General features: G+C 43.1%; 1 protein-coding gene, 1 non-coding gene and 2 pseudogenes across 9 annotated transcripts; 1 reads left to right on the top strand and 3 right to left on the bottom strand.

Moving 5' to 3' along the window:
* The first annotated feature begins 3924 nt into the window (after nt 1-3924).
* THSD1 (thrombospondin type 1 domain containing 1) lies at nt 3925-37649 on the top strand. 8 transcript variants are annotated; one of them, XM_053563103.1, is made up of 7 exons: nt 4147-4402; nt 4528-4662; nt 6316-6547; nt 7483-7596; nt 12899-13864; nt 23963-24121; nt 36004-37648. In XM_053563103.1, exons 4-7 carry the CDS (start codon nt 7539-7541, stop codon nt 37356-37358), a joined length of 2538 nt encoding a protein of 845 aa, XP_053419078.1. In that variant the 5' UTR covers nt 4147-4402; nt 4528-4662; nt 6316-6547; nt 7483-7538; the 3' UTR covers nt 37359-37648. The 8 variants fall into 8 exon arrangements, with proteins under 8 accessions (XP_053419077.1, XP_053419078.1, XP_053419080.1 ...); XM_053563105.1 differs by lacking the exon at nt 4147-4402 and having other exon boundaries at nt 4423-4662; nt 6316-6360; nt 6511-6547; XM_053563100.1 differs by lacking the exon at nt 4147-4402 and having other exon boundaries at nt 4423-4662; nt 6380-6547.
* On the bottom strand, nt 27653-34986 carry LOC128566974 (ATP-dependent Clp protease ATP-binding subunit clpX-like, mitochondrial; annotated as a pseudogene).
* Nucleotides 37650-45079: 7430 nt separating the features above from the next.
* Nucleotides 45080-45186, bottom strand: LOC128567058 (U6 spliceosomal RNA). The gene has a single exon (XR_008374732.1). It is a non-coding gene; the product is annotated as a U6 spliceosomal RNA (small nuclear RNA).
* A 2732-nt stretch (nt 45187-47918) lies between these two features.
* On the bottom strand, nt 47919-55841 carry LOC128566521 (enolase-phosphatase E1-like; annotated as a pseudogene).
* Between the last annotated feature and the right edge of the window lie 5376 nt (nt 55842-61217).

Below are 61217 nucleotides of genomic sequence, written 5' to 3'. Positions count from 1 at the left end.
CACTGCTCAATCCCACCTGCTGCAGAAACCCTGTGTCCAGTACACAGCTCTACTGTTTCTGTACTCCATAAAAGTTGTCCGGTTGTATTTTGTTTTGTTCTCTTGTTAACCTTGATGCCATAAGAAAATAGAAAAATTGGGATTCTTTGAGTTCAAAGAGTGTTCATTATCTGCAGTCCCCAACCCCCAGCTCTGGATCTGTTAGGAGCTGGGCTGCAGAGCTCCACCTTGCTGCCCTGCGCCTTCCCTGTCCACTCCCTCCACCTCATCCATGGAAAAATTGTCTTCCAGGAAACTTGGAGTAGGGTGGCAGAGTAGGTGAGTGCTTGGGCCATTCAAACAAAGCAGCTTCATCTGAGCTCCGCCTGCACACACGCACACCCATGGAAAAACTATTCTGTGAAATCCGTCCCTTGTGCCAAAAAGGTTGAGGACCCCTGTTACATACATTTCTTTTGCATTCTCACTGGCCTAGGTCAGCAACTGTATGTGGTGGATTCCTAGTGAGGTACTAACTGAACTGAGTGATTGTTGGATTATAGTATCAAGTGTCAGGAGTTGACTAGCGGACCCTAAATCTGTGCCTTTTACCCTCTTCCCAAGAAGACAACAGACTGGGCATGGCTCTGAGATCTGTGTGTCTTATTTAAATTCCATGACAAGAGCCATAACCGTGATGTGGGAAGCACCACAGAAAAGTCTGATTGGCTCAGCACCCATAGCTCAGTAGTTAGGGTGCTAGAGGGTGTGAACCTGGCCCGGGCCTGCTGAACAACAATGACAACTACAACAACAACAACAACAAATAGCCGGGCATTGTGGCAGGCGCCTGTAGTCCCAGCTACTTGGGAGGCTGAGGCAAGAGAATCACTTAAGCCCAAGAGTTTGAGGTTGCTGTGAGCTGTGACAGTACAGCACTCTACTAAAGGCAACATACTGAGACTCTGTCTCAAAAAAAAAAAAAGAAAAGTCTTATACACATGTAAGATCTTGTTATACAGATTGTGATTACAGGGTGAAAATTGGATCATTTGTGTTGTTCTTTGTATCTTGATAGGAAATTATGAGTCAGTTACGGCTTTCATCTCATGAGTATTACCAGCTGCTGACCCAGAAAGAGAATTCTTCTTTATTTATTTTTACTTTTTTTGAGACAGAGTCTGGGTAGAGTGCTCTGGTGTCATAGCTCACAGCAAACTCAAACTCTTGGGCTCAAGTCATCTTGCCTCAGCCTCCTGAGTAGCTGGGACTACAGGCGCTGCCACAACACCCAGCTACTTTTAGAGAAGGGGTCTTGCTCTTGCTCAGGCTGGTCTCCAAGTCCTCAGCTCAAGCAATCCACACGCCTCCGGCTCCCAAAGCACTAGGATTATAGGCGTGAGCCACCACGCCCAGCCAGAAAGAGAATTCTTTTTTTTTTTTTTTTTTTTTTTTTTTTATTGTTGGGGATTCATTGAGGGTACAATAAGCCAGTTACACTGATAGAAAGAGAATTCTTGATAGCCATACTAGTTTTAGTTCAATATTGACAAGACCATAATCACTGTTCCTTTGAATGAGTTTTTTCTCCTTTCACTATTATGTTGCCTTTTGGAAAAAAAACTGAATTGTATCTTAATTGTCCGATAAAGACAGTAATATAGTTTGACAAGAATTCTAATGACAAAATTGACCAAGCACCTAAGTAAAGCTACTATTTAAAAAATGACCAAGTATATTGATCCTGTATCTGGATTACTCCCACCCCTGAAGAGTGGCTTTTTTTTTTTTCCCCACAGTTTTTGGCCGGGGCTGGGTTTGAACCCACGAACTCTGGCATATGGGGCCAGTGCCCTACTCCTTTGAGCCACAGGTGCCCCTCTGGAGAGTGGCTTTTTGGGGACACTGTGTCTCAATAATTAAAGCAGAGCAAGTTGCCATTTATATGTTTTGCTTAATCAGCACAGATCTAAATAAATATTTAAAAGTGACTATTATTCTATGCTGTTTATAATGTGGGGAAGGAGGGATTAAGTTATTTCCTCAAGGTCATAAAGGCAGGGCTGGGATTTAACCCAGGATTCATCTAACTCCAAAGCTTACTCTGTTGAGGGTTTGCTTCCACAACTGAAGACCCAGAGTTCTTGTGGCAGGTATGTGAAGAGGAATCCCAGCTTCAATTGATGAATGTTACTAGAGGCAATGAAAACTGGATGATTACCTTAAAGCCTTCTTTGAAACTTTGAGTTTTATTAGTATTAACTAATAAAGTGTAAGTACCTAAAAATTTTGGTACTTCTGATAACATACAAGTAAATAATTTTGCTATCTTTTAAAAAACGAAATGATAGATTCAAGGTCCTGCAGATGGCATGTTTTTTTAATGTTTTAACAATTGAGGTAAAGTTTACAAACACTAAAACGTCACATCTTCAACTGGATGAGTTTTGACAAGTGCATGGTAAATGTTTGTCAACAGACACATCTGTTAACCCCTGGACAGCTCCTCGGTGGCACCTCCCGTGCCTTTAGTTTTGTCCGTTAAGTGGTATATTTTGTGTAAAAGAAAAGCAAATGGTAAACTGCCTTGAGGTTACTTGGTAACCAGAACAGCTGTTAAACAAGGTGGACTCCATCCTCTCCTTCTTTTTAAAAGACAACTTTTTAAAAACTTTGCAAAGCAGAGTTTTTAAAAAGGGGTAGTTATTTTTAATTTAATTAAATAACCAGTTCTGCCTCCAGGGAAGAGAAAACGAAGATACAATTTACCTGAACTGCGTTCTTTTGAACTCCTTCAGTAATTTCGGGAAGGAATGGCTATGCTATGGAAACGACTTGTTTCTGTGGTCTTCCAGAAGAAAATGACACCAGGGGAGTCGGAAATGAGTGTGGAGTGCCAGGAACCTGCTGGGTCGCCCCGGAAGCCCTGGCCGGAGTGTGCGGGGTGCGGTGCGCAGTGGAGGTGGGGGACCTGCCGTCCCTCCCCGAGCCCCGGCCGGCCGGGCGCGCCCCGAGCTGGGAGGGGGGTGGGTGGCAGCGAGGGACGCGCGGCCCGCCGTGGGGGGGGGTGGTGGCAGCAAGGGACGCGCGGCCCGCCGTGGGGGTGGTGGTGGCAGCAAGGGACGCGCGGCCCGCCGTGGGGGTGGTGGTGGCAGCAAGGGACGCGCGGCCGGCCGTGGGGGTGGTGGTGGCAGCAAGGGACGCGCGGCCCGCCGTGGGGGTGGTGGTGGCAGCAAGGGACGCGCGGCCGGCCGTGGGGGTGGTGGTGGCAGCAAGGGACGCGCGGCCCGCCGTGGGGGTGGTGGTGGCAGCAAGGGACGCGCGGCCCGCCGTGGGGGGGGGGGGTGGCAGCAAGGGACGCGCGGCCCGCCGTGGGGGGGGGGGGTGGCAGCAAGGGACGCGCGGCCCGCCGTGGGGGTGGTGGTGGCAGCAAGGGACGCGCGGCCCGCCGTGGGGGGGGGGGGTGGCAGCAAGGGACGCGCGGCCCGCCGTGGGGGGGGGGGTGGCAGCAAGGGACGCGCGGCCGGCCGTGGGGGGGGGGTGGCAGCAAGGGACGCGCGGCCCGCCGTGGGGGTGGTGGTGGCAGCAAGGGACGCGCGGCCGGCCGTGGGGGGGGGCTGGCAGCAAGGGACGCGCGGCCCGCCGTGAGGGGGGGGGTGGTGGCAGCAAGGGACGCGCGGCCCGCCGTGGGGGGGGGGTGGTGGCAGGAAGGGACGCGCGGCCCGCCGTGGGGGGGGGGGTGGTGGCAGGAAGGGACGCGCGGCCCGCCGTGGGGGGGGGGTGGTGGCAGGAAGGGACGCGCGGCCCGCCGTGGGGGGGGGGGTGGTGGCAGGAAGGGACGCGCGGCCCGCCGTGGGGGGGGGGGGTGGTGGCAGGAAGGGACGCGCGGCCCGCCGTGGGGGGGGGGGTGGTGGCAGGAAGGGACGCGCGGCCCGCCGTGGGGGGGGGTGGCAGCAAGGGACGCGCGGCCCGCCGTGAGGGGGTGGGGGCGGCCGCGCCCTGTCCCCGGGGCCTCCCTCCCTCCCCGGCCGTCGGGGGCGGTCCCGGGCGGGGCTGCGGGAGCCGCGCGCGGGGCTGGGGCGCAGTCGGGGACGGGAGCTCGGCCTCCTGCTCGCCGCCCGCCGTGCCCGCCAGTCCCCAGAGGTAAGAAGGGCACTCGGGGGACCCTGGGCGGGTCCGCGGGGTCGGGAGGTGCCCGGCGGCCCTGCGTCCTCCCCGCAGCCCGTGGGCGCAAGTGGCGGTCGGCGTCCTGTCCGCGCGCTGGCCTCGGTCCCGGGGACAGGCTGTAACCCAGCGTCGGTCGGAGTCCCCGCTGCCACCCGACCTGGCTCTCCCAGCGCAGATGTTTCCAGTGACCGAGACCCGCCGCACAGACCGGGGTTGAGTCCACGTTGTTGAGACTTGGAAATCGCGTCTGGGGAGTGTGCGTGTGCGTGTGTGTGTGTGTGTTTTCTCCTAAAAGAAATCCTTCCTGGGATACACACAGTATGAGAGAATGAGCATTGCAAAGTGGTCCTGATGAGGTCCTCCTTATGCTGATGACACTAGGGTCACATTTCCAAGCGTGAACTTGACTTTGGAAACCCGAGCGGATGGGGGAGCGCACAGATTCCCGCGGGACCGGGGCAGAGCGGACGGGGCTGAATATACAGATAAATCCTGTCTGTGCCCGCTGCTTTGGAAGTAGGGATTTCCTCCTCCTAACTATTATTCTTAATATAAACTCAAGTACGTGCGTGTTTGTCAGAAGGGACAAAATCACTTTGCTTCTTTCTGTTTTTACTTTTATTTGACAAGTCATTGGTCCCATGGATATTAGCCTAATTCATTTTCTGTAGCTATAAAGGGCGTATAGAAGTTTTGGTTTCCACAAAAACATTTGAGGCTATTTAATATTTCTCCTACCCTTCTAAGCTGATGCATTTAGAATTTCCCTATAAGCTTTTATGTATGTGAATGTTATATGAAAGTATTTTCAAATGTGTATAAAGAATACCTAAGTTCTTATTTTCTTAGAATGATCCTCGAGCCATACATTGTTAAGTACCCAGTTGTGGTATTGGGAACATTTCAAACAAAATAAGCAAGTAAGGTTGAGGAAGAAATTACAGAAGCATCTTACGATTATGCTATGACAAGAATTAATTGATATGTAACCTGATTAGCTTTTTTTTTTTTTTTTTTTTTTTTTGTGGTTTTTGGCCGGGGCTGGGTTTGAACCCACCACCTCCGGAGCCCTACTCCTTGAGCCACAGGCGCTGCCCACCTGATTAGTTTTGTAAATCCATTTCCCTTTAGTTCTAAACACAGATTATCACACAATTCTGTGTTTTATTGGTCCTTTTTATAGAAGGAAAATGTGTCATAATCAGTCATTTATGCTAAGGGGTTTAACTTCTGTGGTGTGAAAGTAAGCAATAGTAAAAGAAGCAAGGCGGGGAGCTTGCTTCTCCTCAGTGATTTGAAGGAAGCGTTTTAATTGCCCAAAGTGCCCACACTTGCCCAAGAGATTCCATGATGCTTTCTGCAAGGGCCCATGACGCTGGGTTTCCCAGGCCATCCACGTTCAAGGAAATCGGGGGGTAATTCCACTAAAACAGAATTTTCTGGGGTTTTTTTTTCTTTCTTCTTTTCCATTTCTTTTTCCTTTTTTTCCTAGGGAAAGGAGGGAAGTCTAATCATTCATATAATTACACTTCAGATCTCCGCTTCCCTTTCAGGAAGTATGGTATTTCCTCTGTTCAGGCAGCTCATACTGAAAGAAAGCTAATAGAGACACACCGATTTCCTTTCCACTGAATTTTGGCTTATTTCAACCAGTCCTTGTAATTCTATTAATTTCTGTTCTTATCTGAAGGGATGTAACATGTATTTGGAATGTAATATACTTATTACTATATATATATATATATATATATATATATTTTTTTTTTTTTTTGTAGAGACAGAGTCTCACTTTATGGCCCTCAGTAGAGTGCCGTGGCCTCACACAGCTCACAGCAACCTCCAACTCCTGGGCTCAGGCGATTCTCTTGCCTCAGCCTCCCGAGTAGCTGGGACTACAGGCGCCCGCCACAACACCCAGCTATTTTTTCGTTGCAGTTTGGCCGGGGCTGGGTTTGAACCCGCCACCCTCAGTATATGGGGCTGGCGCCCTACCGACTGAGCCACAGGCACCGCCCTATTACAATATATTAACTAAGAGTAATTGGGGGAACTGTAAACATTAAGAAAATATGTATTAAAGGCACAGTTTGTTAAATTCTAGTATGAAAAAAATTGTTCTTAAATGCCTTGCATCTTATTCTATGGTCTGATATTCTGTTTATATCAAAGCAAGTGCTGCCTCCCACAGTTGACTCTGAACCACAGGCCAGCAAGGTATTCCCTGCCCTCCTAGGTGGTCTGGGGAGATTGCTGTGTGAATCATCTGCCTCCCAGTGCATACCAGCAGCAACAAGCACTGCAAGACTGACAGAGATGATAATTGTAATTTATCTGTTTTCTCCTTACACACCCTAAACAAGGAAGTCGGGGCCACGTGGAGTTCAAGTTTAATTGTAATACTGTGGGTATCTTATTTATTTATTCATTCATTTATGTATTTATATAAAGACAGAGTCTCACTCTGTTGCCCTGGGTAGAGTGCTGTGGCATCGTAGGTCACAGCAACCTCAAACTCTTGGGCTCAAGTGATCCCCTTGCCTTAGCCTCCCAAGTAGCTGGGACTGCAGGTGCCTGACACAATGCAGGGCTAGTTTTTCTACTTTTGGTAGGGATGGGGTCTTGCTCTTGCTCAGGCTGCTCTTGAACTCCTGAGCTCAGGTAGTCCACCAACCTCAGCTTTCCAGAGTGCTGGCATTATAAATGAGCCACCATGCCTGGCTTGTGAGTATCTTTTTAAAAGCTTTGACCGTTTTCATATAGTACCTGGGAATCAAGAAATGAAGCAATACAGATAACACACCAGTTGTGCAAGGAAGTGTTAATAGCCTACTTGTTGAAGCCAGGCAAGGATGGTTTGATTGTATACAACTCGATGTCAAGTGAAAATTTGGCAAAAGTTTAGTAAATTGATCAGTGTGAAATGCCAAACAGATAAATAGTGTGAAAATGTACAGTTTATTATCTAAATTGACTATTAGCTGTGATAAAATTAAGCAGATAATAATAAATGCTCCACTTAAGGATATGCTATAAAGAGAAGAGACTTCAGTGTTTTGCAAAGATAATCTTGATGTTGAGCATAACTGATTGTTTTTGATAGGTGAGCTACCGTGGAATGAAAGGGACTTGTGTAATTACAGGTGATTTCCCCTGGGAAAATTAATGTCCTCACTAGTTTCCTTACAGTATCATTTAGGATGTTTGACTTCTCAGATAGTTTTGTCATTTCATGATTACTGTTTTATGAATCACATTGAACGGAGCCATCGCTTTTTTGAGGTTCTAATTTCAGAATCTCAAAATTTGTTTGTTTGTTTTGTTTGTTTTAAATAACAGTTTGGATGTTAGAAAGGACATGAGGAGACTAAAGACCTGGGATTGTGCTGATCAGAATGAAACCAATGTTGAAAGACTTTTCAAATCTGTTGTTGGTGGTGCTCTGTGACTACGGTGAGTATCCTAAGCATACTTAATGCTGTAGGTGGCAATAAACTTAAGTGTGAGGTTTGTAAGTGTATTATATTGATGACTCTGCCTGGAGGAGGCAGAGTGGGCCTGTAATGCAGGGGCCTTTAAGGTGTGATCCTCGCAACCCCATGTTCTCTGAAAGTGTTTTAGGGGTTTGGCACGATTGATTTAAATTTCACTTTAAACACATTTAGGTCTTATTAAAAATAATAAACAATGCACTTGCATTTTAACAAATTGGAGACAAGCATGTTACCTTGAGTTCTCTTTGATTAATTTCTAATAATTCAGTATAATAAATCATTTCCCTCCCACACACACAGCAGGGGTATTCTGGATATTGAGGTTCTCGGTAAGATTTCACTTGACACAAGAGTTTTTTTGTTTTTTTTTTTTTTTGAGGCAGAGCCTCAAGCTGTCGCCTTGGGTAGAGTGCTGTGGCATTACAGCTCACAGCAACCTCCAACTCCTGGGCTCAAGCGATTCTCCTGCCTCTGCCTCCCAAGTAGTTGGGACTACAGGCGCCTGCCACAACGCCTGGCTTTTTTTTGGTTGCAGTTGTCATTGTTGTTTGGTGGCCCGGGGCTTGATTTAAATCCACCAGCTTAGGTGTATGTGGCTGGTGCCTTAGCTGCTTAAGCCACAGGTGCTGAGCCCACGCAAGAGTTTTGAAGCTTGAGTCTCTCTGGAACCCATCTGAATTTCAGTCATGACCATTGTGTGTTCTTAGACAAATTTCTTAGTCTCTTTAAACCTTAGCAATAATATTGTCTTCACAGGGTTGTTATGATACAATAAAATCAAGAACGTGAAACATCTTGAATATCTGAGCATATAGTAGATATTTAAAGTTAGTTCTCCTCATTCAGTTTGTTTCCACTCTCAGGGTTTTATACAACTAGTGAATCAATAGAGTCAACAATATGATGTAATGTTCACAACTTTTCTTTTGATGATTTCCAGATACTTCATAGATATCTAATCAGTTGGTGTTATGGGAGTGGAAATTGTTTTCAAATTTGCTGAAAAATTTGTGATCGGAGAATACTGGCTTGTATTCTTGATCAATGTCACAGCCAGCTAAATGGGCCCGACCATGTTGCTGTTCTTTTCATTCAGTAGCTATTCCTTCTCAGTCTTTCATTTTAAGAAGTTTATTTAGGCCAGGTACATTGGCTCATGCCTGTAATTCTAGCACTCTGGGAGGCCTAGGTGGGTGGATCACTTGAGCTCAGGAGTTCAAGACCAGCCTGAGCAAGAGTGAGACCCCTCCCATCTCTTCTAAAAATAGAAAAACTAGTCCAGGATAAAGGTAGACACACTCCTGTAGTTCCAGCTACTTGGGAGCCTGAGGCAAGAAGATTGCTCAAGCCCATGAGTTTGAGGTTGCTGCGAACTATGATGCCACTGCACTCTACCCAGGATGACATTAGAGTGAGACTGTCTCAAAACAAAAACAAAAAAAGCTTAATTGAACAAGAAGATGCTTTATTTAAGAACAACTAATGTTGGTTTTTGAGACAGAGTCTCACTTTGTTGCTCTCGGTAGAGTGCTGTGGCGTCACAGCTCACAGCAACCTCCAGCTCTTGGGCTTAGGCGATTCTCTTGCCTCAGCCTCCCAAGTAGCTGGGATTACAGGCACCCACCACAACATCCAGCTATTTTGTTGTTGCAGTTTGGCTGGGGGCGGGTTTGAAACATGCCACCCTTGGTATATGGGGCCAGCGCCCTACTCACTGAACCACAGGCACCGCCCAGAATTTAATTCTTTTAAAGTAATTCATTCCTACCTAAAAATAGATTGCTTTAATAATGGCCTTCTACAAAAACGTGTAGGTCTCCTTGGTTTCACAATGATAAATAAACAAATATTCTCCATTTAAATTAAGTATTCAGGGATGGTTATAGTTTTTAAGAGCAAGATACCTTACTAGAATATAAAATAAAAGTTAAATGAGCATAAAATCGAATGTAGGGGATGAATGTGTAGGTCACTAATGGAAAGGAAGGGATTTTCATGTATATGTTTTTCCCGCTTCACCTCCACTTCATGTTGATCGAAATATACCATTACCAGTTAGGGTTTTTTTTAAAGCTACATGCTTATGTAGAGATACTGGTTACTTTAAACACAATAAAGAAATGGGACGAGGGGAAAACAAAGCATAGAAAAAACTATTATAATATTACCAGGACATAGCAGTTTTCTAAATGAGAATGTATTCTTGTCTGTCCTGGAGTAAACGAGCAAGTTCTGCATTTATACACCTTCCATCTGCTGCTGCTGGAATCCATCAATTGCGTCTTTGTTTTCCATTTCCAACTGGGCATGTGTGTTTCTTTCATTGATTGGCTCCCCCATTAAATCAGAATCGGATCTGCCTCATTGACAATTCCTATCTTTCTTTTTCTTTTTCTTTTTTGAGACAGTCTCACTCCATTACAGTGCCGTGCCATCACAGCTCACAGCAACCTCAAACTCTTGGGCTTAAGTGATTTTCTTGCCTCAGGCTCCCAAGTAGCTACGACTACAGGCACCCACCACAACGCCCACCTATTTTTTGTCGTTGTTGTTGTAGTTGTTATTGTTGTTTAGCAGGCCCGGGCCGGGTTCAAACCCGCCAGCATCCTAACCACTGAGCTATGGGTGCTGAGCCAATCAGACTTTTCTGTGGTGCTTCCCACATCACGGTTATGACTCTTGTCCTGGAATTTAAATAAGACACACAGATCTCAAAGCCATGACTCTGGTACCCACCACAATGCCCGGCTATTTTGTGGTTGTAGTTGTCATCATTGTTTGGCAGGCCAGGGCTGGCTTTGAACCCACCAGCTCTGATGTATGAGGCTGGTGCTGAGCTACAGGCACCGAGCCAGACAACTCTTATCTTTTATAATAGACTTTCATTAGTTAATGAAGTGGTGTATGTCTCTTAATCTTAAAATGCACCATATAACCATCTTGCCCCCTTCAGATTCAAATTAATGCAGCTTTGTTCTTAGTCTTAACTTCTGTGGCTGTGGTAAGTGCTGAGTCTCTTTAAGCCACTAGTTCTGCAAGGTGCTAGGTCAGCTCTGCCCTCACACACAAGCTGCAGTAGGACCAGCCACCTACATCCCCTTGAGTGAGCTCCAAGCAAAATGGAATACCCCTCAACTTCTATTTTGCCTAAATGAAAACAACAATAAGAACTTTATTCTGTTGTTTTCAAACAAGTGGTGACCAAGCATTCTAGCCTACTCAAATTTTAGATATTTTATTTTATCTCATCTCAAATAAGAGCTAGGTAAAGTGCTGAGCTAATTAAAAAATACTCACCTCTGTGTGCCATGATACTCATGTGCTGATTTTAATAATCATTGACTGAATATCTATAAGGATATTTTAAACACTGCAGCCAAAACAAAAACACATGAGCCCCTTTGGACATGTGACACGTACAGGAGATACATACATATCTGATAGGTATATATTATGTATGTATTATGAATGTATAATAAGTAATAAATTCATACGTACATAAGTTGTTTTTCAAACCTAAACGGCACCATAGTCCTTTAAATCTAGAATTCTTAGTCGTGCCTAGGCCATTGCCAAATTCTGCCTTCTTCCAGATGTATTTGGAAATGGTTCAAAATAGAAACAAGGATTCTTGTGTGTCTGTTTTCTTTGCACTCTTCACTTCAGCTGCTCTGTGAGGTCTCTTTTTTTAAAAGATATAATTGATTCTAACGGAATGATACTTTGGAAGCTAATAGTCATCTGTCCTATCTAGGCCAATACCAGTCAGTATAATGACATTAAAATTGCCTAATTACAAGCCTAGTTACTTCATAATGTACACTCTATTCCTTGGATTACCCATGCAGAATAAAGTGTTAACCTTTCGTATCCTTCTAAAAATTTCTTTTCTTTCTTTCTTTTTCTTTTTATTTATTTATTTATTTATTTATTTTGAGACAGAGCCTTATTCTGTTGCCCTGAGTAGAATGCTGTGTTGGCATAGCTCATGGCAACCTCAAACTCTTGGGCTCAACCAATTTCTTGCCTCAGCCTCTCAAGTAGCTGGGACTATAGGTGCCTGCTACAACACCTGGCTAGTTTTTCTATTTTTAATAAAGACAAGTTTCCCTCTTGCTCAGGCTGGTCTTGAACTCCTGAGCTCAGGCAATCCTTTTGCCTTGGCCTCCCAGAGTGCTAGAATTGCAGGCCCACCTAAAAATTTCTGCCTTGCACAAACTGAGGACCCTGGTTCCTTTACTGATAAAACATTCCCACATGTTTGTCATGAAAATAATAACTTTGAAATAAACTTAGGGTCTTGTATTTAAAATATCCAGAGCAGTTTGTACTGTGTCATTTAAATAAAACTTTCTCTTACTTCGCTGTATATCCATTTACCCTAAATACCTAAAGACCAGAAATGATTAACATGGAAAAAGTGAGGTATTGGATTTTTGTCCTGAGAATTATCAATTATTCTAGCTTCATAGATTTTAATTACAGATATATTATATTGTTGAGTGCTGTGTATTCAGAGTGTTACTAATTATTTTTATTTTTATTTTTATTTTATTTATTTATTTTTTTTGAGACAGAGTTTCACTATGTTGCCCTTGGTAGAGTGCCATGGCGTCACAGTTCACAGTAACCTCCAACTCTTGGGCTTAAACGATTCTCTTGCCTCAGACTCCCAAGTAGCTGGGACTACAGGTGCCTGCCACAACGCCTGGCTATTTTTTGTTTATAGTTGTCATTGTTGTTTGGCAGGCCTGGGCTGGGTTTGAGCTGCTGAGCTATGGGTGCCGAGCCTAATTAATTATTTTTAAACATAACTATGAAAGATGAAGGTGAAGGAGCTTTTAAATCAGAAAGAGGGTCATGTCCAGCTCCCAGATCTATACTCAGCATCATTTTACATCATCCTGGGCTCAATTCTAACTTCTCTTCCATCTAAAATGCTGTTTTTGAGCTGGGTGTGGTGGGGTGCTCCTGTATTTCTAGCTACTTGGGCAGCTGAGGCCGGAGGATCACTTGAGTTAGGGATTTTGAGGTTGCGTTGAGCTATGATTGTACCATTGCATGCTAGCCCAGGATGACAGCAAGATCCTGTCTCTTAAAAAAAAAAAAATGCACCTTGGGCGGTGCCTGTGGCTCAAAGGAGTAGAGTGCCAGCCCCATATGCTGGAGGTGGCAGGTTTAGCCCAGCCCAGCCAAAAACTGCAAAAAAAAAAAAAAAAAAATGCGCCTTTTTGAAACCAACCCTGACCATTTCATTTCAGTGCTTGGAGAAGCTGAATATCTCTTGTTGAGAGAACCAGGCCATGTAGCACTAAGCAACAGAACAGTGTCTGTGTATTTCCAGTATTCTGATGGTGCTAATGGGACGCTGAGGAACGTATCTGTCCTGCTTTTGGAGGCCAACACCAATCAGACTGTGACCACTAAGTCCATCCTGACCAACCAGTCCCAGGGAACACTCGAGTTTGAGTGCTTCTATTTCAGAGAGGCTGGTGACTACCAGTTCATAATGCCTCTGGAGTCAGCAGACAATAGCACTCCACTCTTCCGTGGGGAGAAAAGTGCCTTTCTGAAGGTGGAATGGCCTCTCTTTCACATTGACTTGAACAGGACCTCTGCAGCAGCAGAAGGCACCTTCCAGGTGGGCCTTTTCACCAGCCAGCCACTCTGCCCTTTTCCTGTCGCCAAGCCTGACATCACGGTGGACGTCATCTTCACTAACAGTCTCCCCCAAGCAAGTGCAACTCTGGGGCATCCACTGGAGATTAGAACCAGCAAAAGGACAGAACTTGCTCAAGATCAGTGGGTTGAGTTTGGCTGTGCACCCGTAGGGCCAGAAGCCTATGTCACCGTGGTGCTGAAGCTGCAGGAGCGAGACTCGGTCATTACCTCCACAGGACCCATTGACCTGGCCTGGAAGTTCGGATACAAACTGGTGATGGTGCCGGAACTTGAGTGCGAGTCTGGTGTGGAGGTGATGGTGCTACCCCCACCGTGCATCTTTGTTCAGGGGGTGATCGCTGTCTTCAAGGACAGCCCCGGACACCCTGGGGAGAGGCTTGTACAGCTGGCTCAGAACAACCTGCTCCTGGGAGAGAGGAGAACAGTGTTTAACTGTACTTTGTTCGACATGGGGAAGAATAAATACTGCTTTGACTTTGACATTTCAAGCAGAAGTCATTTTTCTGCAAAGAAGAAGGAGTGCATGCTAATTCAGAGAAATATGGGTTGGTATTGAGATTTTTAAACATTTTGAAATCAAAGAAGTGTCTTCATGTAATCAAAATTATTATTTACAATTTACGTGAACTTTAGGTAGATTGTACCATCATTTTTATGGTTCATTCCTTATAAGGCACCAGCTGACATTGTCATCCTTATCTGAAAAATTAAGAGTTGTGGTAAACAGACCCTCTTTAGGTCTCGTCTCCACATCAGTAAAATCAGGAGACTACACCTGCCTCAGAGTTGTGGGGACTGAATGAAACAAACGTGACCTTCTCAGGACTGGCATACACTGAGAGCTCAATAAACACTAACTATCACTATGCTTTAAAAACCCTACTAATACATGTGTGGTAAGTCCATGGTAGACATGACTTGAATTCAAAGCTAAATCCCAAATAGTAGTTAGTCATTTCTGTCTGTCTGCCTGTAGCTGAGCTTTTCTCCATGTCACGCAGTATGCAGAAATCAAAGCAAGATTTCTAAAATCCTTGCATCCTGATTCTCTGTGTGGCAGTCCCATCCACTCCCGTGCTGCGCCTGGCCTTTGTTTCCTTTTCCTGGAGACAAGCCTGTTCTCAGCATGCAGTTTAGCTGGGCAGATGTGGTTGGGCCCGCTTACCTGCTGTTTTTATTTTCATCCCCACTAAGCCCAGTGCCCCCTGACTGCAGAAGCCTCTGACTGTGTTGGTCTATAACCCTAAGTGTTGCTTGCTGCAAAAAACCCCACTTCTTCACAGAAATCCCTTTCTTGCCGCTCTCCCCTCCACTGGCCACTTCCCTGCTTGCACTCACCTCTGGCCTAGATTCTGTGGTCTGTTTAGCTCCCCTCCTACTGACATCCTAAACTCCTCTGCCCTGCTGTCCTGATGGTGCACCTGCGGGGCACACCCCAGCCACCCATGACTTTAGTTATCTGCCAGCTGCCTACCGTACCCAGGCTACTAAGTCTGCATGACAAGGTCACACCAAGGCAGTTACCACTGAGGGTGCATCTTGCCTCCACCATTAGTAGAGCCTGGATGGTCCCCAGCATGTCACCCTGGCTGGGGCTGACAGTTCTGTATCACAGCCCTTGAGACCTCCCCTCTGCTCAGACCCCAGCCCCTGCCTGCTGGTTAACTCAGTTGACTTTGGCAAATACTGCACAGGGGCTGGAAGCTGTTAGCTGGGAACTCTGCAAGCTCCCACTGAAAGGTCTGTACGCCTATAGGGGTCAGGCCCATCCTCTCCCTTCCTTCCTGTCACTGGAAGAAGTGTCACTCTTCCCCTGTGCTGTGGATGTCAGCCCCTCTGCTCATTTTGGAACCTTCTAGTCATCTCCCCTCTGTCTCCCTTCACTGGTTCATTCTATGATCTTTGAAATATATTTAATTTTCTTACCTAAAAACAAAACTGAAACTATAACTCTGCATTCTCCCCTAGACATCCCTTCTCTCCTCTTCCCTTTATAACCCAAAAACTTTGTTTGAAAAAGTTGCCTACACTTTGGGGGTTGCTTTTTTGCCTTTAATTCTCTTTACAACCCATAGCAAATTGGTTTCCACTTTTCACTCCTCCTCTGAAAATGCTGTCGCGGAAGCAGCCAGGAATGAGTTGCAGGTTCCTGACCCAGGGACACATTGGTCCATGTCTCCATGTCTCCATTGACTCAATTCTGGGGCACCACACTCACCTCCCTCCTCCCTGCCGGGTCCCCTGCCTGTCTCATCCCCCAGGTGCTGGTCATTTTCTCTTTTACCTGTCACGTACTAGCCAGGGATCAGTCTTGATGCTAACTGCTCTAAATCAGTGATTTTCAAGCGGTGTGCTGCAAAAAGTTTGAAAGATCATTAATTATTTTTGAGAGACGTTCAAAGCACAGTAAGTATATTCTTTTTCTTACTCTTTTTAAATTGATCAACATAATTTAAGCGTACCTCGGAAGTTTAACTATAGGTTCAAGTGTGCCGTAAGATAAAAAAGGTTGAAAAACACTGCTGTAGATGGATGTCATCCCCTGCTTTTACCAGGCCCTCCAGGGTCACTGGCATCTCTCAGATGTCTCCCAGCACCTCCAACTCTGGCCCAGTCACCTTGGGCAGAGTGCTGCAGCTCCACCATCCATCTCCTTGTCCGAACCAGAGGCCAGGGCCTCTCCTTCTGTACACCAGCCTCACTGAGTCCTGTGCCTTTGTCCCTTGGGTGTCTCAATCTCTCTACTTCTCCGTGATTCCACTGCCCTTCTTGGGTTAAGCCTCCGCTACTCCTCACCTGGATTCTTCCAACAGATTTCTAATTGGTTTCCCCCTTTCTTCCACTTCCTGCCCTTACTGTGGCCAGAGGGCTTGGGGTTTTTTTTGTTTGCTTGAGACAGAGACTCACTCTATCACCCTGGGCAGAGTGCCGTGGCATCATAGCTCACAGCAACCTCAAACTCTTGGCTTCAAGAGATCCTCCTGCCTCAGCCTCCTGAATAGCTGGGACTACAGGCACCCGCCACAATGCCCTGCTGGTTTTTCTATTATTAGTAGAGATGGGGTCTCACTCTTGCTCAGGCTGGTCTTCAACTACTGAGCTCAAGGGATCCACCCACCTCGGCCTCCCAGAGTGTTAGGATACAGACGTGAGCCACCGCACCTGGCCAGAGGGGTGGTTTTTAACATTCAAGTCGCCTAGGGCTGGTCATCCACTTAGTAGCTTTCAGTCACCTCCCTTGACATGTGGGTGAGACTCCCATCTCCCCCCCCACCAAATAACACCTCTATAATCACCATCTCTGGGCTGGGGCCCAGGCCCTCTGCTCCCACCTTCCCCTGCCTGCCTCACTCCTCGAGTCACCATTCAGGTTATTACTCCTTGACCTTTTCTGACGTAGCTTCCTGTGCTGTTAGTGGCATGGCATCCTTTAGTTCTCTTTCCTCCCCACGGAAGAGTGGGGTGCTATTGTCTGTTGATTCCTTTAGTTCTTCTCTTGAGGCGTTGAGCACTTCTGTTGCTGCTTACCTTTCTCTCTGTGTTTTCTCCCCAGCCCACAGACAGGGGAAGCTCCCTGGTGGCAAAACTCAACTTATATTGCTGGCAAGCTTTTTATGTTCTTTCTTTGGGCCATTTAGTATGTCTGGTGCGTGGCGCCTGTGGCTCAAAGGGGTAGGGCGCCAGCTCCATATGCCAGAGGTGGTAGGTTCAAACCCAGCCCCAGCCAGAAACTGCAAAGAAAAAACAAAAAAAAAACCCCAATACATCTAGTATGTCTGGTGCATAAATAGGTGCTTTTATTTTACTTTAATTTTTTTTTTTGCAGTTTTTATTTTATTTTATTTTATTGAGAGACAGAGTCTCATTATGTTGCCCTAGGTAGAGTGCTGTGGTGTCACAGCTCACAGCAACCTCAAACTATTGGGCTCAGGCAATTCTCTTGCCTCAGCCTCCCAAGTAGCTGGGACTATAGGTGCCCACCACAATGCCAGGCTACTTTTTTTGTCACAGTTGTCGTTGTTTAGCTGGCCTGGGCTGGTTTCGAACCCGCCAGCCTCGGTGTATGTGGCTGGCGTTGTAACCACTGTGCTACGGGTGCTGAGCCTGAATACAGCTTTTAAAAGTGAAAATTGAACTCAGGTCTGCCCAGTCTCAGCTGGGTATTAGGAGAAGAACCATTAGATTGCACTAATTTAATCAAGACATTCTTGCCTTCTCAAGAAAAGAATTTTTCAGCAAAAAATGTTCTGACTGAATTTAATGGACATGAACTGAGGGAAGTCAAGAAGTTTGAGCCGTTTAATTAAAGACACTTGGGGGCAGCAGTGGCCCCTTGGTGATTCTCAGGCTCTTGGGCTTTTCACGGATGATTCCATTCAGTGTCTAATGACTGGGATTCTTAAACCCACAGCACTATCAGTGGAACCCTAGACAGGGGCAGCATGGGGGGGTTTCTGCGTGTTGAGGCTAAGGGTGGTCAGGGCTCTGTGTGAGCCGCCAGGCATGCCCAGCAGCAGGCCTGGGGTACCTGGAGGGATCACACACGCCCACAGGCCCCAATTCTCCATGTGGCTTGCCCTGAGTGGCTCTGGCTCTGTTGGGCTGAGAGATGAAATTTAGGCTCACAATAGGAATCTCGGTGTCTTTTAGTATATAAATTTATGACTGACGTGAGTGCTCTCTTTTTTCATTTTCTGTTTCGATTGATAGCTCTGACCAGTAAAGAGTGTCTTTTTGGCCAAGTGGCATCATTCAGCGATGCACAGTGATTTGTGTGACCCACTGACTCACACTGAATGTTAGTTCCTTTTGAAAACGGAGTGATGTGTATGTTTGTGTCTTTTTTTCTAAATATGTCTTAGGACCTCAGGAGGCATGTAAATAACAGTTATCACAAATATATCATGGATGTCGTAAAAAATGGCCATGTTCTTTAACCCCTTGGATGGAATAAATAACATTTATATCACAGTTTAATCAGCAGGCATTGTTCTAAGAGTTTGGGGGACCTATTTAGTTCTCATAACACTCTATGAGTTAGGCTTATTGTATTGTCTGTTTTACAGGTGAAGAAATGGAGGTACTGAAAGATTATGTAATGGGCTCAAGGTCAGTGGTGTTTTAAATGGTAGAACCAGAACACAAATCAAGGAAACTAGTGTGAGAATTTGCTTTTACCATTATTCTATAATTACCTTCCATACAATCAACTTTCAATCCATGTATTAAGCAATATAAAGCTTTTACATTGGAAAATCAAAGGTTCTATTTTTTTTTCCTCAACTCACTGGCTCATCATGTGCCGCCCACCCCTTTTGGAAGACCTGTAACCACTTGGGAGTCCCCTGGCTCTGGCATGTCCTTGTTTAACATATGTGAGCTTTGTTTTATGCAAAGAAAATCTGAACTGCTGATCCCAGGGCCCTTCACCCCTCCTCCTACTTACAGCTGCTCACTTATGTCTACAGAATTTTCTTAATAAGCATTATTGTTTTGGTATCTCGGTCTTTGGAGCAAAATGTCTTACAGATGTGAATATTTCATAATTTCATAGGCTGTATGCTTTCAGATAGTCTTGGGGGCAGAAACAAATCTCCCTTTTTACATTCCAGACAGAATTAATCACCTTTATAATAGCATTTAGCCTGGACACACAGGTCCATTATGCAGTTTGAGTGCACGTGTGAGTCTCTAAACAGGATGAAGCAAAACAGCAAGACTAAAGTGAGATTTGTAGCACTGGCCATCTCGCATTTCATTTCTAATACATGAACTATAGTTATCTAATGAGTTCCAATTTTGCCAAGTATTTTCCTCAACTTTTTTTTTTTTTTTAAATTGAGACAGGGTCTTGCTATGTTGCCCAGGCTAGTTTTGAACTCCTGCGCTCAAGCAATCCTCCTACCTCAGCCTCCTGAGTAACTGGGTGTAGAGGCATGTGCCATCATTCCTGGTTTCCTCAAAGTTATTAGGAGAGATCTTCAGGGATAAAGTCACGAGGCATTTTTAAATTTTCCTGATTAAATTTAATCATTGCTTTATTTGCATGATTTCCTGTTTGATTAATCTGATTTAGAAATAAAGACATAAAATGTTTATTTTTATTGTTAATTATCCTATAAGCTATGGTTTTACTTAAAGGGAGAAGAATAATTAATACTTCAAGATGGAATTGTTTTGACATTAAGATTTATGTTTTTATCAAAACTTTGATTTTTTTTCTGATTTTCATTAACAGAATTTTTGCTTTTAGTTTGACAAGTGACTTTATGTATCTAAGTAAATTATATCTGTATCAAGTAAAAGAAGAGCTCAGAAAAAACGGTGAAAGAATTCTTAGCTTTTGTAATCCTACCTTTTGTGGTCTTAAACATGAGAGAAGAATAAATCATACATTGACTTAATTTTCAATTTATATTTCATCATAGTAGACTTTCCAAAAATAAATCACAATACTTTAAGTCAGAAAGACTTTAATATGAGATTCTTCTCAAAGCTTTTTAAGCATTGGAGGCTTAGTGTTGGAACAGCTCTGAAGCCTTGAGGACAAAGCTGGCTCATCGTTCTGCCATAGGAAGAGCTGCTGTGTGATCTGGGAGGCACAGAACCAATATTGTGTTTAGTTGGACCTCTGGATGGAACATGATTACCATGCCTCACTCAGTAGATGCTGGTCCAGAATACTGGTTATAATGCTCCCAGGCTCCTGAAAGCCTTTTAATTGCTGAAAGAACTCATATTCCATTACTCACAGCAAAGATTGCACCACCCGGCTCCCCTGAGAATGCATCTGCCCTATACTTTCATGTTTCATAGCTCTTTATACACCTTTGGCTGCATGAGGAGTTTTCCCCATAAAGGATGAAGAGCAGCCTTTGTGTGGAGGGTGTTTTGTACCTGGTGTTGGCAGGACCTGCTAGGTCTTGACGTTGGATGAGTACTGACAGGGAGGAGATTCAGGATAATTCTTCATAGGGAACTGTTCAATTATTCTATCTGGCAGTGATTGCATATCTGCTTGGAAGAGAAGCTTCCATTTATCAATCAGTAATGGGTTTTCTGGGAGGCGCTTGTGTGCATTTTGAAGCTCTGGTGTTAGGTGCTTTCTTAGAGGATTATTAAGGCTCCTTCTGAATTCACCTCTTTATCATGTAATGTTCCTTTTTAGCTCTGGTACTCTCCCTGCGTCTGCAGTCCATTTAGTCTGATGTTAAGACAGCCGCTTCAGTTTTGTTTTGATTAATGGTCATAAGGTATCTCCTCTTCCATCCCTTTACTTTTAATCTATGAATGTCTTTATACTACGTATGTGAAACAGGCTTTTTCTTTTTTACAAAACAGAGGATCGTTGGATCATGCTTTTAAAAATCTAATCCGACAATTTCTGTCTTTTACTTAGTTATTTACATTGTTATTGTATGGTCAGATTAAGATCCATTTTGCTGGATTTATTGTCACATAGGTTCTTTTGTTCTTTTTTCCTGCTTTCTTTTAGGTTAATTATATATTTTTTTACTTAAACTGCACTATTAGTTGATTGTTTGTTCCTTAAATTTTTTTTTTTTTTTTGTAGAGACAAGAGTCTCACTGTACCGCCCTGGGGTAGAGTGCCACGGCATCACACGGCTCACAGCAACCTCTAGCTCTTGGGCTTAGGCGATTCTCTTGCCTCAGCCTCCCGAGCAGCTGGGACTACAGGCGCCCACCACAATGCCCGGCTATTTTTTGGTTGCAGTTTGGCCGGGGCTGGGTTTGAACCCGCCACCCTCGGCATATGGGGCCGGCGCCCTACTCACTGAGCCACAGGCGCCGCCCTGTTCCTTAAATGTTTTTAGTGGTTGTCGTAGAGTTGACAGTGTACATCTTTACTCTCAGTCTACCTTCAAGTATTGTATTACTTCACATACAGTGTAACGATCTTTGAACAGTACACTCCAGTTCATTCCTCCTATTCTGTCTGATTGTTCTTGTGTATCTTCCTTTATATATGTTTTTAAACACATAATACATTGCTAAGGTTTGCTTTAGACTATCAATTATAGAGCATTTAAAAAGTAGGAAAAATAAAAATAAATAAAAAGTAGGAAAAACTGGCCGGGCCTAGTGGCTCCCACCTATAATCCTAGAACTCTGGGAGGCTGAGGTGTGTTGATCGCTTGAGCTCAGGAGTTCGATGACCCCATGGCACTCTACCCGGGGTGACAGAGTGAGATTCCATCTCGAAAAAGTAAAAGTTGGAAAAAATAAATTTTATATTTACCTTTTTAACCTATATATGCTATTTCTAGCATTCTTCATTTCTTTGTATGGATGTAAGTTTTTGATTGGTATCATGTTCCTCTGTCTGAAGGATTTGTTTCAACATCTCTTGTGGTGAAGGACTGCTGGTAATCAATTCTCTCAATTTTTATTTGTCTGGAAAAATATTTCTACTTTATTTTATTTATTTATTTTTTTTGGAGACAGAGTCTCACTTTACCACCCTTGGTAGAGTGCCGTGGCATCACACAGCTCACAGCAACCTCCAGCTCTTGGGCTTACGCAATTCTCTTGCCTCAGCCTCCCGAGTAGCTGGGACTACAGGCGCCCGCCACAACGCCCGACTATTTTCTTGTTGCAGTTTGGCCAGGGCCAGGTTTGAACCCGCTGCCCTTGGTATATGGGGCCGGCACCCTACTCACTGAGCCACAGGATATTTTTTATTTGGTTGTAATTTTTAAACTAATTTAGAGATGTCTTTCTATTTTCTTCTGGCTTACATAGTTTCTGACAAGAAGTCAGCTGTGATTCTTAACCTTTATTCTTCTTCATGTGGTATGTTTCCACCACCCCCAACCCCTGCCGCACCCTTCAAGATTTTGTTTTTGTTTTTTTAGCAGTTTGAGTGTAGTGTGTCTAAGTTTTTCTTTGCTTTTTTGTATTTATCCTACTGGGTGTTTTCTGAGTGTCTTAGACTTGTGGTTTGGTGTACTTCATTAATTTTGGAGCATTCTTGGATATTTTCTCTTCTAATATTTCTTCTGCTGTACTCTCTTTTTCCTCTTGGCATTCAAATCACATGTATGAGAGTCTATCTTGGGTTTCCTATTTTATTCACCCGTTTTTTTCCTTCTTCGTCTTTCAGTTTGGGTAATTTCTATTGACTTTTATTCACGTTTATTATTTCTTTCCAAAACTGTGTAAAGTCTATTGATGGAGCCTTCCATGTTACCTATTTTTAAATTCAAACATTTCCATTTTATTCTAGTTTACAACTCCCTGATGAAATTTTCCATTTGTTTATGCATCTTGTTCACCTCTCTTACTAGTCTTTAATTATTTTACATTCTCTCTTATACTTCTAATGTCTGGGTCAGACATACATATCTGAGTCTGGTTCTTGTGATCACTTTGTCATTAGATGGTTTATTCTTTTTTCCTTGCTTCTTTGTGTGTCTTGTAATTTTGGGTTGAAAGCTGGACATCTAGTTTGGAACTGAAGACACGGAGGTATTTATGCCTGGAATGGGCTTACCTCTGTTTTTTCTAGGTCTATAGTATGAATATTGGGTTCATGTAGTAAGGAATTGAGCCATGTTTGGATTTTTCCTGTTGCTGAGGCTGCCCTCAGTGCATAATAGATACCAAAATTTTCTAGTGCGACTTTTGTTTAGGGAAGGTGTTTCATTGCCAGAGGTTTTTCTCCATGCTTCTTTTCATCCTCAGCTTTAAGCTTGAGCCTGCATATCTGAGCGGTTTTCACCTCTGGCTCCCCCCACCCCTAGCATTTCATACTTGCTACTTGCTAGCCTGAAGTGGGGAAGGCACATTCTGAGGCACATTCTGTGTCCTAAGTTTCAGGGATAGGGCCTTCTTGGTGATCCTACCCCTTTTCAGCAGATCTCTTGTAGTCTGGGCCTAAGATATTTTTGGTTCTTCCCCAAAGGTAAAGGTGTTTTTCTTATTCCATTCCTTAGGAACATTTGGTCTTACTCATACTGTTCAGATGACAGGGTTTGCTGCCTTTTCCCCAGTGGCTGAGGCTTTTATTTGGTAGAGGAAATGGGAGAAGGGTCTGGATGAGGCTTCATGTCTTCTCCTCAGTGTTACCCCTTCCCTCTTCAGCCCTCCATTATGCGGGAGGCTTTGTCTGGGCTTGTCCCTGCCCTCAGTCCTTCTTGTGAGCATTTGGTGACATCTGTGAAGAGCCTGCAAGGGGGTATAAATTCTACTTGTGTATGTGGCTTCTCAGAGTTCTATATTCTTTGCTAGTCCACACTAGGCTTTAAGCAGTTCATTACATTTTTTAGATGAATTCTTTACAATAGCTTACAGGGGGTCTGGCACTTGTCCAAGGTAAACAAGTGCTGCTTCCCATCTTGCATCGGAAGAGCCTATCTTTCCTATACTGTAGGATAGTTGGTTGCCCTGCAACTTTAGCTCTCTGGAGGGTTCTAGGAAAGTTAAGATTATGTCAGTTATATAGCTTTTCTTTGTCGTAAGGTTAGGAGCAACATTCTTTCCAGCTTTCTTCATCTCTGGGAATGTTTTTACTCACTGACTTTTCAAGGCTTAAGATGTGCGTTTCACTGCTTCATTTGGGTACAGTTAAATACTGAATCTCAAATGAACTAGCGTTAAAAGCATGACTTATGTCCTTGCAGAAACTTGGGGACTGTGGCAGCCATGGAGCCAGTGTAGCACCACATGTGGGGATGGTGTCAGAGAGCGTCGCCGAGTGTGTCTCACTTCCTTCCCCACCAGACCTGGTTGCCCTGGAATGCCCTTGGAGACCTCCCTGTGCTCCCTGGAGGAGTGTGCTGGTAGGTGTTCTTGCTTCCTTTCTCACTTTCTCCACAGAGCCTCCCTCGGAAGGCATATTGAATCCAGGCCTGCCTGAGAGTCAGCAGTCCGAGTTTAGCAGTGGACTCACTAGTGCTCTATGATTGCTGTTGGTTGTACTAACACTGTACTTGTTAGCATGGATAAGACTGGAAATAGCTGTGAGGGCAGCCTCCCAGGAGATGATGGGATTTAACACTGTAGAGGGTAGGGAAATGATAAGGAAGTAGACCTTAATTAAAGATTCAGCTATATTAAATAATTCTTAACACAATTAACTTCCATGTGAGTTGTATATATTTAACTTACACTATTTTTGAGCATGGGGCCTTGTGAAGCATATATAACTCACATATCTCTTGACCTAACTTGATCTAATAAAACACACTATGGCACCAAGGAAAAATTTTTTCTAGTGGGGCAATTTGTTAAAAATACAAAAATGGGAGAGGAATGATCATTTCTTCCTAATATTTTTGTTATTTCTTCCTCTGCTTCTCCCCACTGAAACTGTGGAAAAACAGATAAGCCCAAGGGGACCACATAAACCTTTATTTATCAAAAATAGGGTAAGACTTCCTATCCTTCCCCTGGCTAAGTTTACTCTTTACCTCCCTTACCTAGGAAGCGGTAGGGACATTTCTTCTTACTATTAACTGGGGACTGGCCTTTCCTGCGTTTTCTAAGCCTTTCCAAGGCACACACTAGTAGTCGTTCAATGAGTATTTGATGTAAATGGCCTAGGGATGTGATGTTCACATGGCTGAATTGTGTTTGCTTCAGCTTATGGAGCTAAATCCCCTTCCTTTACTACAAGCCACAGCAGTGAGTAATCCTCCCTCTTCCCACACCCCACCCCACCTCTTGATGCACAACCTCTATTTGGTTGGCTGACCTTTGCTCTGTTTCTGACCCTTAGATGAAGTCCATCTGTCAAGTCCTGGTTCCTACTCTCAAATTCCAGATTAAAAAACCTGTAGTTCCTTATTTCTTTAGGACAGGGGTCCTCAAACTACAGCCCATGGGCCACATGAGGCGGTGCGATTGTATTTGTTGCCATTTTGTTTTTTTACTTCAAAATAAGATACGTGCAGTATGCATAGGAATTTGTTCATAGTTTTTCTATTTTTTTTAAACTATAGTCTGGGCCTCCAACATCTGAGGGACAGTGAAGTGGCCCCCTGTTTAAAAAGTTTGAGGACCCCTGCTTTAGGATCTGGAGGAGTTAGGTGCTTTTCTGTGTTTGACTCTCAGAGTACCTTTTACCCCAAATCACAGGCGCCTGGCCACATCTCAGCCGCTGTCTCCATCTGTGGCCTTAGAAAATCCTTCTTGCTATTTTATCTTGCCAGCCAGTGCCATCGACCTTGTTTCCTTCATCCCAGCTTGGTGAGGATGTTGTTCTCTCTTCTGTCATTTTCTTACGGAAGCCTCAGCCCAGGCTTTCTCCCGTCTTGCATTTGCCTGTCTTCTTTCACAGGCCCTGGGCCACACCCCAAATCCGTTCTTTCTTCAGTTAGATCTCATACTGTTTTCTTTTTTTTTGTAGAGACAGAGTCTCACTTTATGGCCCTCGGTAGAGTGCCGTGGCCTCACACAGCTCACAGCAACCTCCAACTCCTGGGCTTAAGCGATTCTCTTGCCTCAGCCTCCCGAGTAGCTGGGACTACAGGCGCCCGCCACAACGCCCGGCTATTTTTTTTTGGTTGCAGTTTGGCCGGGCCGGGTTTGAACCCGTCACCCTCGGTATATGGGGCCGGTGCCTTCCCGACTGAGCCACAGGCGCCGCCCTGTTTTCTTTTTTTTTATTTTTATTTTTTGTAGAGACAGAGCCTCATCCTATGGCCCTCGGTAGAGTGCCGTGGCCTCACACAGCTCACAGCAACCTCCAACTCCTGGGCTGAAGCGATTCTCTTGCCTCAGCCTCCCGAGTAGCTGGGACTACAGGCGCCCGCCACAACGCCCGGCTATTTTTTTTGTTGCAGTTTGGCCGGGGTTGGGTTTGAACCCGCCACCCTTGGCATATGGGGCCGGCGCCTGACTGACTGAGCCACAGGCGCCGCCCTGTTTTCTTTTTTTTAGAGACAGACTCTCACTTTGTTGCCCTCAGTAGACTGCTGTGGCATCACAGCTCATGGCAACCTCCAGCTCTTGGGCTACTGTGGCATCACAGCTCATGGCAACCTCCAGCTCTTGGGCTTAGGCAATTCTCTTGCCTCAGCCTCCTGAGTAGCTGGGACTACAGGCACCTGCCATAATGCCCGGCTATTTTTGTTATTGTTGTTGCAGTTTTGGCCGGGGCCAGGTTCGAACCCGTCACCCTTGGTATATGGGGTCGGCGCCCTACTCACTGAGCCACAGACGCCGCCCAGCAAATGTCTCTTCTCGGTTTCCTCTTTTACTTATAAGCCCCCCCCCCCTTCCAGAGCTTCTCCTTTGTGTATAACTTCCTTCAAATACACCTCATCCTCTTGATTCGGATGACATATTGTGTTCAGACTTTCCATCCAGAGTTCCACATACTTAAATTAATTAAAAATCAGTTGCCGTGGTGCCTACTATATATTAACCCTATCTGCTATAGCAACAATATCAACCATTGCTTGACCACCTGCTACATGCCAGGATTTTAAATATATCATCTCATGTAAAAAAAATCGTGTGTGATATTATTTCATCATCTGGCATTTTCATTCTTTAATACTGGGTAGGAACTGGAAGTTCAGACGTTATAAATTAGCAAGAAGGGTAAGTGCTATTTCTACTATAAGTGGTCCTCAGATAAATGCTTCTGTGGGTAAAAATAATGATTTTTTCCAAGTGTTCTTTTTTTCCCTACTCACCCTACTTTTTGATCCTTGGAAATGTAAAGATCTAGTTTCAGGAAATCGTCACTTTAAGCAAAAGGGGGGCAGATTAGATTAGGAAGGATGGGCGAGCCCAACAGCTTTTGAGCTTTTTCCAGCTGCAGTTTTTGAGGGAGCCAGCAGGACTTACCAGGTAGCGGCTAAATAAAGAAGGTCTTAATGTGTCATAGCAGGGCTGCTACCCACTGTTAGCAGCAGCTGCTGCAGATGAAGGAAGTGATGTATCAGGGAACAAGTCTTCCATCATTCAATTATTTTCACTTGGTTAGGAGTTTAGAGTTTTGTCTGGCATTGAAAGAATTTTTTTTTACTTTTTAAAGAATTTATTTTCCCATTTGTAGAGTAACATTATTGTAAAACTCACAGCTATTGAAATACCTGCATTGCTTAAAAGAATACCTAAGAATTTTGTTAAAGCATTCTTTAAAAAACTGAACCAAAATAATGCACATTTCTGACATTGTATCATTAAAGTGCACCTAATGTCCTCTGTATAAATCAATGTGATGTTACAGTAATATACATGATCTGATTCTTAAAGGCTTATCTGACCACGTATGGTAAACAAGACAGATCCAAATGCCTTTAATATCAGACTGCAGAGACAGTTAGGGTCCTAAACAAAAGGAGGAGGAAAAGCTTTATCTACAGGACAGGAATCTGACAGTTGTTTGCAGCATCTGCTTGGCGAGACCATCCTTTTTCTTTAACCCCAGAGTCATACGGCTCTTCAGAGGATTCTTTTTTGGAGTCTGAATGTACCCTGGTTTATTTTTTCCTTCTACCACTTATTTGTCAACCTCCACACAAACGATATCAGAAGTGAGGACTTCAAACATTGGTTCTAATAACAGCTTTTCCATTATAGACCAAAGGCCCCATGCACCCGTTTTTCATGCTAGTGTCAATCTGGCTGTAGCTTTCCAAGCATCCTCAGTAACATTCAGCTCCCACTTATCCATGCTGAATAAGATCTGGTACTGAGGAATAATGGCATTACGTGGCTCGGTCAGTATTTGTACAAGTGTTTTCTCATCTAAACTATGCAAAGGAACTAGCACAGGCAACCCTCTCACAAACTCAGGAATCATGCCAAATTCAGTGAACTCTCTGGCTTCCACGTGATGTCATAATCGATCTTTTTCTTCAGTGTCTTGATGAGTATTTGATTCTCCACTTTGATTAGCAAGGTCTGCAGCAGCTGCAGCCCTTCTGCCTTTTCCCAGATTAGAATGTGTTCCAAATCTAAGATACTTTTCATTTTTCCTCCTGCTTAGGATTCTATCTAAATCATTGAAAGCACCAGATGCAACAAACAGAATGTTTGTTGTGTCACCTTGTACTGTTTCTCCATGTAGCTTTCGGGAATTCTTTTCTGGAACATTGACTATTGAGCCTTCTAGTAGTTTTAATAAACCTTGCTGAATGCCTTCTCCACCTATATCCCATAACTGATGAATGCCTGGCACACTGCCAATCTTATCTACTTCATCCAGAAAGACAATTCCTTGTTGTGCCTTTTCTACATTATAATTGGCATCTTGGAGCAGTTTGGCAATCACAGACTCAATACCTTCACCTACGTATCCAGCCTGAGTCAGAGTTGTACAATCACAGATAGCAAAAGGGACATCAAGGCATTTAGCTAATGTCCGTGCCTGTAGGGTTTTACCTGACCCAAGCAGCAAAATATTACTTTTTTCAAGGTGTATGTCATCATGAGAAGAATCCAATAGTTCACCTCCTTGTTTTTCCTGAGTTATCTGTGATTTACCTGTCGCTGCATTGATGCTCCTAAAGCATTACCATGTGGGCTGATTCCAGCAATCTGAACCAATTTTGTAAAGCTGTGCTCATCCTCCCGTCTTCTTATTTCTAACTCTCTAGGTGTTAATGATGTCTGCTTCTCAACTTCTGCTTGCTGTCTCAAATTAGCTGGGATATTATTATATATTCTCTTATAATGATTGTACCCAGCAACTGAAAGCGCCTTCTTAGCAAATGACTGGCAACAACACACTTGTCGAGGTAGTTGTAAATCTTCTTGGGGGGTGGAGGTGGTTTCTGTTGGAATGCCAATTTTACAGTTTTGGCTGCTGATTCAGGTTCTTTAATTTTGCTTTCTTTGAGTCTGCTTCAGATGGCACAACCAAAAAATGGTGACATTTTTCACACTTGACAAAACGGGTGGATGACACGAAGGTCTCTACGTGTGTGCACAAGTCACCACATTTGGGACAGCGCAATGGAGTTCCCAGCAGAGGAGACCATGTGTACCATAAAGCTATCCAACTTGGGCTGAGAGAAGAGGTTCCAGATGAGAAGGAATCAGCATAAGAACTCTGGCAACATGAAAAAACAGGCAGTTTTGACATCCTCAAAGGATCACAGTAGTTCTCCAGCAATGTGCTTCAACCAAAAGGAAAATGAAATGTGAAATATGAAATTCAGAATATGAATGGAAAATAAGATCAAGGAGATTGATAAGAAAGTTGAAAACAAGCACAAAAAAATTCAGAGGATAAATGAAAAATTCACTAAAGAAATAGATATTACAATACAAGAAAAATATAACAACTAGAAATGAAAGTCATTTCGTGAATTTCAAAATATAGGAGCAAGTCTTAACAACAGACTAGAAAAAGCACAAGAAAGAATTTCAGAACTTGAAAACAAGGCTTTCAAATTAACCCAGTCAAAAATGTAGAAGGAAGGCTCAAGAAGAATGAATAATCTCTCTGAGAAATATGAGAGTATATATAGCAAACAAATATAAGAATCATAGGCATCCTGAGAGAAAAGAAAGAAAGCAGAAAGCATAGAAAACCAATTTGAGGGAATAATGGAGGAAAATTTTCCTTGTATCACTAGAGATTTGAACATCCAGATGCAAGAAGTTCATGGAACACCTGGAAGATTCAGACAAACAGGACATCACGAATGCATATGGGTATCAATCTGGCTAAAATCAAAATGAAGGAGAAAGCTTAGAACAGGGGTCCTCAAACCACAGCCCGCGGGCCACATGAGGCGGTATGAATTGTATTTGTTCCTGTTTTGTTTTTTACTTCAAAATAAGATATGTGCATTGTGCATAGGAATTTGTTCATAGTTGTTTTTTTTTTTTTTAAACTATAGTCCGGCCCTCCAACGGTCTGAGGGACAGTGAATTGGCCCCCGGTTTAAAAAGTTTGAGGATGCCTGTCTTAGAAGCTGTGAGACAAAAGCTTCAAGTAACTTAACAAAGAAAACCTGTCAGCCCATCAAGCTAACAGCAGACTTCTCAGCAGAGAGAATACAAGCCAGAAAGGATGGGGTTCCCATTTTACTCTTCCGAAACAGAATAACGGATAGCTAAGTATTTAGTATCCTGCAAAGCTAAGTTTCATAAATGAAGGAGAAAGTCTTTCCTAGACAACCAAACCCTAAGGTAATTTGTCATTGCTACACCTGTGCATGGAACAGAACAATTGATATTCACCAGTGTAAAAACACCTGAAGTTAAAATGCAAAGCTCTTACAAATAGTAAGACAAGGGTGAAAACGAAGCAGCAACTCAGTAGCAATCACCATGTTAAGCAGAATATTATCTTACATATCAATAGTAACATTGAATGGAAATGATCTTAATGCTATGCTTAAGCATTGGCTGAATGGATTTTAAAAACAACTCAAATATATGCTGTCTCCAAAAAATCTGTTTAACTTGCAAAAATTCTCATAGACTCAAGGTAAAGGGGTAAAGAAAAATATATTCCATGCAATCAGAAAGCAAAAGAAAGCAGGAGTAGCTATTGTCATATGGGATAAGATAGTCTTTAAATTGGCAGTTGTTGAAGAAAAAAGAAAAGACAATAATAAAAGGAGAAATTCAGTAAGAAGACATAACAATCCTACATATATATGCATTTAAACAATTACCCCCAAAAATAAAAGCCCAGGACCAGACGGATTAACAGCTGAACTCTACCAGAATTACAAAAAGAACTGGTACCCATCCTATTGAAACTATTCTATAATATTGAAGAGGGAATCCTTCCTAATTTATTCTACAAAGCCAGTGTCACCCTGATACCAAAGTCAGGGAAGGACACAACAAAAAAGGAAAACTACATACAGATCAATATCCCTCATAAACATAGATGCAAAGATGTAAAAATCCTCAACAAAAATACCAGCAAACCAAATCTAACAACACATCAAAAAGATAATTCATCATAATTGGTTTCATCTAAGGGATGTAAGGAGGATTTAACATGTGCAAATGAATAGATGTGATTTATCACATAAATGGAATTAAAAACAAAAGCTATATGATATCTCAATAGGTACAGAAAAAGCATTCAATAAAATCCATCACCTCTTTATGATAAAAACTCTCAAAAAACTAGTCATAGATGGAACATATCTCAAAGTAATAAAAGTCATATATGACAAACCTACAGCCAGCATCATACAGAATGGGGAAAAGTTGAAAGCATTTTCACTAAGAACTGGAACAAGAAAGGATGCTCACTATCATCACCAGTTCTATTCAACACAGTAGTACTGGAAGTCCTAGCCAGAGCAATCAGGCATGAAAAGGAAATAAATGGTATCCAAATTGGGAACGAGGAGGTCAAACTATCCCTGTTTTGTAACCATATTATCTTATATCTAGAAAACCCTAAAAGTTTCTGCAAAAGACTCATAGAATTGATAAAATCAACAAAGTCTCAGGTTATAAAATTAATGTACACAAATTAGCACTTCTAAACACCAATAACAGTCAAGTTGTGAATCAAATCAAGAATTCAATACTGTTTACAATAGCTGCAAAGAAAATAAAACACCTAGGAATCTACTAACCCGAGGAGGTGAAAGATCTCTACTAGGAGATCTATAAAACATTGAAGAAGGAAATCATAGATGACACAAACAAATGGAAAAACATCCCATGCTTGTGAATTGGAAGAATCAATGTTTCAAAAATGTCCATAATGCCCAAAGTGATTTATAGATTCAATGTAATTCTCCCCAACAGACCAGCATAATTTTCACTGATTTAGAAAAAACAATCCCAAGCTTCATATGGAACCAAAAAAAGAGCCCGAAACAACACTAAGCAAAAACAAACAAAAATCCTGGAAGCATTACTTTATGACTGGACTTCAAATTATACCATAAGGCTATAATAACCAAAACAGTGTGGTGCTGGTACAGTAGTAGATACACAGATCAGTGAAACAGAATAAAGAACTCCAAAATATAGCCATATAGCTATTGCAAATTGATTTTCAACAAATAGACAAATACATACACTGGGGAAAGGATGCCCTATTCAAATAATGGTGCTGGGAAAATTGGACAGCCAAATGCAGAAGAATGAAACTGGATCCCGATCTCTCACCATATATAAAAATGACCTCAAGCTGGGTTAAAGACTTAAATATAAGACCTGGAACCATAAAAATTCTAGAAGAAAACAGAGAGAACTCTTCTGGATATTGGTCTAGACAAAGACTCAAACCACCAAAGAAAATACAGCAACAATAAAAATAAAAAATGGGACTTAAACAGAAAAGTTTCTGCACTGCAAAGGAAATAATCAACAGAGTACATAGACAACCTACAGGATGGGAGAAAATATTCATAAACTATTCATCCAACAAAGGGATAATATCCAGAATCTACCAAGAACTCAAAAGAATTCGCAAGAAACAAGCAAATAACCCCATGAAAAAGTGGGCAAAAGACATGAACAAATTTTTTTCAAAGGAAGATGGCCTACACACATATGAAAAATTGCTCAACATCACTAATCATCAGGGAACTGCAAATTAAAATCACAATGAGATAATACCTTCATTCATTATAGTGGATATTACTGAAAAAAATGATAAATGTTGGCATGGATGTGATGAAAAGGAAACGCTTATACAGAGTTGGTGGGAATGTGATCTAGTACAGCTGCTATGGAAACAGTATGGAGATTCTTCAAAGAATTAAAAGTAGAGCTGCCATTTCACCCAGCAATCCCACTCCTGGGTATATTAAGTCATTTTATTAAAAAAAAAAACACCTGCACCTGAATGCTTACTGCGGATAATTCACAACTGAAAGATAAGAAATCATCCCAAGTGCCCATCAATTCCTTAATGGATAAAGAAAATGTGGTGTATGTGTGCTACTCAGCCATAAAAAGGAATGAAATAAAATCTTTTGCAGAAACTTAGATGGAACTGGAGACCATTATCCCAGGTGAAATATCTCAGGAATGGAAAAGCAAATACCAAATACCACATGTTCTCACTTATAAGTGAGAGCTAAGTAAGGGGTATAAGTGCTCACAAAATGGTATAATAGACACGTGAGGAGGAAGGAGGGGGAGAGGAAGATGAGGAATAAAAATCTATCTATCCAGTACAATGGATGAGGCTACCCACTATTAGCAATGGGTACACTGAAATCCCTGACTTGAGCATTATACGGTTCATCCTTATAACAAAAAACACCTGTACCCCCTAAATCTGTTGAGTAAAAAAATTAAACTGAGCAGAATTTGGGCATGTTTCTGTGTTGGTGAAAATTGCTAAAGAGTGATGATCCCCTGGGGAAGGATGGCCTGGAGAGAATTTGCTGGTAGCCTCACCTTTTGTAAAAGGTCACTTCACCCACTGTAATGTACCAAAAGAGGAAAATCAAGATAATGACTTCTGGTGAGTTTATGGGCTAGGAAAGAATGGCAGAAGAAGCTAGGGGTGAATTTGCTTGATGACTTCCATCGGCCTGCATGGGTGTGTTATTTTCTCTACCAGTGCTCAGGGCCTCGGTGCAACAGCTGAGAATTAACATGTCTGGGTTTACCTAGGGTTGGACTTTTACTGGAGACCAGGAGAAGGAAGATAGCTCAGTATTAGAAGTCAAGAGAGTTGAGGTTATTGGAAGGAAAATGATTTCAGTGACAGATCATAAATGTAAGTTGGTTAGGGACAGAAGTGAGACTAGGAGGTGGATGTGGCAGATTGGGAAAAAATGGAGGATTGGACAATCAAGTCTCAGTGATGTTGAATAATCTAGTGTGGTAATAGTGAGTAAGTGAAAGGGGAGGACACAGCCAGAGTACAGGCTGTGCAGTTTAAGATTTCAGAAGAGGAACCTGCAGTCAGTGGGAAGGCACTGTGTATTGGATGTACTTGAAGTCATCTTCACTTGGGATTGTCCTACCTCTGGGATAGCAAAAAAGACTGTGACCCATGTACTAGAATGACTGAGGTCTGACAAGATCTTGGGAAATAATGGTGTTGAGGTGGTCTAGGTTGGGCATCAAAGGAGTGGAAGTTTTATATGGAGGTGAAGGAGTGCAGATCGGACATGGCAATCAAGAATGAGCTTGCTGCTTAGCTGGCCCTGTTTGCTTACACAGTCTGACAATTAAGTTCACAAACTCATCCTGGAAAAAGTGCTTAATATTGTTGCTTAATATCACTACAGTCACCTTTGAAATTTTCCCTTTGGGAAGCTATGCACTGATGCTAGTGCCTAGTCCACCCTTCAAAGCAGTTTTGGAACTCTTTTTCTGGAATGGCCATGAGAGCTGTTGTAGTATGAGAGTCTAACAAGTAAATTTGCCAACTTGCCACTGTGCACGTATGCTGACAGCACTGTACAAACAACTCACTCAGGTTTTATAACCTTGGTATACTAGTGTCTTACAGCTGAGTTTGTGTCAACATGTGGGAGTGTATTGCTGAGTGGCATTCATTATTGTTGTGTGTTTGAGTGTGCCCTACAATGACAGCCCTGATGTCTATTCTAGAAAAAGAGTTCCAAGATTGCTTTGAAAGGTGGACTAGATGCTGGCATTGGTGCATAGTTTCCCAAGAGGAATACTTCAAAGGTGACCATAGTGATATTCAGCAGCAAGGTATGTAGGACTTTTTCTAGGATGAGTTTGCAAACTTACTTGTCTGACCTTCATATCTAGGATGTACACGCATGTGTGACAGCCACCACTGACAGGGTCAGGGAAGTGATACACCATAGGGTAGCCAGTCTTCAGATGGGACAAGGAGGTGAAGGAGGTGCTTTGTGGAAAGGTTAGGGATTTTGAGGAGCACTCTAGTGGTAGAAAGGATATGGGATAGGTGGAGGGCAGGAGGACAGGTGGAGGGGGTGAAGCACAGAGCTGGTGGTGATGAGACTGTGGAAAAAGTGATAGGATGGGTGACCAAGGGGGACCAAGGGGAAGTCAGGTGGCAGTAGTTGTCTCATATTGCCAATGTGTTTCAGAGGCAGCACAGGTGGAGGCTCCAGGTAGCACCTGCACTTGATGAAACATTTTGATGACCATGGGGCAAACCAATTTGAGAGAGCAGGGGATGAAAAGAAAAACCCATACCACATGGAAAATGGGGGGAGAGTGGACAGGTCAAAATAGAAGAGGGGGGAGCAGAGGCTTCAGCACTTAGCAAAGACAATTTCTGGATATTAGAATTGGGGGATCAGTCGTATTATAATGTCAAGAATCTCAGTTTCATCAGTTTCTCTTATGATGTGCAAATTTAGGCTACCTACATTTAACCTACTTAAATCATTTTGCATTTCCAATTTTATACTTGGTAAGAAGTTTCCACTGTGCCTCTCACAGGTATGTTTATCTAGGTACCACGATTACATTGTTGTAAGAGAAAGCCTTGATTTTACCTTCAAATTTCCTGCATGGTGCTTCTACACAGAAAGTTTGCCAGTTCCCCAGGAGCTGGGGAGCACAGGCATTGCCTTGATGGAGGCTTCCCTGGTTGCCTCCCTTCCATGGGTCTCTCTTTTTGCAGAGTTTCCCCTTTGGTGGTGACCTCGTTGGGTTTCAGCTGCCAGCAGAGATCCGTATCTAAGACCAGAAGGGATTCGTTTTCCTCCTTTCCTTAACTGCTAGATGATTCCATCAGGCCACTCAGAGTCCTGGGAACCCCTCGGAGAGAACAAGGCTGAGAATACATTTGTTTGTTTGTTTGCAGCTTTCAGACCATCCATCCTGCCTCCTCTTCAGCCCCAGGCTCCAGCCAAGTCCAACAACATCGTGACGGTCACTGGTATATCCCTGTGCTTGTTTATCATCGTGGCCACCATGCTCATCACGCTGTGGCGGAGGTTCGGCCGCACCCCTAAGTGCAGCAGCCCCGTGCGGCACAGCTCCGTGCACGGCCCAGGCTTCCGCAAGAACTCGGACCAGGAGACCATCTGCGAGCTGGGCGAGCTGGGCGAGCGGGGCAGCAGCTTCTCAGACGCGGGCGACGGGCCGGGCGCCGGCCTCTCGCTGGACGAGGCCTCGGGCATCGAGAGCTTCCAGTCGGGCGCGCACAAGATAATCCCCCCGCTGTTCAGCTACCGCCTGGCGCAGCAGCAGTTGAAGGAGATGAAGAAGAGAGGCCTGACGGAGACCACCAAGGTGTACCACGTGTCGCAGAGTCCCCTGACTGACACTGCGGTGGACGCTGCTGCCGGCCAGTCCCCCTTGGACTTGGAAAGCTCGGAAGAAGCTGCCACAAACAAGTTCCGGATCAAATCCCCATTTCTGGATCAGCCAGCGGCCAGTGCTGGGGACAGGCCTCCCTCTAGGCTGGACGGGGGCGCGTCGCAGGCCCGCTGTGCCGTTAGCCCCAGCCAGACCCTGATCCGCAAGTCACAGGTGAGGCATGTGGGCAGCAGAGGAGCCCCACTGGACAGGACCCACCCCAGGAACTCCCACTTCCGGAGGACGGCTAGTTTCCATGAGACCAAGCAGGCCCGGCCGTTCCGGGAGAGGAGCCTGTCAGCACTGATGCCCAGGCAGGTGCCTTCTTACAGCTCCAGGGCGCGGACCTGGGACCAGGCTGAGGACAAGGTCAGGCCTCCTAGCAGAGGCATCCACTTGGTCCCTGAGAGACGGGAGCTTCTCCAAGGCGCAGGAGGAAGCGGCGGCCCATTGAGCCCCCTCCCCAGATCCTGCACCGTAGGGCAGCCCTCCAGGAAGGCAGAGTTGGGGGGTCCCTTGGGGGGTCCCCAGGCGGGACTGGCGGTGGGAGCTGAGAGAACCGAGCCTCCTAAAGCCCGGAGGGGCCCATCCCCGGGTCACAGGAGTGTCTGCAGAAAGCAGTCTGCCCCCACATCCCCTAAGGAAGGCTACCAGAGGGTCAGTCCTCTGAGCCCTTCTCAATGTAGAAAAGACAAGTGTCAGAGCTTCCCCTCCCACCCGGAGTTCGGCTTCTATGACAATTCATCCTTCGGCCTTACCGAGGCCGAGCAGAGGATGCTGGACCTGCCTGGATATTTTGGGTCAAATGAAGAGGATGAAACTACAAGTACGCTTAGCATGGAGAAGCTAGTGATCTAGACCAGGAATGAGCCGGGGCGTTCACACAGCTGCGTCAAACTGCTCCGGTTCTGTGGACTGTTCTGTGTGACTTGCTGTAGGACAATGAGGGGGGGAAATACCTGGCCCCAGAGGAGGATGTGTGTATGCTTGCCTTGTAGTTCCTAAGGGAGAAGTTATTTATCCTGAACTTTTTCCTTTGTTATCCTGCTTCTATTGGTTTTTAACTAATAACAATGGTAATAAAAAATAATAACATTTAAACAAGACCAAATGGGGCTTGGTCTATCCTATGGCTATGAAAGATGGTGAGATGTGACTTGGGAGTGTGGCATACTTTGGACACCTCATGGGCAATTCCAACTTGAAGCAGAAACGTGGGCACCTGAACTAATACAAGCTGAAGCAAAGTCAACTTGGTTTCACAACTCTGAATTCTAATTTATTAAGTTATAAATACTTGAAGAATTTGACTCTTGCCAGGACAGTGTAGAGAGCAGGTTTTATATCTGGCTGATTAAGTTAATTATGACCATTAGACTACTAAGTTACTTAGAAATGATTATGGGACGAGGTATTCTAGAAGAACTTTCAGGCCAGAGTTGGGTGATACCTTAAATGTTTTTTAATGCAATGAAGACGTCCAGGTGACTTGACAAAATTATGTGAATTAATTCGGCTTTGGAGAAATAGCATAGCTGCTTGTTCAGGCAGTGGGTTGGATGAATACCTATCCACCATTGTTCTAAGCAAATAGCAAGCATTTTGAAAAGGAAAAGTCCTGTCTCCTGACAAAGCATCAGCTGGAAAGTGGGCCTTAGTGGCTGACCAGGACACTGACCTGGCACCAGGATCCTGATCATATATCCTTCCACCAAAATGGTAGCAGAGACCTCGGAGGGGGTCATCCTAAAACAGGTGCACATGTTTTTAAATAGTGTAATAGTCTTATTTAAAAAAATGAATAAATTAACCTTAGGTGCATAGAAAGCAGGTAACTAGTTTATGATTTTAGAGTTTAAGCTTTTTTAATTAGAAGAAAGAGTTAAAGAGAGAAGAAATCTTTTTAGAAATTTAGAGTCACTTTTCTTTGCTTATTCAATCTTCCACATTTTACAGACAAGGAATTTGAAACTCAGGGAGGGTAATTGAAATATTAAGGATATTCATATTAATGATTATTGATCAACTCTCAAATATTAAGAAAGGATATAAGCCGATGCCTAATTCTAAATACATGTTTTTTTGCACTGTCACTACAGCCTTTGCAAGTGCTCTCCAATAGCAGAGACATCAGGAGAAATCTAGTCCTTTTTGCAATCAGAGGACATAGACACATCTACTAGCTTTTCCCAAAGGAAACAGGCTTTCTGCTGCTTAATGAGATGTTGGGAGGGCTGGTCTTGTGACTTTCTTGTTTGCAAATCAGCTAAACAAAAGAACCCGAAGCGTGTGTTCCTTCATGAGAAGTCTGTCCTCAGCCACCAGGGCGACTGTGCAATCGCACACACTTCCTTTCCGCCCTTGAACCTAACGAGTTATCTGCATACCCTTGAGCAGCTGAACTTTCCTTTTTCACCAGGACCTCTCTGCCACACCCATCCTGCCATTTAGATTGTTCCCCTTCTTCCTTTTAGAATTTATCAGGATGTCAGTGCCAGTGAGATTTCAGGAAGCATTGGAGAGAGAGGAATTAGATGGGGGAAAAAATCATAAATGCAAATAGTGTCGTTTCACAAGTTTCTCTCATGTTAGTTGAGTTGCCACTTCATTTCTGCTATATTTATTTAAGATTAAAATATACCTCCTTTTGGATATGATGTAATAGTAACTTATCCACCTTTCAGGAACAGGAGGAGTAGATTATTCAGGGCTGCCTGACAACTGATATTTGTTGATGCAAAGAAGAGGAAGCCAGGCTTTTCAATCTTCATTTTTATTGTTTATCATTCTAGAAAGCTTTGTTCTCTTTCCAAGTTCACAGGTCTGTGTGCCAACCTTTGAGGACAGAGGGTCCATTCCTGATTTCACAGTGACTCATCTTACAGTGTCAAACTGAGACCAAAACAGCTATGAGAAAGATGAAAACTAGTGGAAAACTTTATGAATGAAAATTTTCTACTAAATTATATTCTTTCTCCAGTATAAATTAATATTTCAGTAAGCCACCTACCTATCCCTGGTTTCCAGGTTGCTAACCAAGAGTCAGTCTCTACAGTTCAGAATTAAACTAATTTGGCCTCTGCCTTTGAGAAAAAGAGAAGAAGATGCTTCAGTATTGTCTTTGGTGGATAACTGGTGAACTGTATTAGAAATAATTTTCCATTTTTCACCCTAGGTGCCAGCTCTAGTGGATACCATAGAGTAGGAACTCATTAAAGATTAGTTGAATAAATAGCCATATTCAAAAGCCCTCAAACTGTATTTGTGGTTGAATCACAATAATTTTATGGAACATTTCATTTTTTATTTTTATTTATTTATTTATTTATTTTTGAGATAGAGTCTTTGTTGCCTTAGGTAGAGTGCTGTGGTATCATAGCTCACAGCAACCTCCAACTCTTGGGCTCAAGCAATTCTCTTGCCTCAGCCTCCCAAGTAGCTGAGACTATAGGTGCCCTCCACAATGCCTGGCTATTTTTAGAGACAAGGTCTCACTCTGGCTCAGGCTGGTCTTGAACCTGTCAGCTCAGGCAATCCACCTGCCTCGGCCTCTGAAATTACAGGCGTGAACCACCATGCCCAGAGTATGGAACATTTTAAATCTTAAGCAGTTATGAAAAGGATCCTATGACATACTGTGAGATTTTAACTTCTAGATGTCTCCCTCTAACACATGAAGCAATTCTCATCATTTCGGGCTGTTATCCTGGCTGAAGGTGAAAGTGTCTCTGGAGTCTAATGCAGTCTCTGGTACACAGTAATCCTTAAGTGCTGAATGCATATGAAATTGGTCTTGAAATAGAGAGGGTACTCTACCTTCCAAGCAGCCTCCACCATTCACTGCTCAGAGTCTGCCCCAGCTCCAAGGCCAGTGCTCCCCACTCACACCTTCTACTTAAGTCAGTTCAATAAAGCCAAGTACACTCAGAGTGCCAAGCCTGAGCCACAGCTACCCAAGGGTACTCCAGTCCTTCCTACCAATTTGTTCTCCTCCAAGTCTCCTCTACCCGAACCTGACATACAAAATGTATAAAACTGCTGTTTTATAACTGTCAATTTCTTATTTTATGCTAGATATGTAACCATGTAATATGATACTGCACACATTTTATAAAATCTCAGCAGTTTTTCTGGGTCATTTCTATGACCCAGGATGATTATTTGGTAGGAAGTCTCACAGAATTCAGGGAAAACATTTACTGGGTTTTGTACAGAGATATTATAAAGATGAAGAGATGCATAGGTGAGGTATGGGAGAAGAGGTATGGGTGTTCCAGGGGCACCACCCAAGGTCCAGGGGCACCACCCTCCAGGAACCTCCAGGTGTGCACCTATCTGGAAGTTCTCTGAACCTAGTCCTTATGGGATGTTATGGAAGCCTCATTATGTAGTCATGATTAATTAAATCATTGGCCATTGGTGATCAACTTAACCTCAGTCCCTCTCTTCTTCCTGGAGGTTAGGAAGTAGAGTTGACAATCCCAACCCTTTCATCATGCCTCTCTTTCTGTGACCAGCCCCATCCTGACGCTACCTAAGGGCTTCCAGCCATCAGTCAACAAAAAGACACTTATCACTTTGGAGATTCCAAGGATTTTAGGAATTGTATGTGAGGAGACGGGAATATATTTCACAATATCTCACACACACACACTCGTACAGGATCAATCCAGAGGGGAGTCTAAGAAGAGACTAAACAGGAATTCCAGAAAGATCAGAGAAGATTGAGGGGAGAAAGATGATAAAGAAATAATGCAATAAAAGTTTTCAGGCAAGATGGTGGACCAGAAAAAGCTTTTTTGAAACCAAACACAGTGAGATAGGGGAGAGAAGACTCCAGGCACCTCAGGATGGTGGGTTTCACCCAGAAACATCCCTTTTGGGGCACAGGGTGGCAGTGGGAGACTTTGGGACCACAGGAGGAGGACGAAAGCAGTGAAGAAGGGGCAAGTGTTTGTGTTGGGTCTGAGGCCATCAGCTGTGATGGCTGAGGGTGGCAGCAGCTACGCAGTGGTGAGAGTGTGCAGACAGGTAAGGCCTTCCCTGTGGGGGTTTATTGGATTTGGGCACTTGGTTGAGTTACCTTGAACAGAGCCCAGAGATTGGGACTGAGCCACAGGGGCAGAATGGAGTTTTCACTTTTCAGCCAGCTGTTGTGGGAGAGCTGCCTTACAGGCTCAGCCCTCAGGATCCTAGAATGAGTCTGGTTCTAGGAGACCTTGGGCAAGTGAGCAAGAGACTTTGAACAGCACCCAGAGGCCAGGACTGAGCTGCCAGGGCAGACTGGAAGTTTCATTGTTTGGCTGCCAGCTGTGCATAGCCATTGTGGGAAAGTTGCCTTTCAGTCTCAGCCCTCAGGGTCCTACAGCAAGGCTGGTTCTGGAGCACCTGACAGGCGGACAGCCACTTCTGGAGAGATCTAAGCAATACTCACTTTCCTGGGTTAGCCACTGCTTAGCCAAGGGACACAGTTTGGAATGGTCCAGGTGTGTATTGCTGCCAAAACACATCAAGCAGAATTTTATGGTAAATGGATTGATATGTTTGTTGTATAAGTTCAATATATAGACTTAAAAACAATATTTCACTCATAATTACATAATTACTCATAACTAAAAAATACATGTCTCATACTATACAAACCTTTTGCTATTTCTGAGTTTTACACTATAGAATCACTTTAAAAATATTTTTCCTTGAAAATCAAGTAATAAATGCTCATTATAGAACATTTAGAAAATAGATGGAATTGCTGCATTCCTCTTCATCAACTTGGAGTACAAAAGAAATCCTGTTTGGTCAATATTAGTATTGGATGGCTCTGAGTCTCCATACCATTGCTAAGTAGGTCTCTCTTTTCTCCTTCAGTTGTTTGGCCTGAAATAACTCCCCTAAACCCCAAGGATGCTTATGCCTCCCCTACCTGACATGTCACTCTGGCCAAAAATCTGGAAGTCATCCTAAGCACCTCTTTCCTTCTCATTCTTTAGATCTACTCAATACTAAGTCCTTGGAAAAATTAAGCCCCTCACCCAAGTTACATAGTATCTGGTGAGTGGGCCTTAGGAGCCAAATCTAGTGTTTAGGAGGCTTGACCTAAGGTGTGTTACGATGTACTTAGGGAGGATTATGCGGAATGGGGTAGAATGTACAGGGGCTGGAAGGAGGATGGAGATGGAACAAAGCTCTCAGCTGACCATGCCTGCTCACAAGCTCTTGCTCCAAGAACTTTCTCTTAGCATCTTTGCCATTGTACGGCTAAGTGGCAAAAGCAGGATTTACTTTCTTAGTGAATTTTAATGTTAAGCTTTTACCTTTTTTCTTTTTTTTTTTTTTTTTGTGGTTTTTGGCCAGAGCTGGGTTTGAACCCGCCACCTCCGGCATATGGGACCGGCGCCCTACTCCTTTGAGCCACAGGCACCGCCCACCTTTTTTTCTTATTTTGTTTGGTTTTCAAGTTTTTTTTTTTTAAATGTAGTTGATTTTTTTTCTTTAATTGATTATTTATTTATTTATTTAGTGTGTGTGTGTGTGTGTGTGTGTGTGTGTGTGTGGTTTTTGGCCAGAGCTGGGTTTGAACCCACCACCTGCAGCATATGGGATCGGCGCCCTACCACTTTGAGCCACAGGTGCCGCCCAGTTTTCAAGTTTTTATTAATAAAATTTCCAAATAATCAGTAAAGTTAAAAGAGCAGGACAAAAACATTCATATGTCTATCATCAGGCTGAAATAACTGTTAATATTGGCTGTATGTACCTTATTTATTTATTAGGTTGAACTGCATGAAACTGGATTGAAATGTTTGAATAGAACCGATTTCATAGAGTGTGTCTTGAGCAATTTGAAGATACGTGTCAGACATACACAACACTTCAGTGTGCGTCTCTTAATAAGGCTGTTCTTCTACAAAACCCATATGATTATTACAGCTAAGAAAATATCCAGTTTATTTTCAGATTTCCATAACTGTCCTGAAAGTATCTTTTATAGCCCCTTTTTTTCTGATTCCATGTCCAATCAAGATTCATGCATTGGCATTTGTTTCTCTTATTCTAGATCATCCTTCCACATACCCTTTTGTAAAAAATGATATCGAGGGCGGCACCTGTGGCTCAATCGAATAAGGTGCCAGCCCCATATGCTGGAGGTGGTGGGTTCAAACCCAGCCCCGGCCAAAAACAAAAAAAAAAAAAAAAAAATTGACATCAACTGCAGGGAGTTACCAACATCTGACTTGCATACAACTCACACAGAGGGTATTACAGTAAGTCCCCGACTTACAAACATCTGAATGACATATGATTCACACTTTTGAATGGAGGCTATTAATGTACATATTCCAACTTGCATACAAGTTCAAGAACAAACCTACAGAATCTATCTCATTTGCAACTTGGGAACTGCCTATATATTTTTTTTCTTCTTCTTTTTTTTTTTTTTTGGCCAGGGCTAGGTTTGAACCTGCCACCTCCGGCATATGGGACCGGCGCCCTACTCCTTGAGCCACAGGCGCCGCCCTTCTTTTTTTTTTTTTTTTTTTAATTAATTTTAAATCATAGCTGTGTACATTAATGCGATCATGGGGCAACATACATTGGTTTTATAAACAGTTTGACACATTTTCATCACACTGGTTAATATAGCCTTCCTGGCATTTTCTTAGTTATTGTGTTAAGACAGTTATATTCTACATTGCTAAGTTTCACATGTACCCTTGTAATATGCACCGCAGGTGTAATCCCACCTATCACCCTCCCTCCACCCTCCTCTCCCTTCCCTCTCCCCATTCCTCAAATTCTTAGGTTATAACTGGGTTATGGCTTTCATATGAAAGCCAAAAATTAGTTTCACAATAAGGCTGAGTACATTGGATACTTTTTCTTCCATTCTTGAGATACTTTACTAAGAAGAATATGGGGGACTGTCTATATTTTTTTTTTGGTTTTTGGTCAGGGATAGGTTTGAACCCGCCACCTCTGGCATATGGGACCGGCACCCTACTCCTTGAGCCACAGGCACCACCCATGGGACTGTCTATATTTTAACTGACTGGGTTAGTTGTCTTGTAGAGTGTAGATTTGTCTGATTGCACCACAGTGGTGTTAACTTGTTTCTCTATTCCCTGTATTTCCTACAACTTTAACATTATTTAACTAAACACTTGCTTAGTTAGAATTTGAAGACTTGTGATGGAAAGTTTTGTACTTGCATTGTATTGCATTGGCAGACGCATGGTCTATTATTAGCAATGTTTGGTTTGGACACTGCAGATGGCAATTGTCAGATCTCACCCCTGCAGGATATGGGCATTTCTCCAGTGTTTTTTTTTCTTCTCTGCACAACTTGCAATTGAGGCATTAACTGCCTTCTTTTTTTTCCTGGACTATCTTTTTAGTGATGGTTGGATAGCAAATAGCCTTAGATGGTGAAAGTAACATTTCTCTGTGCAGCAATGTTAAAATATTATTTTTTATTGTAGTAAAAAACATATAACATAAAATTTACCATTTTTAAATATAGAGCACAGCAGCATTAAGTATAGTTATATTGTTGTACAACCAATCTCCAGAATTTTTTTTTTTTTATGGAACGCTTCACAAATTTGCGTGTCATCCTTGTGCAGGGGCCATGCAAATCTTCTCTGTATTGTTCCAATTTTAGGATAGGTACTGCTGAAGCAAGCGCAATCTCCAGAACTTTTTTATCTTGCAAAACTGAAACTCTATATCCATTAAACAACTCCCCCTTCCCCCTCCCTCCAACTGCCCCAGCAGCCACATTCTACTTTCTATCTCTATGACTTTAACCACTCTAGGCGCCTCATATACATGAAAGTACACAACATATCCCCTTTTGTGGCTAGCTTATTTATTCACTTAGCAGGATGTCTTCAACAGGGTTTATCCATGCTATGCTGTGTGTGTTAGAATTGTCTTTTTTTAAAGACTGAATAATTGGAAATATACCACATTTGGCTTATCCATTCATCCATCAATGAATTGCTTCTCTCTTAGCTATTACGAATAATGCTACTATGAACATGGGTGTACAAATATCTCTTTAAGACCCTGTTTTTAATTCTTTAGGATATATACCCAGAAGAGGAACTCCTAGATCATGTGATTAGTTCTATTTTTAGTTTTTGAAGAGAGCCCCATGCTCTTTCTGTAGCAGCTAACCATAGTACAGTCCTACCAACAGTACACAAGGACTTCAACTTCTCCACATTAGCAGCCGCCCCAATGGATGTGAAATACTTCATTGTGTTTTCGATGAAGCGATGTTGAGCATCATTCATTGGCCATTTGTATATTTTCTTTGGGGAAATGCCCATTCAAATCCTTTGTCCATTTTTTAACTGTTTTTTAAATTATTGAATTCTCAGAGCTCTTTATATATTTTTAGATATTAATCCTTTATGAGATTAATGATTTGCAAATGTTTTTTCCTGTTGCCTTTTAACTTTATAGATCGTCTCCTTTTATGCATAAATCAATTCAGATTTTAAAATTACATTTTTTTAATTTATATAATTTGATATTTGTATATTTTTTCTCACACTAAATGCCTTGCTTCCTAATAATGCCAAAATATTGTTTTTTCTTAAAATATACATAAAAAGTCTCAAAATCACATGCTACAATAATTACTAAAAATAAAAGTACAGGATAAAGTGTAAAATGTCTTTGAAATTCTTTTCGTCCTTAACACATACAACACTAAGATGTTATCGTCAGAACACTGTGTTCAAAAATTCATTCAAATTCTTGTCTCTATATGATTATCTTACCAATTTGACACAGTGTTTGCATAATTTGTTTCAGTCTGTTTTTAATTTTAGGGTTTGCCTGTTTTTTCTTTAAATATGTAAAACATGCCGGGTGGTGGGGGCAAGGACCCCTTCTCAAGTCCCCAGTTCATATCTCAGGAAATGTCTCTTGACTCCGCTCAGTTTGGAGATCACTAGGACCATTCCCTGGCCATTTTGTGAGCCCAGCAGGGCCCATCCTGGTCAGTTCGAACCTGCCCAGGGCGCCATCCCCGTCAGTTTGAAGGCCCCGGAGCACCGAATTTCACACCGGGTCCCAGGGGGATTCAGCCACAGCAGTTCCCAGAGCAAAGGGTACTTTCACCACCGAGATTTGCAAATCAGAGGGCGCCCCCACCCCTGCCTTCTGGGGAACCCAGGACGTCTGCACCCTTTTCTGAAACGATGGAGCAGGCCCTTCCTGGGTTCCATTTCCAAGACGAGCCCGGGCCCCTGCTGGAGCTCCCCAGCCACCCCCACCCCCTCCCCGGCTGCACGGGAAGCGGCGCGGGGTCCCGGCGGCCGAGGGAGCCGCTGGAAGCCGGGCCCGACGAGGAGCCCCAGCCGGAGCCCGGAGCCCGGAGAGGGAGCGAGGCCACCACGAGAGCCCGGCGAGTGGCCCGCACCGCAGCGTGAGTGTGAGCGCCCCCGGAGAGGGACGCCGGCCGGGACAGGACGCCGACGGGGACCGGGAGCGAGAGGCCGAGCGCGGGCGGGACAGGGGCAGGAACAGGGGCCGCGAGCGCTGCCAGGGCCCGGAGCGCGGAGCGGGACCGAGGGATCCGGGGACAAAGAGCAGGAGCCGCGGGGCCGTGACCGCGCCGTCCGGCGAGAGCAGAGAGAGCTCGGGGCCCAAAGCCCCCGGCCACGTTCATAAACTGTGTTGAACAAGTCGTTTTAAAAATAGCTATGAATTTAGGTTGTAACTGGGTTATAGCTTTCATGTGAAAGCCATAAATTAGTTTCATAGTAGGGCTGAGTACATTGGATACTTTTTCTTCCGTTCTTGGGATACTTTACTGAGAAGAATATGTTCCAGCTCCATCCATGTAAACATGAAAGAGGTAAAGTCTCCATCTTTCTTTAAGGCTGCATAATATTCCATGGTATACACATCTTACAAGGGTATATGTGAAACTTAATAAATGTGGAATGTAAATGTCTTAGCACAATAACTAAGAAAATGCCAGGAAGGCTATGTTAACCGGTGTGATGAAAATGTGTCAAACGGTCTATAAAACCAGTGTATGGTGCCCCATGATCACATTAATGTACACAGCTATGATTTAATTAAAAAATAAATAAATAAAATTAAAAAAAGTAACCAGCATCCTTGTGCATTTCAAAAAAAAAAAAAATTAAAAATAGCTATGAATTTAGATTCGGGATAGAATATTCGGGCTTAAGAAGTTCCTGTAATTTTGTGTAAATGGTTTCTTACAAGATTTCACCTTTACAATTCTGATGTTTAAAAAGAACAAACCTAAAAATTCTTAATATTTCCATTTAAAGTTACAGAAATGGGAAATGTCTACAAAAGCATGTTGCTTTTTCAGATTATAAAGTTATCCTTTCCAATAACTTGACCATTACAAATTTTAAGGGAATCTCATTGGCCCTTAGAGCCGTAGCTGTCCTGACATCTCTGACTTCCGTCTCCAAAGACTGTTGTCCCAAGTCCTGGCCCTTCAGCTGGGGCAGCAGACTGGATGGCACCAGCTCCTCCCCCGCTGTGACACAGCAGCTTTGGCCACTTATATCTGGAATGATGAGAAACAAAAGACAAGTGAATCTTTCTTTTGTCCTAAAGAAGTTTGAATTACAAATTTTAACCAGGACACAAAACCACATTACTTAGTTTTGCACAGTATTTATTTTTATTTTTATTTATTTATTTTATTAAATCTTAAAGAGGTAGATCATGTATACGTTAAAGTATTTAGGGGGTACAATGTGCTGATTTGATATACAGTTTGGAATGCTTACATCCTATTGGTTAATATATCCCTCACCTCATTTACTTAATTATTGTGTTAAGACAATTATACTCTATATTTAATAGATCCGACATGTACCCTTGCAATATGCACCATAGGTGTGATCCCACTATTAGCCCTCCCTCCACCTGACCTCTTCCCTCCCATCCCATCCCCCCTCCTTCCTCCTCCATCCTGGGCCATAGCTGTGATATATTCTTCATATGAAGGTGTGAGTGATTGTAAATTGGTTTCATAATGGTACTGAGTACATTGGATACTTTTTCCTCCATTCTTGAGATACTTTACTAAGTAGGGTATGTTCCAGCTCCATCCATATAAACATAAAAGAAGTAAAGCCTCCATTTTTAAGGCTGCATAATATTCCATGGCATACGTATACCACAATTTATTAATCCATTCATGGGTCGATGGACACTTGGGCTGCTTCCATGACTTGGCTATTATGAATTGAGCTGCAGTGAACAATCTGGTGCAAATATCTTTGTTATAAAGTGATTTTTGGTCTTTTGGATATACACCTACTAGAGGAATTGCAGGATCCAACGGCAGGTCTATCTTTAGATCCCTGAGTATTCTCCATACTTCTTTCCAAAAGGAACGTGTTAGCTTGCATTCCCACAGCAGAGTTTTGCAGTTTTTATGTAGCACCTTATAAATTTTTTTCAAAATGGTGATCGAAAGAACATCTGTCCTAGTAGAAATTGTTGCATTTAAATAACAATATATTGGAATATGCTTAAATTTCACCAGCCTAAAGAAAATAAACAGAATGAACCAACTGAGTGTACTTTAAAGGGGTGATCAGTGGGGTTTCTTTGAACAATCAGGAAGGTTTGGTTTGTGGAATTTTCCCACCTGAGCAATCCTCCCTGCATCTGTCCCAGGGAGCTGAACTCAGCCCCAAAGTGCCGGACTTGTCTATAAACAAAATAGAAAGCTTTTCACTGTGAAATACAGCATATTACTTCCTATTATGTATTTTTCAGGTACTTCTGCAACGTGACATAGAAAACTGGAGGTTTCTTTGACAGTACAAAGACGCTTTGATAATTTTTTTATATTTTTATAAACTACTTTTACAGACGTAAAAGAGAATTTCATATATTCTTTGGAATCTGTTATTCTATTGTTCATCACTATAGATTTTTCACTTTCTAGAACAAATTTTTAAATTAAGAAACATTGAGAACCTGTCAATTTGGGATGTTTAGTGTTTTAAACCAAGTGTCACTAGGTTAAATTACATTAAAGTAGGTGTTGTTCCAACCTCTAATATGATGCGAAGGTTTGTGTTTTTTTTTTTACATAGAAAGCAAATTTTTCTAATTTAAATACACAAATATAAAAATCAGTGCGTTCTGAAGTTTACTTGATTGAAATTTCCATAAATTATATCTTATATTGCAGAATATGTTGCATTATTCATTAAAACATGGAACTTCATAGGTTCTGTGAAAGAAAAAAAGGTATGTAAAACATTTACATGGATCACAAATAAAATCTCTATAAAAAGTTATATTCAGAAAAGTCTTGTTTCCATTCCTGCCTCTTCCACCCCGTTCCTCACACTCCTACCCCAGGGGGTTTTGATTAGACCTTTCAGTATTTATACAAAAAAAGCCATATTTCTATAGCTACATATTTATATTCTTATTTCTCCAGTTCCTCACACAAAGTGTAAAAGTATTGGTATCTTGAAGCACTTCACTTTACAAGGATGAGTCTTAAACTCTCCTCTACTTAAAATAAATCTGTAAAAAGTTGCATAATAAATAACTACATATAAACCTAAGTAATTGCTCATTCCTACTTAAAAATAAGATTGCAATGAAGGATACTCATCGTATCATCATGAAAATTTATTATTATTTTGCCTTCGTCATTCCTGTTCTCATTCTCTGCCTACCATAAAAATGCAGCTTCCTGGGAGAATTTACAAGCCTGTATTCCCAAAGTATTTCGCTCATAAATCAGTTTCTCATACATATCATTGTTTTATGGTTATTTATTTGCCTTTTTTCCCCAATAGTGTATGAGATCTAATAGCAGGGATCACATGCCTATTTCTCTTTGCATGTCAGACAACATGTTGCAGGGGAGCGTTCTTTGTCTTTGGAATCTTGGCTCTACCAGCTCCCAGCTGCCTGAGCTTGTGCACATTACTTCACTACTGTGGACTTCAGCTTTCTCATTTATAAAAGACTGATGGTAACATTAAGCAAGATAATTTAAGTAAAAGGCCCAGTGCATGGCCCGACCCTCCTGTGAGCCCTCAGTGCTCAGTGCTTCTTGGACAACTATTTGCCTATTCTAGGTTCAACTTGCCTTTCTATTTGTGACATCAGCTCTTCTGATAAATTCTACTTATTTCTTTGTTTATTGTCTGTGTTCCAACCGGTCAAAATCACCCCTGATATGCCTGTTTGCTCTATTGAGAGTAGATCTTACTTCGTAATTCATAGCAAAATGGAGACAATGGAGAGGGTGAGTTGGGAACACCTGTTTCACAACTCCGGACGTTCCCACAGAGTGAATGGTACTGTCTGAGGCTGTGCTACTCCACGGCCCTGCTTCCTGCCTCCAACTCACAAACCTGTCTGTTTCAAAGCCCGTTTTTGCCTGTTTTTCCTCTAACCCTTCTACCTGTGCTTATTATCTTATCCCTTTCCTTTAGCATCAGACTTCTCCGAGAAGCTATTTACTGTTTCTTCCTCTTTTATCAGTAATTTTCTTCTTTCCCTTTCATGTTTGAATTCATCACCAGCTAGTTTTTGCCTTCCCTGGATTGAAACATACTCCAGTAAAATCACTCTAATTTTGAGGCCCTTGCGTTGGTTCACTAAAGCCTTTTCATCATTCTCTTTACATTGTACTCACACCTCTCCCAACCCCAACTCCATGTCCTCTTACCTGATGTATTTTTCTGCACAGCATTTATCCAATATATTGAATTTTCACGTATTTGTTTACCCATCAGAATGTAATCCTAGAGACAGGGATTTTGTTTTCTATTTTGTTCACGTCTTATCCCCAGTGTTTTGAACAGGAGATGTAGCTAAATTGCCGCACCCCCGGCATCTAGCTGGGGTGAAGTGGCGCTGTCCGCATTATAAAATGCGTGAGTAGGTGGTATGTGCTCCCCGGAGCGAAACCCCCAGCCCCCCTGGTTTGCGACAGCAGCGCATAAGTTGCCTAGCATGCCTTTGTTTGAACGTAATAACTCACGAGGTGCGGCATAAAAGCCTAAAAAAAACCTTTGCTCTGAAACCTGTCTGTTCAGTTGGATGCCTGATTATTGCCTGATTGTCTTGAGAAACTAAGAATAAACACAGTGACTTACTGATCCACAATTAAACACAGCAAGTATAGCTGTGCTGAACTCAGTGGCTCCAAGAGAGCCTGCACAACAGCACGTCCCTACCATAAATGTCAGTGACTTGAGACAATGCAGGCACGGCAAACAAGATGTTCCAACATGACACCTTCTGCAGTAAAACTTTACTTAGAAAAACATCTTACTTCACTAATTTTCATATGTAACACAAATCAATAAAGTAGTTTAATGTTTAACAAACAATGAATCAAAATATAGTTACTAATTAGAGTAAAAATATATAGAAGTAGTCAAGCATTATACATAAAAGAATATGTTCAGCTGTTCTTAAAAGAGATCATAAGAAACTGAGACCAATTACAGAACTAAGAGAAGTCACAAATCTTGACATTCCTAGATAAGGGGAAGCAACCAGGTGTTACTAATGAAACCACTTCCCTAGAACAAAAACCTTGAAAAAATAAACCACCTCCCTCCAAAAAGAAAAACCTTGAAAACATATAGTGCATGATAAACCACATATGGAGACACAAAGATAATTGGAGACACAAAGATAATTCACAAGCATAAACAAAATAATGATTACATTGTTTTAACCCTGGAAAGAAAATGTATAAATACCAGACTTAAAAATCAATAAAGTGCAGCTGCTTTGTGTGGCAGTCTGTCAATTCATCCTGCGTCGACCTTTCAATCAACCTGAGCCGTTCGCCCTGAGCACCCTCAAACTGAGGCCCATCGACTGGCGGTCCGCGACACTAAATGGTACTTAAGGCTTATTCACTGAGTTGAACAAATAAATAGCATTCTGATTTCCAAATTCACTACGTCCTTTTCTCTGTCCTTCCTGCCCTCTGAGGCATATTTGTCACTTGCTGTCCTGTACTTCCTGGACCACACCCTTGGGTTTCTGCCTGTTTTCAGACCACTTCTTATTTTCCTTTATATGCTTTTTTTCTTCTGCTGCTTCTTAAATATTGGCCATCCTGGTGTTTCCCTTGTTACTTCTCTCTTCTCTACACACTTTTCCAGAGGAGCTTATCCATTCTCAGGAGCTTATCCACACTCAGGAGTTCAATTACCATCTACAAGATGAAAATTCTAAAACATATTTCCAACCCTTGATTGTGCTCTTTCCACCTTCAAAATTATCATCCAATCCTGGATTCCAACACTTTTTTTCTTCCCAGACTTCTGTAAGTTTAGGTGAAGCACCAACAGACAACTGATTCCCCAAGTTGGAAACTTAGGGTCACCTTGAACTTCTTCCTTTCAGCTCTCTGCATCAGCAGGACATTAGACTGTGTCAGTGTCATTCCTGCTGGGTCTAGCCTCGTTGCACTGTCTTAGCTTTTCTTTCTTGTACTATTTTATTAATTTTTTTTTGAAGAAGAAAATACTTTTATTAATCACAACAGGAAATTGGCATGACCACCTCATTAGAACTCAACCAGGATAAATAGTGCTACTATAAAATTTACATTTCTCACATCCATTTCACAGGAAAATATTATATACTGGGGCTTTTCTTGATCTTATAGACTGATTTCAGTAATACCGTGTTTTATTTATTTATTTTTTTTGTAGAGACAGAGTCTCACTTTATGGCCATTGGTAGAGTGCCGTGGCCTCGCACAGCTCACAGCAACCTCCAACTCCTGGGCTTAAGAATACCGTGTTTTATTAATAGTAAATAGCACTTACCATATATTCTCTAAGTGTGCTAAGAAGTAGCTAGAAAGGCAACTAAACTATAAGATCTATAAAGATCACAACTGGCAGAATTAGGACTGTTTTGTTAAACCCTGGGAACCGCATCTCTATTTTTGCCAGTTACACAGGTGTACCTCTGTCACTGGTAAAGCACCTGCTTACTGCGGGTGCCACAATAATCAGCAAGTTTCTTCTTAAGTGACAGATACTTGAATGATCAAGACTAGAAGTTTCTTTCCCAATTTTGCTCTCCTTTGGTGCAGAAACAAATACTTTTTGTCTTATGTACCCTGTTTCCCCGAAAATAAGACAGTATCTTATTTTAAGGTGTGATCCCAAAGATGCGCTAGGTCTTATTTTCAGAGGACGTCTTATCTTTCCTTATCTTTTCTTATTTTCGGAGGATGTCTTATTTTCGGGGAAACAGGGTATACAGGGAGATAAATATTAAAGGCAGCTTCTGTAATGTCAAACTCACAAATGAATAGGAGCAGGGCAATGAATTACTATTAGAAATAAGTCTTGGAAATAATTTCAGTTTTTAAAACAAGGCTTCTGAATAATTTCTCAAAACTAGCTTTCCATTTTGGTACACAACTTGATACAGTTAACACGTTAGATCTGTATGTTAGCAATTTCTTCTATCAACCACACTGTGCCCGTGTAAGAGTTAGCAAAGGTGTCCAACCTGTGACCCATGGGCTGTGTGTGGATTATTTGAGGCCTGTTTTGCTTATCTGTGGTGTCAGCTATCCCCCAAATTACACACAGACCTTTTTTATGCTCATTGGCTTTTGCTAAGTGTTTGTGTATTTACTGTGTGGCCCAAGACAATTCTTCGTCCAATGTATAGCAGGGAAAAAAGGGTTGGACGCCCCTGGGTTAGAGTATTATTTCAAACAATTTCTACATATAAAGCAGTGGTTCTCAACCTTCCTAATGCTGTGACCCTTTAATACAGTTCCTCATGTGTGACCCCCCCAGCCATAAAATTATTTTTATTGCTACTTCACAACTGTAATTTTGCTACTGTTATGAATTGTAATGTAAATATCTGATACCCAGGATGTATTTTCATTGGTCGCAACCCACAGGTTGAGAACCGCTGCTGCAGAGCATCTTTAAGGAAGTTTCATTTTCACTGAACTGAGACTTTTTTCTCACTTACGTGTTGTGGAAGTTGATGCAAGCATACACACACATACACGTGTGTATATATGTGTATTTTTAAAGTAAGTTACTTTTACCATTAGAATAAAACTAGACAGTACAGGGACAACTCTGTGAGGCCGCGTGGCCTCCTTAGCGATGCTTCTCTAGGTGGAGAAGGCAGGTAGAGGTCGCTGCAGGGCGTGATGAGGCTGTAGTAAGTCTTCTCGTCCTCCGTCAGTCCCGCATTGCCGGGTCTCACCACCACAGCCATGCGCACGTCTGTCTCCTGGGCAGCGCTGGCCTCTTTGGAAAAGAGTTGCAGCATCTGGGTGGCGCCTGTGGCTCAGTCGGTAAGGCGCCGGCCCCATATACCAAGGGTGGCGGGTTCAAACCCGGCCCCGGCTGAACTGCAACCAAAAAAATAGCTGGGAGTTGTGGCGGGCGCCTGTAGTCCCAGCTACTCGGGAGGCTGAGGCAGGAGAATCGCTTAAGCCTAAGAGTTGGAGGCTGCTGTGAGCTGTGATGCAACAGCACTCTACCAAGGGCCATAAAGTGAGACTCTGTCTCTCCAAAAAAAAAAAAAAAAAAGAGTTGCAGCATCTGGGCGGCTCCTGTGGCTCAAAGGGGTGGGGCGCTGGCCCTAGATGTGGAGGTGGTGGCTTTAAAGTCAGCCCCGGCCAAAAACTGGAGTAACATCTGTCAGAAACAAAATGTTGTCGGTTGAGCCTCCAATGCTGTTGGCAATCTTCCGGTAACTCTCCCTCTCCACTTTAGTGTCCAAAGTTGAAAGTGACCATCAACAAGCTGAACCGAGGGCAGAAGAAAGACTCAAGAATATCTCCCCCTGTAGAATGCCCAAATAACAGTTTCTGTGCCTCTGCACTCCCCGAAGAATAGCTATACCCCTTCATTCCAGCCTCTCTCCACTGCCTGACTGCTGGAACTACTTCTGCAAAGAACTCCGCTTTCATGCGCCCAGCCGTGCACGCCGCCCGCCACCTGTGGTCCTGCACCTGTTTGAGGGCAGTGGTTTCGGTCCAGAGACATCGGCCAGCACACGTTGTCCACCACAGCCTGGACCGTCTGCTGCAGGTCATCCACTCCCTTCCCAGACGCTACAGGCATGGTGACCATCTTCTTCAGCCTGTTTCCTCAAAAGATTGACAGCCCGTTGTCGGCACTCCTCTTCTTTCCAATGCGTCTGCAGGTACTCCTTAACGTTTTCTCTGATGTAAGGAAATAAAATGTCCTTCACGAAAGCAATCGGGGTTGTGGTACCTTCGATATCTAACAGGATCACAGTGACTTCTGCGGGCACCGAAAGCACGACCATTTCCCCACCGTATGCTGATAAGGGAATCGGCCTCCTGGTAGGGAGGGCGGAGGGCGGCGCCGGCTGGGCCCCCAGGTGTGGTCCTGCCTGGAGCGCGAAGGGGAGATGCCACCTGCGCACACTTGGAACTGGAGGAGGCAGCCGCCCGGGAACCCTGAATTCGTGAGCGGTCCTCTATTTTATTAATTTTCTAAAATCCCCTTGCCTTTATCTTGCCCTCCTCTAATGTATTCCATACATGGCAGCCTGAGCATTCTTTTAAAAATGCAAATCTGACTAACCACTCCCCTTAAAGAGTCACCTTTTTGGTTGAGTTTAAACTGTCCAGAGAAATCATTCTAACTACTTTTTGTTTTGAGACCAAGTCTCACTCTGTCACCCTGGATACAGAACCGTGGCGTCATCATAGCTCACAGCAACCTCAAACTCCTGGGTTCCAGGGATCCTCCTGCCTCAGCCTCCCCAGAATAGCTGGGACTACAGGAGCTCACCACAACACCTGGCCAGTTTTTTTTTCTAGTACAGATGGGGTCTTGCTCTTGCTCAAGCTGGTCTCAAGCTACTGAGCTCAAGCAATCTACCCAGCTCAGCCTCCCAGAGTGCTTGGATTACAGGTGTGAGTCAGTCACCGTGCCTAGCCTCATTCAAACTTCTTGACATAGCACAAAGTCCTTCAAGATCTAGTATCTTTTACCCTGACACAAATATCCCACATACAGTGTGGGCTACCTGACGTTCCTTCCCCCTTAGATTTCTGCCTTGTTGTTTCCAATGCACGGATGCCCTTCCATGCTTTGTCTGTTCGGTGTCCCTGATATTCCCATGCAGAGACAGGAGCTTTGTTAAATACCTGCCTTCACAGCACTGAACACATCATAGTAGTTGCTTTTCACATGTCTGTCTGTGTGAGAGTAGTTTCTGGATGATGGAGCAGGAAAGGTCAAACCTCGGTAAACATCTAGGACTTAGCTAGGAAAGTCTAGCAAAGAACTGCATAAAACAGCAGATGAAAAGATTGAATAGCAGTTATTGTAAACTTCAGTCAGGTGTACCAATTAAAAAAAATAAACCAAAAGCTGCTATCTGGTTGCCTGAGCACTGTCTGGCCTACAGATGAGTTTTAGACAAAAAAAAAAATTTTAATTATTATTATTATTTTATGGGACCTCTACAATCTAGTTTTCCAGAGTTTCTAACACTCCCAATGGTCTTGCTTCACTTATTTCACCACCTATGAGACACCCAAAACTTCCTCCTGCCTTAGAGGAAGGAGTAACTAGAAACAGATTTTTGAATGCCAAACTGGCCTAAAGTTAGAATTTGGTATTCAAAATTGGTTTAACCAAAGCCTTTAGAACTGACAGGCATGTTTCTTTACCTAATTTATCTTTTTAAAAAAATATCTATCTATTTATTTTTGCAGTTTTTTGGCCGGGGCCGGGTTTGAACCCACCACCTCCAGTATATGGGGCTGATGTCCTACTCCTTTGAGCCACACGCGCTGCCTACCTAATTTATCTTAAGCACTTTGCTTATGGCTGCAGTGTGTGAAAGACTTAAAAAGAGAAAGGCTTGTTATGAATAATTTTCCAGAGGACCCTACGGATAAGCATTTTTCCCAATAATTAAGAACCATTTATTGTGTGCATTCTACGTCCCAGACTGGGTGCACAGGTGTGTGGCACCTCATGGGATTTGGTCAACTGTGGGTGTCTCAGAGAGAAAGGACCCACTCAGGGCTGCCCGACAGTAACTGTGGCAGAGGGGCGCGGGCACCTGCTGGTCTCAACCCCTTGTCCTTTCCTCTGCTCCATGAGGTAACACGTGGCTTCTGTCATATTGGGCACTGAAAAGAAGGGTAACGGTCTCATAATCCCTAAGTAATCAGCCTGAAGGAAGATCTGCTGAAAAATTAAAATTAAAATGATCAACATTTATTGAGAGCCTAAGATTCGCTGATGTCTGATGTACTTACATGTATTAAATTAACTCATCTCTGTCATCAACTCAATAAAGTATATTCTCATTTTACAGATGAAGAAAGTGAGTTACAAAGACGTTAAATAACTTATTTGCCCAAGGGCTCAGTTAGTGATCGGCTAAACAAGGAGTGGGACCCAGGCAGTCATATACGATACGTACCACTATGTGTTTACATATGATACACATAAAATCTGTCGTTGATATTTTCCTTTTATTTAGTGGAAAGTGGAGGAGAGAGGGGAGTGGGAGACACTACATTAAACACTAGCCTGCGTTTAAAATCCAGTGAAACATTTCTGGTAAGATGTCAGTGATGTATTCTTTATTGGTATTTTTATATAGTATCCCATGATACAAATGTTCAATTTCTTTGGAGAGCTCTAAAACTATAAAATATTTTTCGAAGCTAATTAGTTGGAGACAGGATTTGTTTATTAGGAAAACAAGGTGAAAACCATGGAATATGCCACTTTCAGCAGAAGAGCTATAGCCCCCTTTCCCAGAAGCCACCAGCTGTTTCTACTCTATGGTTGTTGAATCCAGATGTTCTCATCCTCCAAACAAATGCTTTCCAATTGGAACTTCTTACTCAAGCAAATCAAAGCAGAGCACTGTTGACTGCAGGTTGGATTTTGGCTGTTTTGAGCCATCCATTTTTAGAATACACTATGTACTCACTCAGCAACAAAGCACCCTTGTTCATTAAATTAAACTTTGGCTTTTATATCTCAGAAAAAAAAAGATTTAAATTTTAAGTCTGAGGTAATACAGGAAACAATTCCTCCTAAAGTATTAGAGGTACCAGGAACTTCTCATACTTGTAAAAATAACATTATGACAGGGGTGTTTCTCTTGAACTATCTTTTAAAAAACCATTGATGCTGAGGATTCCTAAGGTGATATTCAACAAGTAATGATTGTTCAGAGTTATATGAATAAAAAAAGGATAGTCATTCACGAGTACTTATAACTTCATTCCATATATTTAAAATGTGGTAACAACCCAAAACAAGTGACTGAGGCAAAGTTGCAATCAATGCAGGTTTATTAAGCCAGGATTTTAGGACACATTCTGGAAAAGCACAAACCACAGCGTATCTGTGACTGTCTTTCCAAAGCAGGCTTTGCAAATTCAGGTTTTCAAGGGGAAAGGGCATGTAGAAAGAAAAAAGGGGAGGGACATGGGCAGTAAGACAAATAGTTACATTCTTGTGAGGCCAGGAAATTTGTATTTTACAAAATGGAGTGAAGGAAGAATCAATAGTGTGCCTATTCCGCACCTGGAAAGATAAACTTATAGTCAACATTAGTGTTGAATTGAACAGACTTTAGTTTTAGCATCTAGACTTAGCCTACAGACCAAAAGTTACAACTTGCATGTCCTTTTTTATGGAAGGCCAGGAAAGAACTTCCTTATTAATGATCTGTGGGGGCAGTCCTTACAAATGCCTGAGGCCTTTTACCTTTCTGTGGGGATCTGGCTGATACATAATGTTAGTAATAGCTATTCTCTGGGAGGGGATGTTCCATAACTCAGCCTCCAGCCTTGACCTTTCTTTTGCATAAGGAATTGGGGGTCTTGAGATTATTATTTTCCTTTATAGTGACATAAGAGTGAAGCCAGGCGGGAATTGTGGGAAGATGGCTGACTAGAAGCAGCTTTTGCCAGAGGCTGATGACTAAAGGGAGAGAGATTGGACTGAAGTAGATGGAAGCTGAATGAGAGGAGCTCGGCACTAAGAGGACTGTGCAAGGTACACATCATCGAGGCTGAATCAAGGAGCAGAAACAAGAAAGTAGAAGAAAAACAACAGGTATGAGCCAGCTCCCAGAGGAAAGGAGACCCCTCCCTGCAAATAGGAGCTCTGTGGTGGGCAACCAGCCACCAGCCAACAGGATTCAAAAGTCTGCTCATCTTATCCCAAGGGAGAGCAGTTGCTAAGTTCTAGTCCTCCTTCATTATAGGGTCCCACCACTGAGACTAGGTCCCCTTCTGTCTGGCACAAAAAAACAGACATTTTTCCTGCAATCCTGAGCACCCAGATTGCCCTTCCCCCATCCTAGTTGCTAGAAGGACTGCCTCCTATAGAGTCCAGAATGTTTGCTGAGCTTACTGGGAAGCTTGGGAAAACTTCCAGCCACCGAGCTGTAGAGTAAGAACAGCAGCCTGGCAGTCCAAGCTTTTGTGGCGAGAGGGTGAACAACCCATCTCCAGCTCCTCAGAAATTCTCAGGCAGCTGTCTTCTGCCCTTCAGGACAACTTCTGAGCTACATTGGGTGGGCAGGGCCAGTGCTTAAATGACTTTGACTTGTGACTGAACTTTGGACCTGCCCCCTCCCCTTCCCTGCATGGCTCTCTGAACTTGATTGGATGGGCAGGTGTGTGTCTAAGTGACTTTGGACTGAACTTTCCACCTCTGGCCTCTACCAGGTGGTGCTCTCTGTGCTCATTTGGGTGGGCAGGGCTGAGGTTTAAGTGACTTTGCACTGAACTTTGGATTAGCACTCCCCACTGGGTGGAGGTTCTCCAAGCTCAATTGGGTGGGTGGGGCCAGGGTTTAAGAGACTCTGGACTGAGCTTGGCTGAACTCCACTCTCTGCCAGGTGGAGGCTCTCTGAGCCCAATTAGGTGGGCTGTGCCTCGTGCCTAAGTAAACTCTTATCTGAACTTTAGACCTGCATCCCTCTGCTGGGCAGCAGCCCCCTGAGTTTGACTGGGCAGAGGGTGCCAAGTTCCTGAGTGACTATGTCTGAGCTCTGGGCCTACGATGTCCAGAGAGTTGTGGCCCCTCAGCACTCAATTGGCTGGATTGTGCCCAGTGCATAAGCATCTCTCCTACACTCTGGGCCAGCTGGGCAGCCTTGTGAGCTTGATTTGGTGGGCAGAGCCAGAGCTGGCAGAGTGACTTTGACTGGAACTCTGGCCAGGACTGCCTACTAATTCCTGTCCCCCTGGAGGCACTATCTGGGTCTGCATATTCACCACTTGTCTGCCTTTGTTAGTGCAGCAGTGGTACTGCACCAGTGAAGAGTGTACTCATCAGGGACAACCTATCAATTCAAATGAAAATGTATAATTAACATATTAAAAAAAGAGAAAAAGAGGAAGCTGAAAATACTCATGAAAAGGAATCAGCTGAAGAACTCTGGCAACATGAAAAATCAGAGCACATCAAAGCCTCCTAGGGACATCAAAGAAAATACAACAGAGAATTCCACCCACACAGAAATTGCTGAAATGTCAGAAACAGAATTCAGAATATCGATGGCAAATAAGATAATTGGAATGGAGGAAAAGATAGAAACAGAGAACCAAAAAATAGTTCAGAAGTTGTCTTAAGAAATTAATGAATTGAGAGCAGTGCCTGTGGCTCAAAGGGATAGGGTGCTGGC

The sequence above is a fragment of the Nycticebus coucang genome, chromosome 15 (genome assembly GCF_027406575.1).
Source record: "Nycticebus coucang isolate mNycCou1 chromosome 15, mNycCou1.pri, whole genome shotgun sequence".
Taxonomy (NCBI): Eukaryota; Metazoa; Chordata; class Mammalia; order Primates; family Lorisidae; genus Nycticebus; species Nycticebus coucang.
This window is presented reverse-complemented; position numbering and strand designations above follow the sequence as displayed.

Excerpts from the sequence above, each read along its gene's own strand:
- THSD1 (XM_053563102.1), top strand. The coding sequence starts at position 7,539 with ATGAAACCAATGTTGAAAGACTTTTCAAATCTGTTGTTGGTGGTGCTC. Across the intron at positions 7,597-12,898 it reads GGTGGTGCTCTGTGACTACG|TGCTTGGAGAAGCTGAATAT; the intron begins GTGAGTATCCTA and ends ATTTCATTTCAG. Across the intron at positions 13,865-23,962 it reads GCTAATTCAGAGAAATATGG|AAACTTGGGGACTGTGGCAG; the intron begins GTTGGTATTGAG and ends ATGTCCTTGCAG.